The following is a 72089-nucleotide window of genomic DNA, read 5'->3' as shown; positions in this document are numbered from 1 at the left end:
TAAAATGATTTGATTTTTGCTTTATAAATCCTTGAATTCTCATACGCGTCATTTCTGAGTTCATCAAGTTCATTAAGTTGTAATTTACGCAATTTGTTGGCATCATCCATGCTTGAATTTAAAGTTTTGATCGCTCAATAAGCTTTATGTTCCAATTCCACAGGCAAATGACAATGTTTTCCATAAACCAACCTATAGGGAGACATATTCAATGATGTTTAAAAGCTGTTCGATATGCCCAAAGTGCATCATTAAGTCGCAGAGACCAATCTTTTCTATTTGAGTTAACAGTTTTTTCCAAAATTTGCTTTATCTCCCTATTAGCTAATTCAACTTGTCCATTTGTTTGAGGATGATAAGGAGTAGTTACTTTGTGAGTAATACCATATTTTTTCATTAATGAAGTAAATGGTTTATTAACAAAGTGAGTTCCCCCATCACTTATCATGGCTCGAGGAATTCCAAATCTACTAAAAATATTTTCTTTTAAAAATTTGATGACGATTTTATGATCATTTGTTCGACATGGAATTGCCTCTATCCATTTGGAAACATAATCAACTGCAACTAAAATATACAAGTATCCAAACGACGGTGGAAAAGGTCCCATAAAATCTATTCCCCAACAATCAAAGATTTCAATTTCAATAATAGGATTCAAAGGCATCATGTTTCTTTTTGAAATCGCACCCAATTTTTGACAATTTTCACAGATCTTGCAGATTTCGTGGGTGTCTTTAAACAAAGTGGGCCAATAAAATCCACACTGCAAGATTTTTGCAGCTGTTTTCTTTGAAGAAAAATGTCCTCCGCATGCTTCTGAATGACAAAATTTAATGACACTACTTACCTCATTGTCGGGTATGCAACGTCGAAAAATTTGATCCGGACAATACTTGAACAGATACGGATCATCCCAATAAAAGTTTTTTACCTCATTCAAAAATTTTCTTTTATCTTGAGAACTCCATTGCGGTGGCATTTTTCCTGTCACAAGAAAATTTACTATGTTAGCAAACCAAGGTGTAGTAGTAACTGAAAATAGATGTTCATCAGGAAAATTATCGTTAATTGGTGTCATTTCACAAGATGATCCTGTTACTAGTCTCGATAAATGATCGGCTACGACATTCTCGGTTCCTTTTTTATCTTTGATCACAATGTCAAATTCTTGGAGCAACAAAATCCATCGTATCAGTCGTGGCTTTGCATCCTGTTTGGTCAACAAATATCTAATAGCAGAATGATCAGTAAACACGATAGTTGTTGATCCAATCAAATAAGAACGAAATTTATCTAATGCAAATATTACAGCAAGTAGTTCTTTTTCAGTTGTGGAGTAATTCATTTGAGCATTGTTTAAAGTTCTACTTGCATAATATATCACATAAGGCTTACCGTTTCTTCTTTGACCCAATACTGCACCGACTGCATAATCACTCGCATCGCACATGATTTCAAATGGTAAAGACCAATCAGGAGGTTGCATGATAGGAGCTGATGTTAAATGTCGAATGATTTTATCAAAAGCATTTTGACATTCTTGAGTCCACTCAAATGCACTGTCTTTTGTTAAGAGGTTACAAATGGGTTTAGAGATTAAACTAAAGTCCTTTATAAACCTCCTATAAAATCCAGCATGTCCCAAAAATGAGCGAATTTCTTTAATGGTTTTTGGAGGGGGTAAATTGGCAATGACATCAACTTTTGCTTTATCTACTTCAATTCCATGAGATGACACGACATGTCCCAAAACAATTCCAGAAGTAATCATATAATGAAATTTTTTCCAATTTAAAATAAGACATTTTTCCTCGCATCTTTTTAAAACTTTTTCCAAATTTTCAAAATAATTATCAAATGTATTCCCAAAGACAGTTAAATCATCCATGAAAATTTCCAAACAATTTTCAACCATGTCGCAAAAAATGCTTAGCATACATCTTTGAAATGTTGCTGGGGCATTGCATAATCCAAATGGCATCCTTCTAAATGCAAATGTTCCAAAAAGACATGTGAATGTAGTTTTACCTTGATCTTCGAGTACAATGGGAATTTGATAATAACCTGAATATCCATAAAAAAAACAGTAGTATGGATGACCTGCTACTCTTTCTAAAATTTGATCCAAAAATGGTAATGGAAAATGATCTTTTCTAGTGGCGTCATTTAATTTTCTATAATCTATACACATCCGCCAACTAGATGGGACTCGACTTGTTAACAATTCACCTTTATCATTTTTTATCACTGTGATGCCAGATTTTTTCGGAACGACTTGTGTTGGGCTTACCCACTTACTATCTGAAATAGGGTAGATAATCCCAACATCAAGTATTTTGAGAACTTCAGTTGTCACAACATCTTTCATGTGTGGATTTAATCTCCTTTGTGGTTGTTGAGATGTTTTTGCATTTTCTTCTAAGTAAATTTTGTGAGTGCAAATTAGTGGATTAATGCCCTTGAGATCTTTTAGTGTCCAACCAATTGCATTCTTATGTCTTTTAAGCATATCAACTAATTTACCTTCTTCATCACTTGCTAGTTTGGAAGAAATTACCACCGGATATGTTTCATCTTCTCCAAGAAATGCATACTTCAATTCTTCTGGCAAGGGTTTTAACTCCAATATGGGTGGTTCGTCTTTGTTCTCATATTTTGCATCAAATTCTTTCTCTGATCCTGGTAACGAGTGATACCTGATAAAATCATCAAGATCAATTTCAATATTTTCTTTAACAGTTTCAATTGAACAAATATCTAATTGATCACGAGTACTCCCTTCTTGAATGTTTTCTTCCACAAGAGTTTCAATAAGATTTTCATCTTCACTTTCATCTCCTTTGTCATGTGGTTGCTTACAAAGATTAAACACATTAAGCTCCAAGGTCATGTTACCAAATGACAACTTCATTATTCCATTCCTGCAATTTATAAGAGCATTAGAAGTTGCTAAAAATGGACGACCTAAAATTACAGGAATTGCATTACAAGCTTCGATAGGTTGTGTATCTAAAACTATGAAATCGACAGGATATACAAAGTTATCAACTTGGACCAACACGTCTTCTACCATACCTCTTGGCACTTTAACAGATCTATCAGCAAGTAAAAGTGTTACCGAAGTAGGTTTTAACTCGCCTAGATTGAGTTCTTGATAAACTGAATATGGAAGTAAATTCACACTAGCTCCAAGGTCAAGCAAGGCTTTTTTAATCTTTCGTTCTCCAATAATACAAGAAATAGTAGGACAACCAGGGTCTTTGTATTTCAAAGCATTATTATTTTGAATGATTGCACTTACTTGTTCGGCTAAAAATGCTTTCTTTTTCACATTCAATTTTCTTTTCACAGTGCACAAGTCTTTCAAAAATTTGGCATATGATGGTACCTGTTTTATTGCATCTAATAAAGGAATATTAACTTTTACTTGTTTAAAAATATCATATATATCAGAATTCAAATTTGATTTTTTTGTATTTTTCAATGCATGAGGGAATGGTGGTGACACTGTCTGTTGAACCTCCTCTTCGCAAGTTATGGGTTCCACTTCCTTACCCTTTGGAGTTGATTTATCATCATCTTCACAAGGTTCAAGAATGGATTTTTCCACAACCTTACCACTTCGAAGGGTAATAACAGATTTTACCTGATCCATCGGTTGAGTTCCAGAAGTTCCAGTTTGTGAATGATGATCCTTGGGATTAGGCAGAGGTTGTGAAGGAAATTTACCTTTTTCATGAACATTAAGTGCAGATGCAAATTTAGCAAGAGTATCTTTCAAATCTGTCATGGTTTGAGCAGTTTGAGTATTGATAGACTCTTGCTTTGCAATGAAAGAATTCAATATATCTTCCAAATTCCTTTTAGGTGGAGGAACATAAGGTGCATAATTTTGAAAATTTTGTTGATTTTGGAAATGTGGTTGTGAAAATTGTGCAGCATTATCATTCCTCCAACTAAAATTTGGATGATTTCGCCAACCTGGATTGTAACTTTGAGAAAATGGTTCAAAATTTGGCCTTTTGAGATTGTTTAAAACATTGGCTTGTTCATGGAGACATTCTTTAAAAGAAGGCAAAGTGGGACAATCTTTTGTAGAATGATCACTTGTATCACAGATGTGACATGCAATTTCTTGAACAGATTTTAATTGACCATTCTTTTTCAATTCAAGTGCCTCAACTTTTCTTGCCAAAGAGGTAAATCTAGCTTGAAGATAATGTTCATCTTTGAGAGTGTACATACCTCCACCAGATGTAGGAGATTGAATCTTGTTTGATGGTTCGATTGTACCTATAGTGTCCCAATTTTGAGCATTTTCAGCTAATGAATCGAGATACTCAATTTCCTCATTTGGATATTTATCTTCAAATGTTCCATTACACATAAATTCAACCATTTGCCTATCTTTAGGTGTTAAGCCTTCATAAAATTGAGAAACAACTCTCCAAATTTCAAAACCATGATGTGGACAAAGATTAAGCAATTCTTTATATCTATCCCAACACTGATAAAAAGTTTCTCCTTATTTTTGAGTGAAAGTGATGATTTGCCTTTTGAAAGAATTTGTTCTATGAGATGGAATAAACTTTTTCAAAAATTTTTGTTGCAATTCATCCCATGTTCGAATGGATCCCGATCTAAGATTTTGTAGCCAAGTTTAACTTTATCTTTTAAAGAAAAAGGAAAAAGCTTAAGTCGAATGCTGTTCATGCTACAATTTATATCATTATATGTATTGCACACTTCTTCAAACTCTCGTAAATGCATGTATGGATTTTCACAATCTAAACCATGAAAGTTGGGTAAAAGTTGGATAATACCAGGCTTAAAATTGAAATGAGATACATCAAGGGGGAAAACTAGACATGAAGGTGCACTAGTACGTGTAGGATTCATGTGATCTCTAAGTGTTCTTCGTCTATCATGATCATGTTGAGATTTTGTCCACAAGTAGTATAATTCGGTGAGTCCGATATCGTATCCACAGGGAAGCTAAGGTAATTACAAGTCCACTACAATGTCTTTTTGTTTTGTTTTTGTTTTTGTTTCTTTATAATTTTAATTATTTTAATCTTTAATGGGTAAATTTTAATTGTTCAAATTTTAATTTAAGTAGTTGAGATTAAAGGATCCACTCTTGGTATTTTAATAAAGTTAACATTAACGAACAATATTGAAATCCAATTAATAAAATGGTTTCAATATATTAAATAATCATATTTATATTATGTTATAAATTATTATCTTATAAGTATATAATATATACCAAAACTTATAAATGTGGTCAAGTATTTATTGTGCTATATATATTTGTAAACATTAAATCAAGGTTCCCACTTTAAATGGTTAGTAAAACCAAACAAACATTTAAATGGTACAAATAAATTAATACTATGATATATTCATATATAATAAATCAAGGAATCCAAGTTAAATGATTGGTAAAACCAAACTAACATTTAAATGGTTCCAAGAATTTAATATTATAATATATTTATATATAATAAATCAAGGCATCCACTTTAAATGGTTGGTAATACCAAACTAACATTTAAATGGTTCCAAGAATTTAGTGTAACATATAGCAACAATAAATCAAAACTCCCACTTATAAGTAGGGTATAAAAATGCTTAAAGAAATAAATATAACATAAACAATAAATAATGATTAAATAATATAAAACATAGATTNTAGATTCTTACCTTTAAATAACCTTATTATCATGCCAAGAGTTTCACCTTATCATATCAACTTTAGGAAGTTTGTTATTCATTATTCGAAATGTAAAACTTTGAATATGAAATTAACATATTAATTGTATTTAAATGAAGAAATAAAGGAAAAATATAGAGAGAAATATTATGAACTCAAAGGTTTGTTCATAGAATGAGGGATATCTCAATACATTACAATGCATCCCTATTTATAGCAAAATTTGGGGAGACAACCACAAATAAAATATTAATTTTTTACACATATGTTTTCATTGGTGTTCCAAGATATTATATTATATTATATTACACATCACTTTTGAAAATTTTCTTCTCCGAATTTGCTTCTTTTTATAAACAAAACATGTGGATAATTTAGTTGTCTAGTTGTGGTATTTTTTTCAAACCATTTGACCAAGTAATTTGAGAGATATGGTCAAAATACTAGAGTATGGTAAAACTGCCATTCCTTTAGTAACTTTATTTGTTGCTTAATTTGATCCCAATTGTGAGAGGATTTTTATCTCATGCTTGTCAAAAATATTGTAGATATTATAATCAACTTTCTACAGGTCCAAGAATCATCTTATTCCCATTTTCAATGCCAAGCTTATTCTTGTTTAATCGAACCTGTAAAAAATAGTAAAAACTTGTAATTACACAACAACTTATATTTTATACAATTTATTATAAAACATATAATATTTAAACATTTAATAAAACAAAAACTATATAATTATATTATAAAACATTTAATTAATGTACAATTTTTATGTTTATCAATAAGAGGCCTTATCACGGCCCGCCCAGAAATAGAGGAGGACTGCAGCAGCAGCAGCAGGGATGTGCCGTCCCGAGGACCTTTGAGCACCCACTCTGTCCCAAGTGCTCACGCCGCCATCCTGGAGCATGTATGTATGGCTCAGGGAAGTGTTATAAGTGTGGTAGCTCAGACCACATGCTGCAGCAGTGCCCCCGGAAGAATCTGCCTACCCAAGACAGATTTTTTGCTCTCCATGCTACGGAGACGAACCCAGAAACCATGCTGATGACAGGTATCTTACAACTTTAAGTTTATAATTACATTTCAATATTTTGGGAATCGGGCTTAAGACTTTGAACCTAGAATTGCGATAGGATTGCATGCTCTACTGAGTACTATTTTTGGGGAATTTAAGTTAGAAGAACTTTGGCCGTTGCATCTCTATAAGCTTAGCTCTTGTGATTATTGGGTTCAGCATAGTGTTCTAACCTTTCAGGGAGAATTTTTATAGCTGGCTCAGCTACGAAAGCCTTGATAGATTCAGGAGCTACTCACTCGTTTATTTCGGAGACCTTTGCTAATTTCCTCAAGGTCAAGACTATTGGACTAGATGTCGCATTTTCCGTAGCATTGCCTTCTGGAGAGGAGATAACAGCCACCAATGTGATCCGAGACATAGACCTTGAGCTGCATGGAAATCTTGTTTATGCGGATCTCATCTTATTACCGATGCCAGAGTTTGACATCATTTTGGGGATGGACTGGTTAATACGGAACAGGGTGTTGATAGACTTCCAGCGGAGATCTGTTCTAGTACGACCGCCTGGGATGACACAGTTCTTATTTGAGCAGGACTGGTACTTTCCTTTACCGCGCATTATTCCTTATGTCCAGGCTAGGAAGCTCATGCATAGAGGGTGTCAGGCATTTTTAGCAACTTTTATATATGTCCCCGAGGCAACCAGTCAGTCAGCTTCAGATGTTCCGATTGTTAGAGATTTCTTAGACGTTTTTCCTGAGGACGTCTCTAGTATGCCACCCGAGAGAGAGGTGGAGTTTGCTATCGAGCTTATGCCAGGTACGGTTCTGATCTCAAAAGCACCATACCGACTAGCACCGACAGAGATGGCAGAGCTTAAGAAGCAGATTCAGGAACTACTTGACAAGGAGTTCATTCGCCCTAGTTTTTCTCCATGGGGCGCGCCAGTCTTATTTGTGATGAAGAAGGATGGCTCTATGAGACTTTGTATTGATTACTGGGAGTTGAACATGGTTACAGTGAAGAATAAGTACCCGCTTCCGAGGATTGAAGATCTATTTGATCAGTTGCAGGGAGCTTCGGTATTCTCCAAGATTGATCTGCGTTCTGGCTATCACCAGTTGAGGGTGAAGGACGCTGATGTGTCCAAGACTGCTTTCAGGACTCGTTATGGCCACTACGAGTTCCTTGTAATGCCGTTCGGTCTGACGAATGCTCCAGCGATCTTCATGGATCTCATGAATCGCGTATTTCAGCCGTATCTTGATCAGTTTTTGATATTATTCATAGACGACATTCTCGTCTACTACAAGAATCAAGAGGATCACAGCAGACATCTGACCACAGTGTTGCAGACCTTGCAGAAGCATAAGTTATTCGCAAAGTTCAGTAAGTGCGAATTCTAGTTAGAGAAGGTGGCATTCTTAGGCCATGTTGTTTCTAGTAGTGGTATTGAGGTAAACCCAGCGAAAGTTGCAGCAGTCAGGGATTGGGTTTTGGCACAAAATGCATCAGAGATCCGCAGTTTTCTCGGGCTAGCAGGATATTATCGGAAGTTCATTAAGGGATTCTCCTCTATTGTCGTTCCACTCACATCATTGACCAAGAAGAATGCTAAATTTGTGTGGAGCGAGGAGTGTCAGAAGAGTTTCGATACTTTAAAGCAAGCTCTTATATCAGCACCAGTTTTTGCCATGCCGTCAGGGCCCGGAGATTTTGTATTGTATATCGATGCTTCAAAGCTCGGTTTGGGCGCAGTATTGATGCAGCATGGGAAGGTGATAGCATATGCTTCTCGTCAGCTGAAAATCCATGAGAAGAATTACCCTACCCATGATCTAGAGTTGGCCGTCGTAGTTTTTGCCTTGAAGATTTGGAGGCATTATCTGTATGAAAAGAAGTGCCAGATCTTTACCGACCACAAGAGCCTCAAGTATTTCTTTACGCAGAAGGAGCTGAACATGCGTCAGAGGCATTGGTTAGAGCTTGTAAAGGATTATGACTGTGACATTAGCTACCACCCGGGTAAAGCTAATGTAGTTGCGGATGCATTGAGCAGAAAAATCGCAGTGATGGCTCATTTGACAGTTTCGAAACCTCTTCAGACTGAGATGCAGAGGTTTGGTCTAGAGACTTATCCTCGAGGTAGATTTCCCCGTCTATCTACCTTGGCTATTCACTCCTCTCTTCTAGACCGTATTCGCAGTGGTCAGTCAGCAGATGAGCAGTTAGCAAAATGGAAGCAGAGAGATGAGGCCAAGGGCAGTGTCTTGTATACAGTGAGCAACGATATTGTGAGATACCGAGACAGGATATGGGTTCCTAGCAGTGATTCTATCCGAGCAGATATTCTATCAGAGGCCCATATGTCGTCGTACTCTATTGATCCAGGGAGTACGAAGATTTACAAAGATCTGCAGTTGTTGTATTGGTGGCCGGAAATGAAGAAGGATATCAAACGTTTTGTATCCGAGTGTCTGACTTGTCAGTTAGTGAAGGCGGAGCGTCAGAGACCAGCAGGTTTGCTCAAGCCTCTTCCCATTCCCGAGTTGAAGTGGGAGAATGTTACCATGGACTTTGTGACCGGGTTGCCGAAGTCAGTTAGAGGATCAAATGCCATCTGGGTGATTGTAGATCGTCTTACCAAATCAGCGCACTTCTTGCCTATTAAGATGACTTTCACCATGATTCAGTATTCAGAGTTGTATATCCGGGAGATAGTCCGATTTCATGGTATTTCCGTTTCTATCGTATCTGACAGAGACCCCCAGATTCACTTTCTCGTTTTGGAAGAGTTTGCATTCGACCATGGGTACGAAGTTGCTGTTTAGCATAGCTTTCCATCCGCAGACAGATGGGCAGTCAGAGCGAGTTATTCAGATCTTGGAGGATCTTCTCCGTGCTTGTGTTATTGACTTCTCAGGGAGTTGGGAGTCAAACCTGCCATTGGTAGAGTTCACCTATAATAACAGCTTTCAGTCGTCTATAGGTATGGCTACGTATGAAGCATTGTATGGCCGTAAGTGTAGATCTCCTGTTCATTGGGATGAAGTAAGAGAGAGAGCAGAGTTGGGTCCAGAAATTATTCAGCAGACTGTCGATGTAGTAGCCAAGATCCGTGATAGGATGAGGACTGCTCAGAGTCGACAGAAGAGTTATGCGGATCAGTGGAGGAGAGATCTAGAGTTCGCAGTCGGCGACCATGTCTTCGTGAAAATGGCACCCATGAAAGGTGTCATGAGATTTGGGAAGAAAAAGAAGCTCATTCCGAGATTCATTGGACCATTTGAGATCCTCGACAGAGTGCGGACGCTAGCTTATCGTGTTGTTCTTCCGCCGAATCTGGCCGGAGTACACAATGTGTTCCACGTCTCTATGCTGAGGAAGTATATGGCAAATCCTTCGCATGTCTTGAACTTTGAGCCGTTGCAGCTCACTCCAAACCTGTCTTATGAGGAGAGACCAGTGCATATTTTAGACAGACATGAGAAGAAGCTTCGGAACAAGCTGGTTAAGCGAGTGAAAGTCAAATGGCTTAACCATTCAGATGAGGAAGCTACGTGGGAGTCTGAGCCAGAGATGAGAAGTCGTTATCCCGAGTTATTCAGTAAGTTTTAATTTCGAGGACAAAATTTCTTTTAAGGGGGGAGGGTTGTAGAACCCGTAAATTTGACTACGTATAAGCCATGCATAATTTCTAGCATTTAAAGTAAAATGATTTTTATTATTATTGCATGAGTATTTATTCTTTCCTTTAAATTTAATTATTTATGCAGTAGTTTAATTTTTATCTTTTCAGTTAATTCCATGAGGCCGGACTGAAGTCGGAGTTTTGAGATAAATTTAATAGTGAGAAAACATTCCCAAATTTATTTTAGCTAGCTAATAAGTTAATTTAAGTTAAAAGAAGGTATAAGGAATTATTTAAGTAACTTGAGGTAAGTAGGAAATAAGTTCATTTAGGTTCCATAATTAAGGTGTTAATTTACTAAATTATTTAAAGGATAGGTAAGGCTCTAAAGATTTAAAATACTCTAACTAAACAATATTTCCCCTTCATTTTTATTATAAATTTCGGCCACCCCTTTGGTGATCAAACAATTCTTTGATAACTCACCACCTTTGACTCTTTCTTTATGATTTCTTGGCATGATAATCCTTTCATTTATTAACCACCATTAATTAATATTAGATCATTATCCTAGCCTTGGTGGACATGTAGAATCGGTCACTCCATTCCCCTCTCCAACAATCATTTTTGATATCCAACCATTTCAAATTCAAAAGAGAGGAAGACTTGGTCTTGCCACCCCTTTTATATTGCAACTCCCTCACTCTCCTAACCATCATTTTCTCTCCCTTGCACCGAAAATTTGAGAGCATTTCAGAGCATTTTCGTGAGCCTCATAGTTTGAGTAAGAGAGAAAATAATTAAGTAGAAGGAAGATCTAGAAGATCACTCCGCCTCCTCCGCGCCGCGTCGTCGTTTCGTTCGTTTTTCTTTCAAAACGAACCAAGGCATGTATATATTTTTATTTGCTCTTCAATCAAGCCATATTATTATTTTGAAACAACATACTCATGATTTGATTCAAGCAAAAGCCAAAATTTACGGCAAGTTATTGTACAAAAAAATTTCTGCACAGTTTTTTTTTTCTTTCCTACACTACATGCTTCACGGGTTGCATTGTTTCGATGGTTTCCGGGTATGGTTCGATTCCAGGCTTCCAAGGCTGCTCCTAGGCATGTACTAGGACATGTTAGGAAAACGTTTGTCCATTGGTTCGAGTCCCATACAAGTCGAAATCCAGAAATGACAGCAACACCCCATTAAGTGTCATCTTGTGCTCGATTTGTTTTTAGTTGCTGTTCATAGAGGAAGTTTCTGATCTTGGCTGCTTTAGGGGCCTATAGCCATGGTTAGAACACTTTCCTATCATGTCTAAGACGTGACCAAGTTGTCCTTTTGAGGCTTGGTCCATGGTGGAATCGGTTTTTAAATCAAACAACGAGAACAGCCCCTTCGACCCTTTTAATTTCAGCATGTGTCCTGTCGGTTTTGGGCGTTGGTGCGGATCTTGGTTGGCTCTTTAGCCCTTAGACATGGTTCAAACCATACTATATGATGTTGGTAAGAGCCTCTGGTTGGTGGTTCAAGCCCCAATGGCCGGTAGTCTCGAAAACGACACAAGGAAGCGAAGGCACGGCTGCTGGAATTTCTGGACAGCAACTTGCTGCTTCGGTTCAGTGGCTCGTTCGAGTTCTTGGTTGGCTTTTAGCCTATGGCCTTAGACTGGACAGTGCCTCATCGAGTGAGGAAAGTCATGTTTTTGGCCGTTTGTGATTCGGATCATTTTAGAGATCGTACGAGAAATTTCGGTGCGATGTGCCAAATTGACTCTCGAAAGAGCGTTTCATGTTTTGGCCTCCATTCACCAAAATTTCGGCCCTTACCCTGTTAGGAGCATGATTTCGTCATTTTAAGTGTATTTTAATCATGACTAAATGATGGTTCGGTGTTGGTTCGGGTTGGCACGGAGTCATGCTTAAATACGAAATCGTTGGGCGTAATTGTCTCGTTTTTGGATTCAATTATAAAGTTTGGTCAGGAAAAATCATTTGCATATTTTTCATGTTATATTTAGGTTGCAGCGAGCCTGGGAACGATACAATCCATGTGGTAAAATTATTATAGGATATTTAATTACGCCATTTAATTATATTACGCGCATGAAAATATAAAATGTTCATTTTTGAGATTTATGAGATATTGCTTGTGGCCATTTCACTATCATGTGATTATTGCATCACCCGGTCGTCAGTTACCGGTTAGTTCAGTTCCACCCAGTATACTGTGGCATTAGTCTGATCAGACAAACATTACTTCACCCGGTTGTCAATTACCGGTCAGTTCAGTGCAGGGGCCACTTGCGTAGACCATAATCTCACCAGAAAATTATTACATGCTATTTCATTATAGGGCTCCAAGGAGCAAACATTTTCACTATGATTTTCAGTTCAGTTATGCACGTACTATAATTAATCATGATACGATATTTTACGTTATGCCTCACGACATGATATTTTCATTTGCATGCAATTTTACTATATTATTTACTCGTTATTTACGATATATGCATGCTGAGTCTTTAGACTCACTAGACTTGATTGTTGTAGGTACTGATGATGTCGGGACCGAGAGCGGGGACTAGTGAGCCATCGAGGGTCGGCAGTAGTGGAATCCGAGGACCTCATTTTCAGCATTCACTATTTTTATGCTCAAACATTTTTATCAGCTGGTGGATTACTTTAACTTGTTATTTTGCGAACAATAATTTCTTCCGCTGCTATTTTGAACAGTTAACTTGATTTATCAGTTTTCTTGATGAATGAGGAATTTTAATTATTTTAAAAAGAAAATTTTAAATTTTCCGCAAATTTCCAAACACGAATTTTCGGACCATTATATAAATAGTCGTAAAATCTTAAACGTAAAATCATAAACTTAAATGCGAAAAATAGAAGCGCTGGTCCTCGGGTTATGTGCACCTCCAGTCCAGTCAGATTAGGCATCCAAGCCTCCCTCAATATTATAATCATACTCACCTGCATCAATCACACCTAGTGAGTCTAAAGACTCAACACATCATATCCTTGTTAACGAGTAATACGTAATACACGTCACATACAACGGTGAAAAATACTTGTACTTAAAATATCATTTTCATCATAAAACATAAACATTTTCATAAACGTGTAAAATCATAAACATTTTTGTATCATTATAAACATATACATATCATCCTCAACATATACATATTCATATTCAAGTTCATATACGTGTTTTGTTGATTTCAGATCGTTGATTGTGACCTTCGTGTTCATATACGTGTTGGGCGATGGATCCATCTACATGTAACCATAGTACTGGGTGGCGGGGCCACCAGCAACACTCTCACCGGTCAACTGGGCCTTGGCCTTACGTATTAACATATCATCGTGTTCATATACATATTTGTATCCAAGGAAATACGATCGTCGGGCTCCAACTGAGACCATAACCCTCACGATATCTCGAGCATATCATCTTATTAGTCACAATCCCTTCACATCCTTCAACATATTATCATCACTTAATAAAAATCATGCATATACGTATCGTTTTTATGTTTGAAACCAAGCATGCAACATATCTTTTAAATGTCAAATAATTAAACCATAAAAATCCATTAACATCTAAAAATCATAATTTAACATATAAAAATTCTTAAACATCCATAATCATTGAAAATAATCATATTAGCTTATAAAATAGCATTTAGGACACTGTCATGACGTTTACTAAATTTCAGTTGTAAAAAGACCGTTTTACCCTAGACGTATAATTTTACGTTTTTGACGTTTTCTTAATTTGTTTGACTCTAAAATGTCCCAAATAATTATTTAAGCCTAAATTAAAATTCTCATAATTTTATTTAGCTTAAAAACTAGGCTTTTTAATTAATTCGTAATTAATCGTTTTGAATGCGTTTTAATCCCGAAAAATCCCAAACTTTAATATAAAATTCCTAAATTCAAAATTTAGTCTTTTTATATTATTTTAGCCCTTGTGAACCACGACTCAACCCTCGTGATCCGTGTTTCGATTATTTTAGCTTTAAAAACCCTAACTTGACCTATTTGTTTCGACCCCGAGCCATGTCTCGATATCTTCGAGCCACCCTCGAGCCATGTTGAACCAAAACCTAAGAAACACCCTTAGGCACCCTACTGGACCCTAGAAACTCATGGACAAGACCCCTAGCCACAGAACCAAAGCTTACCACTCCCAATCGCTGCAGCCGAGAAGACCTCCTATGTGCAATGACTCTATGTTTTGCATCTTATGACCCTAACCGACCGAGCCACCCTTGAACCAGCCTGTTGTGGACTCACCTAAGACCCCAAAGAGTCGACCTAGCCAAGCCCAAGCCCCCTTGGCCGAGCTCACAACCCTGCGCAGACCACCAAACCTGCGCGTCCCTCGTAGCATCTCTCGGGTAGTAGTCCTTGTTAGCAAGGACTCCTCCCAGACCACTTAGCTCGAGTCCTAGCATGGCTAGGACTCTACCCCTGACTCCCCCATGGCCCTGGCTAACCTCTGGACCCAGCCAAAGCCCAGCCCAGCCATCAAGGACAAAAACCGAACCTATGATCACATATGACAGCAACTTATTTCCAGCTTGTTTTCTTTGTTCTACAAGCGTTTGTGGTGTGTGTCTAGGGTCCTTTAACATGTGTAAAACCACTTTTAATCAAAACCTAAATCATGGTAGCCCTTAAACCATACAAACACATGATTTTTGAAGGAAACATCCAAGCAAAAGTTTGACATATGCCACAATCCGAAAATAATTCAAGGTGTTACTTGTTTTCCAAACTTTTCATGCTTAACAACATAATATGGTGTGATGATGTTTTGAAGAAAGAAATATGAGTGCTTTTGCGTTTTTAACGCACGAATTTTCGTTGACGATGGCGAAGAACGGCGACAAGACCCTAGGATTGATTTTTCCTTGCAACTCTCAATTTTTCCTCTCAAATCTCTCGTGTGTGCTGTGTAAAGTTTGAGAGAATTTGGTGTGTTAAAAAATCAGAAAGTGGCGTGTGTTTTTGTGTGTATGGTTTGGGGTGGTTTAACATATTTTATACTAATTAATTCACTAATCAAGGCTTAGGCCTATTAAGCATAAAATCAGGCCCATTAGTGCTTAATTAGGATTTTAATTAAAATATTAAAATAATTTTGTTAAAATAAGTTTGTGAATTTAATAGCCGGGTTGCCAAAAAGTTCGTATTTTTGTTGAAAAACCACCACCGATAAAAATTACGTCTCGGCGTATAAATTCACCTCAAAACCCCATATTTTAAAAAATAAGAAAAAGCATCGCTCATATTTTAAATAATTAAAAATGATTATTTACTAAAAACATTTTACGTTTTTCAGCCCTCGGTCTCCGTTCCTCGATCGCAACTTGAATATCTCTTAAAAATACAATTTTATGCATAATGACAATTAAATCTTATTTAACATATAATCATGCATGTCACATAATCAATTAAGCAATTAAATCAATTAATTACTTATTTTTCATATTTCTTAGATTTGCATGCAGTTGAGTTATGTCGTCTTAATTTTTGGACCTTACAACTTCCATCGAAATTTGGGACTCTTGCTCTTCGGAGAGACTCATAGTGCTGCTTAGTCTCATTCTGAGCTGAAGATGGTGGTGGTGGCGGTGGCTGATTAGCATTAGGGATGACAAACCCTTGTAGCGTGGTTGCCACAATTGTAGCTATAGCCATCAGATCCGCCTGACTGAGGCCAACTGCTGGTGGTGGTTGTTGTGCATCGTCATCATTGCGGTTGTTTCTCACAGGTCTTCAGTCCATGTCCTAAAAATATGAATGCTCTAAGGTTTTTGGCAGAATATGGACTAACAAAGGAAGCAAAATGATTGAGTAATTGCTCAAAAATTAAATATGAAACCAATTGATAGAAATAAATTTTATTGATTTCCCACAAAAGTGCAATTACAATGAAACTTCGAAAATGCCAACAGAAATGCAATTGAAACAAGTTTTATTACAAAGAACTACTACTGATTGTCTAATCTATCACTTCTCCTTATCCTAAATCCATAGGATCCTCTTCGACTTCTTCTTCTTCTTCGGGTTCCTCCTCGGATTCGTCTTCATGGTTGGCTATTATTATTTCAAGATGTTCAACATGACCGTGCAGGACTGCATTCCGGTCACTAAGAACTTCAACAGTGTTCTGTAACTCTTGAATCTGAGCATCAGTCTGCTCACTATACTGATTATGCTGGTGCGCAAGTAGGTGATTTTGATCCTTAAGCACTTGGATCTTCTCAACCAAGGTATCACGTAACTCGATCAATTCTACAGCAGTCTCTTGAGAGATTTCAAACTCTTCTTGAGCTTTCCAATTCCTCTCTTCTGCCTCATGCAAATAGTAAGCATAACGTTGAACATCATGTCTTAAGTATTCTTCTCTACGCTGTAATTCATCTTTGTCCAGCTCTAAGCAGTAGTTATGCTCCTTGAGTTTCTTTATCTTCTTTTCTAAGTTCTTAATGTAGCTACTCTGGTCAGCCATGTCCTACATCCAAAACATGAAAGTGAATGTTCTGAAATAATCAGGTCGAGTTATAAACAAATACTGGAATGAACAAAATCAGTATTGCCTATACATTTAATAGAAGAAATAGCTCAAAATTTTTCGATCTTAGAATCATGTGAAAAATTTACTAAAAATCTTTCACATCATGAACATGAAGTGTACCAAATTTGGTGCAAAAATACTGAGCCGTATGGAAATGAAAATTCCTAAAAATTTCGAAAAATTGGAAAATTTCACGAAAATGATGATATCACCATTTAAAAGAAGGATTTTGGGGTTCGTCGGTGGTGCTAGAACGATTGTATGGTTCTAGGTTAGGTTTTTCTCGTTGAGAGTTTTCCAACGGTATCTTTTAATAGTCAAAATTCCTCCTCGATCAAAAGTTATGGCCGTTTGAAGTTTGTGCGAAAAACACCTCAACTTTCATACAATTTGCAAGGTCTACTGCATGCGCTTGCTGGAATTCACTTCCTACTGTAATTCTGATGCTACTGCAATCAAGTCTGCTGGTTTCCAGCACTGTTAGAATCAGTCTTCTGCATTCTGGTTCTAATGACAAGGTTTTCTACATACAGATCTACTGATTTTCATTCTGCTGGTTCTGGTTTCAGACTACTGGTTCTGATGCCACTGTTTTTCAGTCTACTGGCTTTGTCTACCGAATTTTTTTTTCTCACTTCAGGCATGCTGCTGAAATACTCAGAACTCTACTGCATTTTGATTTGTTTCCCTTACTGATTTTACCCAACTGTACATAGTTAGTATATCGTTTCACTAGTCTATTACAGTAGTTTATTTTCAGAAATCTATTACAGTAGTTTATTTTCAGAAGTCTATTACAGTAGTTTATCATAACTTATTTTCATAAGTCCATCATAAGTTATTATTTCTAGTTCCTCCTCCCTAGATTATGAAACCTGGTTTGCTCTGATACCACTTCAATGTCACGCCCCAAGGACGAGGTTAGTCGACACCGACGTTGTTCTCAAATTTACATTCGAAAACAACAAGCCTCAGAGGTACAAAATTCAGAAACCAGTCTTTTTATTCATAAAACTGAATAATTCATTGTCTGATACAAACTCAAATAACAAATGTTTTACAGTAGAAATCTAAAACCAGACATAACATTGTTTTTACAGATGCAGCGGGAAAACATAATCTAGAACTGAAAAATAACAGTCTTCTTCACCAGCCCCAAAACTGGTTCTGCTCTTCATCTTCTAACAGTTCTTCCTCGTTCTTTTCTGAGATGGGTTTGGTGGGTGAGTGATATGGTCGTCACTCAATAATCGGGGGCAGGAATAACTCTCAGTTTTCAAAAACATGTTTAACAGAAACAGTAATAAAAAATAATATACAAAAACTCTTACTTTCAGAACAATAATCAGTATTCAGGAATAACAGGCTTCAGAATAGAAATCAGAATAAAAATCTTAGCAAGCAAGCACTGAGCACGTTCGTGAATTTCATGGCTAAACTGATATCAGTCCCCTATATGTTCTCTCCTCTAAGGGGTGAGGCCAGAAATCAGAAATCAGGAATCAGAAATGTTTCAGAATATATATTCCTTCCATTAGTTTACTAGGTTTCAGTGCTTCAAAAATCAAAGATCAAAAATAAATATACTTTGCTTCAACACAGAAATTATCAAACTGATTTCAAGATATTTATACATAAGCCCACTTACTGTAATTTGCTAGAAATTTCTGTTGAAGTCTGGAATCTGTTTTCTCTCGCTACCGGATTTTACAGCTCCAAAAATAAACTCTCTTCTTAGCTCAAATTTCAAGTGATAATTCAAGACTTGTGTAACAACAAATTAGAGACTTGAGGGTGTTATTTATAGGCAAAAATCTGACTGTTAGCCTCTCAATTAATGGTCATAATATGCCATTAACGGCCTTTATTTCATGTTAAATATTTCAGTTACAAGTCCTAAGCAAAATCAGTAGCTGCTGCTGGAATCTCGCGCTACTTAACTCCTTCTGCTGCTGGATTCTATCTGCTGGAAAAATATCGCTTCTGAAATATTAGTTCCTGCTGGAATTGTTAACTTCTGCTGAACTTTTTGCATTGTTGCCTGCTGCAAAATGCTAGCTACTGCTGGAATTTCGGGTTCTCACAGGTCTTCTGCTGAACCACCTATCAACTGGACAATCAGTTGAACTGCTCTTGAAACTTCAGTTGTACTGGTTCAGTTCGATCAATCAGTTAACACTTTTAGTTTGCGTCTCGATAGCTTCAGTTTAAGCTTGATAACTGATCAGTTCGAAGCCTGATCAGTTTCAGTTTCTGCGCACTTAGGTAAACTCATTAGAAGCAAACAAACAAGTTTTGTTAACATCAAAATCAAGATTGCAAACATGAAATGTTCCAAAAGATTGGGTTGTCCATTTTAAATTTGGTGGATCCCGACAGCTTAATCACGAATTATCAATTCTTTAATAATACTTAATTAACAACTCTTTAATTATCTCTTAATTTATACTTAATTCAAAATAAGGATTTGGGTCCTTACATGAAAACTGCAATAATCATGAAGAAAAAATTTTCAACTAACATTGAGATGTCAAATCGTGATGACCAACATCTTGCCGATGGTCAATCTACAACCTAAGGTCAAAACATTATTGGTTACGTCCCTGATTGTGACCGTGAACAAGATCTTAGACTTGGTTTCTCCAATAAACAAGGGAATGGATCCTCTAGTGTGGACATCCCCACAATAGAGGATGATGTGGCAAAAATTTTTTTTTTTTACCAAAATTGCCTTTATTGTATGCATCTTCACAGGAGAGACTGTGATGTCGTTTTACAGCCACGATCACAATGTTCTATTCTTTTCTTTTTATATATTTTAATTAATACTTTCTTTTTAAATTTTTTTGTTTTCTTTTTTGACCTTTTTGTGTATACATTCTAATTTTTAAAAAGTATTTTCTATTCTCTTTTTATCTTGTCAATTTTTATTGTATAGTTTTTTCTTGTTATAATTTATACTTAGCTTATATACTATATACTAATGTACCAACTGATTAAATATGTCTGTATGGAAAAAAAATAATTACATATTTTATTCTCAAAATAAATAAATTCAGTAGTCAAAAAATTAGAAAAGAATTGGACATGTAAATGATCAAGAAAATATAAATTTTTATATTGAAGTCCTCCCCTCCTTTATTGTAATTTTTTAAAAATAATTAATGAGAAAAAAATGGAGGAATCAAATGTGTGAAAAGAACTAAAATTGAAAAATAAATATGTTCTACTTTCAAAACAAACGACATAAACAAAATGTGAAAACAAAAAAAGAGGGAAACAAAAAGTCCAAATATGGCAAAAGAAAAAATTATAATATATTTTAAACAAGATTAAAAATGAAAATTTGAGAGTGAGTAAAATAAAGATTAAAACAAAAAGCTAAAAAAAAATTAAAACTAAAAAGAATTAAAATAAACATAAAAAAAACTTTTTAAAATTTTTTTTTTGGTCACAACATCCTCTACTGGGGGATGTCCATAGTAGAGGATTCATTCCCTATAAACGGTCGATCTCGAGTAAGAGCCTCTCAAGGCATATCTTGTTCGGGAAGGAAGTCTGCTGTGGGGACCTGAACTTAATTCAATTCTTAATTATTTTCTGAGAATAATTAATCAATTATAATAAACAGGGTCTCAATTTTTTTTTTATATTACGAGAGTACGCAGCATATGAAATAAGTCTTATCTTATTTACAAGATCACTATCCAGATCTAAGTACAAGTCCTGTATAACAGTAAATCATAATAACCACCGTCTCTTCACTACATCTTAGGTGATGTAATAAATATACTCCTAAGTCTGGATCTCCACGCTAACTGTCTTCTCTCATCCTCTTCTTGACCCTGATCCAGCCCTACCTGTTGTCATGCACACATACAAAACAAGACAACAGCCGGATAACTCCGGTGAGAAATACATCCCAGTATAAACAATGTAAACATGCAATCATATAAAAACATATATAAAAGCATATAACAGCTATCATTAACATGTAGCCAATCAACAAACATGAATGATATAACACTGTAACTCAACTAGTCATCTCAGACTCGACTCAATCGACGCGTCATCTCAGACTCGACTCATTCCTAATCTAGGGATCCCGTGGTCTGGATATTGACAATTATATCGAATCTCAGTCGATAGGAATGAATCTACCCTAAACGGCATCGATATAATGCATATATTCAGTATCTGGGCGAATCAACCAACAGAATAAGCGAATCAGCCAACAGAATAAGCGAATCAGCGAAGGACTAAGCGAATCAGCCGAAGAATAGGCGAATCAGCCGAAGACTAGGCGAATCAGCCTATGACTCAATACATACATTGTCTATAAATCAATAGATCACACACCTCAATTCTCATAAATTGCAAATATCAATGCAATAAACTAAAGTATGTGATTTAGGGAAACTCGAGTCAAACCTCACTCGAGTTGTGCAATCCCAACTCAACATTAATTTATACCTTTCACTCTGTTACTCTGACTATGTCGAAGTCTCTGATTCAAAGCCGGTCAATATTAATATGGCAATAACAATGTCGAGGGTACGGTATTAATACACCACTCAATCAATACTGTATATACTCAGAATTCAATCAAATTCTGTTTCAACAGCACAACGTCAAAATCTCAATATACCCAGCCATATCATATCCGTCAGATATCAATTCCAATATCTCATAATCGATAACAATTCAATTCTCATATCAAATCTCAATCACCTCAATTCCGAAAATCATAACAATTTCATATGGTCTCTGTTCTTCAATCCGGTTTCGATTATACGATGTCTAACATGCAAGAACAACGTATATGAATCATATCAGATTCTGACAATACCATAATTTCAAATCATATCAAAACGTAGTAAAACTTACGTCCAGTTGTAGCCTACGTTGATATAAACACAGTACCGAAGTCGGATTCAAAATCGAACGGGCGGATTTCTCGTAAGTCACAAATTCTAGCGTCAAGACTTAAATTCTTTCCCGAGAGCTTTCCGTTTCTTCTTTCTGAAGAATTGAAGGATAGGTATATATATATATTTACACGTTGCATAAGAGGCTAGGTGGCTTAATGTGCATACTGCACGTCTCGCGCATATGCGCGACCACCCTCCGCGCATATGCGCGAGACCTACTGGTCTCGGCCTTGTTCTTCTCGACAGCTCGCGCATCTGCGCGCCTCATCTCCACGCATATGCACGAGGTACTCTGGACTCCACATGCATAGCTCGCGCATATGCGCGAGGTTCTCTTCCCAACTCGCGCATATGCGCGCCTCCTGCATATGCGCGAGGGGTACTGTCCTCGCACAATATTCATGTATTTTCTCGTCTTTCCCGGTCTAATCCGTTTCGTCTATAATCACGTCAAATTATAAATCGATAATCGCAATTAGTCAAATAAAAGTCTGGGGCATTACATCTGCTCAGGTCAAATTATAGTCGAAATGGAACGTGTTTTACAAATAAGTCGGTTAAGTAATGTTTGGGAGTGCTTCTAGGAAGCACTTCCTATATTCTAGTTGCATAAACGTGTTTTCGAGTATTTTTTGATGTCAACTTCAGCTTCATCTTTGATAACTTTTATCCAATAGCTAAAAGTAAGCTTTTGATACTTCTTCTTATTTCTGTATTTTTGTTTATTGTTTAAAATTACAAGTTAACATTTATATCCTTAAATGTTTATCTTATTACATTTATTTTTTAAATAATAATTTGCTTTTTATAAAATTTGCATCTTCATTATTTTTTTATATATATTTTGTATATTTATACAAATTATGTCATTTTTAATATTTTTAATCTTATTAATCTTATATATTTTTCTAGCATTCATGTTATCAAAAATAAATTAATTATATAAACACATTTTTTTTATTGTGTGTGCATCAAGCTTTAGATAATTAAAAACGATAAATTTTATATAGTTGAGGATATGGTTGTAATTTAACTAAAAATTTAGCTTGGAAGCAATTATTCTACACATAGTTAAACTTTAGCTTTTATTAGTTTCAGACTTCAATTTCCAAACACCATCAATTTTAGCTTCCCACCAACTTTAGAATAATATCTAGAATAATGACATTAAAATAAGGAAAAGTTCTCCAAAACACTCCCTTAATCTTGTTTCCTTGGTGACACAGCTAGTTAGACCAACGAAGCAAATACTGAACAGGTCTACTAGAACGCCTGAACGAGGTCGGCCAACCGTCTCTGTTCCTGAATAACCAATTCGTTCAAGCCGCAAATGTACGAGCTATAACAATAAATTCGTGATTATGCGCATAGAATAGGATATACAATTTTCAAATCCAGTTTAAAAGGAGAAATATCTCCAGAAATCCGTCATATCAATGAATTTTTATAACTAGATATCATATCAGTGCAAACATGGAAGCGAATCCCGAATTTTAAGGAAAGTTGCTTTATCAGAGACCATGCCATACAAGGTATCTCACCTCTCCGTGCTTATAAACACTCAAGTTTTGTTTTCAGTAAATTCATCCACATATTGTCTTTTTCTCAGTTATATTTTGTTTTTCGGATCCCTCAAACGCTTGCTGACTTAAATATTATGGGGGCCATGTCGAAAATTAACTCGACATCCCTCTTGATACCCCCATAAGGATCCGGGTCATTGGTGACCCGGGTATCTTGAGAGATACCCCCATAAGGATCCGGGTCATTGGTGACCCGGGTACCATCAAGAGCCCAAGCACTACATTTCTCGAGCATTCTCCGAACAGCCCGGTCAGCCCGATCTCTCACACCATCACCCGGGTAATCAACCACCCGAGCCAGCCACCTCGAGAATTGAACTACACTCGAGTATGATCGATACAGGCCGTCTAATCTGTCAGAACAACTTGTGCTTGGAGTGTCCTAGAAGTCATCATAAGCTATGGTATGGGCAGTTGACTTGCCATACTTAGTAGGTGGCACTGGAATCAAGGTACCTACCTCATTTTCTACTATAAATAGCAGGTATTAATGTCATTTACAGATTCTGAAATCTTTGAACTCTCAAGCCTTATACATATTTTCTCCCAAATATTGCTCGTGTTCATCTTCAACCTGCTGACTTAAGCATCGGAGTGGCTACACCGGACACTTCTCCAGCGCCCATTCACGAGTTCCTTTCTTGTTTGCAGGTGCTGTTGAAGCCATTATCTCCAATCAAATTCCCCAAACATTATAAATTGTTGATTTGATCCGTTGGAGCTCTCGACCCGGCTCAGCCCATTTCAACGAGATCACATCATTGGCGCCGTCTGTGGGAAGTTGAGACTAAGGCGTTGATATGGCTCATACTCGAAGAACTAACCAAGAAAATTCCCGGGCTCATGGGGATAAGGCGCGTACTTCGGGGCAAGGTGATGGTGTTCCTCCCACAGGACCCAATCTTATTACAATGACCCCGGAGGAGTTGGCTAGAATAATCTCCGAAGCGGTGGAGAAGGCTGTGTCCAGGAGAGAAACTTCTCATCAAGTTACACCACCCGGAGAGGGGCAAATCAATGAGCAGGAGCAAGAGTTGAGGGAGGAGGAAGTGAGAGGAGAGGATGAGGAGTCTAGTGCTGGATCCAAATCGCCTACCGTGGCTGAGGAGCTATTGGAACTAAGACAGAAAATGAAAGTTCTAGAAGGACAGTTGGAGAGCCGTAGTATTTCTCGGGCGATTACTAAGGGTTGCCCGTTTGCTGATATCATTGTCCGAGAACCTCTTCCCGGGAACTTCAAATCCGCCAAAGTAAAAGATTACGATGGCAATGCGGATCCTGAGGAGCACATAACCAGGTTTGAAAACATGGCCATGTTACACTGCTACACAGATCGAATCAAGTGTAAGGTGTTCCTCACCATTTTGGTGGACTCAGCTCAACGGTGGTTTCAGGGACTGGCCCCTCAGAGTATTAATTCATTTAAAGACTTCCAGAAGGTGTTCCTACACCACTTCAGTAGTAGCAAGAAATACAAGAAGACTGCTTTTAGTCTTTTCGAAGTTAAGCAAAGCCCGAATGAAAGTTTGAGGACTTATATCAGAAGATTTAATAGAGTGGCTTTTGATGTACCTACCTGCGCCACTGAAACAAAAACTACGGCATTCACACAAGTCTTGAGGGAGGGTGAATTTTTCAAGTCGTTGACAAAAAAAGTGTCCGGGGATTTCGAGGACTTATTATCCCGGGCAGAAAAATACATCAACATGGAGGAAGCCCAGAAGCAGAAGAGGGAAGCCGTAAGGAAAGAAAGAGGAGACCGGGTAGCCAGGCCCGAAGAGAAAGGACAGAGAAGGAATAATCCAGAGCACTTCTCTCACCACGTGCTTCTTAAGATTATCCGGGACAGAGAGGTCCAGGAGTGCAGTAGGGATCTGGCCCCGGACCATCAATTATCCCAGCCTGAAAAAAGGGGATTTTGTACTCTCCATAAGGTGTGTTATCACAACACCGAGGATTGCAAAACTATAATGCCCATGGGCTGTTCCCGATCCAACTGGCGGGAATAGGAAATGGTAGAAGTCGGACCAGGCCAGCAAATCCGAGTGGCTCGGGACCTCAGTGCATCCACCCGGGTTAGTCTGATTGACTGTTTAAAAGCTAATATTCATGTGTTTGCCTGTTCTCAACAGGAGTTGACGGGGATCTCTCCCCTGATATCGGAGCACCAACTGAATATCCTCCCTGGATCTCACCCGATAAAGCAAAAAAAGAGACACTTTGGTCCTGAAAAAGATAGAATTATTGATCAGCAAGTAAAAGAACTTCTGAAAGCCGGTCACGTTCGAGAAATTCAATTCCCTACATGGCTCTCGAATGTGGTATTAGTACCTAAATCTACCGGGAAGTGGCGCATGTGTGTAGACTTCCGCGATCTCAATAAGGCTTGTCCCAAGGATCATTACCCTTTGCCCCGTATTGATCAATTGGTGGATTCCACCTCGGGCTTCGAATTGCTGAGTTTCATGGACGCATACAAGGGGTATCATCAAATCCCCCTGGCCAAGAGTGATCAGGATAAAGCCAGCTTCATCACATCGGGAGGTACATTTTGTTATATTGTAATGCCTTTCGGGTTAAAAAATGCAGGAGCTACTTACCAGCGTCTGATGAACAAAGTCTTCGAAAACCAACTGGGACGAAACGTGGAAGTCTATGTGGATGATATCCTGGGCAAGACCCGGGAGGTTGCCAGCTTTATTGATGATCTAGAAGAAACCTTTGCCACTCTCGTACATTACGGAATCAAGCTTAACCCAGCCAAGTGCATTTTTGGCGTAAATAGTGGCAAATTCTTGGGATTCATAGTGACAGATCGGGGGATTGAGGTTAATCAGGAGAAATTCAAATCCGTGCTGTGCATGCCATCTCCTCGATCTGTCAAAGAGGCACAGAAGTTGACCGGGAGGATTGCTTCCCTCTCTCGATTTATTTCCCGATCAGCACACAGAAGTTATCCTTTCTTTCAAGTCTTGAGGAAGGCCCAGCAATTTGGATGGGATGATAAATGTGAACAGGCCTTCCAGGATTTGAAGATTCATCTTGCTGAACTCCCGATGTTGGTAAAGCCTGAGCCCGGGGAAAAATTGTTTGTTCACCTCTCCACTACAGAGTATGCTGTCAGTTCAGAGCTAATAAAAGAAGAAGGTTCTGACCAAAAGCCTGTGTATTATGTCAGTCACGCTCTGAGAGGCCCCGAGCTCCGATACAGCGAAGTAGAAAAGATTGCCCTGGCCTTGGTCGTGACCGCCCGGAAGCTGCGACCATACTTCTTGTCTCATCAGATCGTAGTACTCACTAATAGCCCTTTGGGGAGAATTATGACTCACTCAGAGGTGGCCGGGCGTATGATTAAGTGGGCGGTGGAGTTAGGGGAGTATGATATTGAGTACAAACCCCGGGTGGCCATCAAAGCACAAGCTTTGTCAGATTTTTTATCCGAGATGGCCCAGCCCGATGAAGAAGAAGTATGGAGAGTGTTCGTGGATGGGGCATCTAGCCTTGCGGAGTGTGGAGTAGGTGTTGTGATAGTATCCCCCACAGGAGAGAGGATTAAATTAGCAGTGAGAATTGATTCCCGAGTAACTAATAACGAGGCCGAATATGAAGCCGTCCTCGCTGGTATCCGAGCAGCACAGGAGATCGGGGTTTCCCGGGTTATCCTCTATTCCGATTCGCAACTAATCACTCAACAGATAAAGGGTGTTTATGAGGCCAAGGATGACAGGATGCTAAAATACTTCCAGCTCATAAAAACTCAGGCGAAGACCTTTGTGGATTGGGGTATTGAACAAATACCCCGGGAGGAGAATGGAGAGGCGGATGCTCTGGCAAAAATGGCTGCTTCTTTATCTGAGGTCAGCACCCGGGAAGTGTTACATGTTTCTCGTTTAATCCTCTCCACCGATGAAGAGGCATTGCCAGCACCAGAGGACTCCTGGATGACATCCTTGATCAAATTCATTACAGCAGGAGAATTACCAGAAGACAAAATCCAGGCTCAGAAAATCAAGAGACAAGCTCCCAGGTTTGTTCTCTTGAATAATGTCTTGTACAGAAGATCATTCCAGGGACCTTTATTAAAATGCTTATCTAGGGGAGAGGTGGATTACGTCCTTCGGGAAATTCATGAAGGGTGTTCTGCTGAGCATCTCGGAGGAACAGCTTTAACCCGGAAGACGATGCTCGCCGGGTTCTGGTGGCCAACTCTTAGCCAAGATTCTACTCGAGTGGTCTAGGCTTGTGAAGGATGTCAACATCATTCAAACTTTCAGCATAGCCCGGCCACTCCTATGAATCCTATCTGGGCACCTTGCCCCTTTGATCAATGGGACATGGATATTGTGGGCCCTTTCCCAACTGCCCGGGCTCAAAAAAAGTTCTTGCTGGTGGCTGTGGATTACTTTTCCAAATGGGTAGAAGCCGAGCCATTGGCTAAAATCACTGAACAGGAAGTATTGAAAGTTTTGTGGAAGAACATTGTGTGCCGATTTGGAGTGCCCAGAAGACTAATCTCAGATAATGGCAGACAATTTCAGGGCAAAGGAATTACATTTTGGTGTGATGAAATGAAGATCACTCAGTCTTTTACTTCTGTTGCCTACCCTCAAGCTAATGGTCAAACAGAAGTTATTAACAGCATTATTGTACAAGCATTGAAAACCAGGCTACAAGGCAAGGGAAAAGACTGGGTGGAAGAATTACCCAGTATTCTATGGGCGTACAGAACTACTCCCCGAGCACCTACTCAAGAAACTCCCTTCAGCTTGGTATATGGTTCTGAAGCTGTCTTTCCTGTTGAAATTGGGCAAACTTCTCCCCGGGTAGAATCTTACCCAAACAGTAATGATCAAAGTCGGACCATGGAATTGGATTTGGTAGAAGAGAGAAGAGATCGAGCAATAATTCGAATGGAAACATATCGAGGTCGGGTCATGAAATCATACAATAAAAGGGTCCGAGTTCAAGATTTTCAAATAGGGGATTTAGTCATGAAAAAAGTTAATCCTGCAGGGGATTTGGGAAACATAGAAGCTCGGTGGGAAGGACCTTATAAAATCATCCGGAAAGTAAGCTTGGGATCCTTTTATCTGGAAGATACCCAGGGACGCTCCCTCAAGAGACCTTGGAATGTATTTCACTTAAAGAAATATTATTCTTAACAGATGTATTTATTTGAAGAATGATACAATGAAAAGATCTGATTTCTCAGGGAAAAGTGTTATGTATGTTGCCTATATATTAGCTCGGGAGATACAAATCCCCGACTAATTAAAAAGCTCAGGGCACTACACCCTGGCTTAGGGAACCACACCTCGACCATTCACAAGTCCCGGGACATGTTTCCCGGCCCCACGCTCCGCACCTTGGTAGGGGAACCACACCTCGCCCATTCACAAGTCCCGGGACATGTTTCTCGGCCCAAGGCTCTGCACCTTGGTAGGGGAACCACACCTCGCCCATTCACAAGTCCCGGGACATGTTCCCCGGCCCAAGGCGCCGCACCTTGGTGCTAAAAGCCCAGCGCACTACACCCACGCTCAGGGAACCACACCTCGACCATTCACAAGTCCCGGGACATGTTTCTCGGCCCAAGGCTCTGCACCTTGGTTCTAAAAACCCAGGGCACTACACCCTGGCTCGGAGAACCACACCTCGACCATTCACAAGTCCCGGGACTTGTTCCCCGGACTCAAGGGTTAATCCGCCCTGATTATTCCTAACCTGACAGGATCCACGCTAGGGACATTCATTCGTTACGAAAATATGTGTTTTTCTTATCTCAATTGTTTACTAAGAAGTCCCGGTTAGTTATCAACGCTTGAAATATTTTCGGGATGTTTACATAGAAACAATGGTATTACATGGATATTGAAAGATTAATCGAGACACTATTGAAGGAAAGAATTTGTTCATTAAATATCCGAGGACAGGAATTACAGAAATAAAGAAAAAAGACAATACAACCCTAGTCTATATCAATATGGTCGGATCCTGGCTCGTCTTCCTGGTTTTCCTCCTTCTCCCCCTCACCATCCTTTGGAAGGGATGCAATGGCCAGGCCAAAATCAGGAAAATTTTCCTTATCCTGGGGTAAGAGTCCAGCTCCCTCAAATTGTTCCCGGCACTTGTCAAAACCGGTCTTGAAAAGAGGGTAAGCCTTATCTACCACGGCCTTCTTGAACTCAGGAGATTGAAGGAAGGAAGCTTGCCACTTATCCTTATTATGCTCCGCCAGGGACAGAGCATTCTCGGCCTTCTCTGCCCGGGATTGTTGAACTTCTATCTGCTCGGATAGAGAATGGTTTCTCGACTCCGAGACAGACAGGGCACCTCGCAGATTCTCATCCCGAATGGTAGCTTCATTGAGGTCCTCCCGAGACTTGTCTAGTGCCGTGTGAGCCGACTCCAAGGAAGCTTTTAGGATGGCGATTTCCTCTTCGTGAAGGCTTTTAGCCCGTGCAAGCTCTCCCTGCAGTTGATCTTGGATTCCTTGAGCAGCCCGGGTTTGTTGACCTTTCTTGGTAGCCACCGCCGCCACTTACTCGAAGGCCGAGATCATCATTTGGGCAGCCTGTACGAAGCAAGTTAGTAAAAGAAAGGAGAAATGATGGAAAAAAGAATAAAGAAAAGACTTACAGATAGGAATCGGTTGGATCCCTCAAAGAACCGAGCACCAGGCCCAGGATTCTTCAAAAAGGCCTCTTCTTGAGTGAGCATATATTTTAAGCGCCGAATTCCTGTTGAAGAAGCTCCCTCCAGGAAGATGTTGGGCCAGGTGGGTTGATCGGTCAGAAGAGGCTATTGGGGAGGCTCCTCTGTGGGTTCACGCTGGGGAGGAGTGGTTGACGAGCTCTGCCCTCCTTCCCGGTTAGATTCACCCAGAATCCGCTCCGGGCTTGTGACAGCCTTTCGCTTCCTCCGGACGAGGGGAATGTGGTCTTCGGGGTCTTCCCGGGATAAATCCCGGGTCATCTCTTCTTGCTGGGCTTCCACCCGGTTCAGCTCAACTTGCCGGGCTGCTTCCGCCTCAGCTTGTTTCTTCTCACGGGCAGTCTTCCGGGCTGCCAATTTCTTCTCCTTGGCAACCCTTTCCTCTTCCCACTTCTGGAGAAAAGCCTCTTGCATTTTGGAGGAATCTGCGCAATAAGAGAGAGGATTAGTAGAGATTATAAAGTACAGATTAATAACAAACTAAGAAGACAGGAATTAGAAAGTTACCGGGTTGAGGGTCCGAGCCAGCCACCTCGTCAATTGCCTGATCTATTGGGTTTTCAGCCCGGACGCTCAACCCATAGGTAATCAAGTGCTCCTGGGAAATAAGGGAGGAGCAAGAGAATTTTTGACCCTCCACCAAGTCTTGGCTTCGGATGTAAAATTCCTCGAATTTGTAAGCGCGGGGAAGGGCAGGCTGGGGAGGAAAGAAGGGAAGAAACCCTGTTAAACAGGAAAGAGAGGATGGGAGCAGTATAAAAAAGTATCTTCCTTTCCATCCTTTCTGGGAAGAAGGAATGTCATCAAGGAACCGGGCGTTAAACCGGACAGAAAGGGAAAAGGCATTATCACCTAGCCTACAGGTAAAATAGTAATGAAGAATAAGGGGGTTAATAACAAGGTTATACATACGAAAAATGACAAAGGCCGAGGCTATAATCCGAAAAGAGTTGGGATGAAATTGATTCACAGGCACCCCAAAAAATTTGACGACCTCGATGTAAAAAGAAGGGATGGGGAAGCGAAGACCATTCTTGATTTGGTCCCGGAAGAAAGTAGTATACCCGGGAGGAGGGCTATCTGCCCGATCAGAGGGTCCGGGTATAATAATAGGAAAAGAAGAGGGAATAACTCCTAGGGTACGGAGTTCCTCGTCCGCCCCCGAGCGCAAAGTGCTGCTCATTGAGGAGAACCAAGGAACTCCCGGGGCCTCAGAAGAAGGGCGGTCAGAAACCCGAGCTTTTCCCTTACCCTTGTCCTTTCTTGGAGCTCGGTAAGTGCCCGAGGAGGAGGGTTTTGAAGAGGAGGGTTTGGTTAGAAGGGTTTTTTGTTTCTTAGAAGGTTGAGTGATAGAACGGCGAGGGGGAGACAGAGGGGAGTCAGAGCGCAGTGCGGTGGATTCGTCGCTAGGAGAGCCCCGCACATTAGCTCCAGAGGTAGAGGAAGTAGAATTAGACATATTACGAAGGAGAGACTTACAAGTTTTTTTTTTGGGTGGAAGACGGTGGAGGATCGTCGGAGCTAAGTGTTTTTTGCGTGGAGGAGCTTCAAGGAAAAAATTCGCAAGGGCTTCGCCGAGATTTTAAATTTGTAAGTGTTTTATCGAAAACAGGAGGCCTAATATATATAGGCGGGGGGAACGGATCTCGGCCGTTGATCTAAGATAGATTGAACGAGCCAGATCAACCTCGAAAATTGAGCGAGATGATTATGCGGGATATGCGAAAAGACAAGTGCATAAATCGAGGCGTCATAATCATCTATATGATCGGAATGCGTACAGATTCTGACAGCTTTCCAGAAGGGCATGCGTCATTATAATAATTAGTTACCCAAGAATAAGCCCGGGTGGCGTGAAAGCCCGGCATCTTAACTATAAGCCCGGGTGGCGTGAGAGACGGCGTCTTATCTATAAGCCCGGGTGGCGTGAGAGCCCGGCATCTTAACTATAAGCCCGGGTGGCATGAGAGCCCGGCATCTTATCTATAAGCCCGGGTGGTGTGAGAACTTGTCTTATTTGTCGTCCGGGGTAATGCGAAAGCACGGCATGCTATTTATAAACCTAGGCGATATCAGGCCCCGACATTTTATTATGAACCCGGGAAATTCAAGGCCCGACAATTTATGATAAGCCTAGGAAGCATTAGGTCCCGGCATTTTAGTTTTATTCGATAGTCGTATATTATTCAGTTTATATGAGTTTGGGCACAGAAAATTAAAGAAACAAAGTACATTAATATAAATTTTATTAAGGAAGTTGTCGATGTCGTCTTACATCTGCTATTCTCAAAGCTACATCATTTTGCCACTCAGTTATCCAATCGGTCAATTCTTGAATGTGAAGGTTGGTGAAGGACTCGGTGGATGAAATCTTGTGCAGCTGATGCCATTCTTTCCACAGCATTGCATGCAGCAGAACTTGATCAGTAGCCAGATCTGCAACTCGAGCTACCTCGAGCTCTCGCCTGTATTTCCTCGCCAATGCTCTTTGTGCACGAGTGAGAGCCAGACCGTTTTGGTGCATGTTACTGATATCTTGAATTTTATACCAGGTAGACATGACCTTTACACATATATATTCTTCAATAGTCCTCTTCAAACCCTCCAGATAAGGGTGTATGCTGCCCGGTGCTTGAACGTGCGTATCACCGGAAGTGACTGTACTACTGCAAACACTCGACTCACTTGAACTCGACATATTGAACTAATGATTGTCACCTTTCGTTTCCACCATCTTATTTTTAGGCAAGTGACATTTAATATTGAAGAAGTTGGAAGGTTTCAAGCCAATCAAAACGACTTATCATTTATTAGGGAGTTACTCAGAGCCGTTGATCTGCAAATGCACAAACGCCTAGGATAAATTTTGGAAGTTGAGCCGGGCATACGCAAGGACATGCACGAATATCAATGTGTTGAACTTGTCGGATTCTCAGAATATAGAACGATTTTTCGATAATATAAACGCTAAAGCATGCATCATAACCACATCGCGCGAATTACTCGGGAACCCCAACCAAATGGAATATCTGAGCCCGGGAAATTTAAGGACCCGGCGCCTTACTCTAATCCTATAGTATATTGTCTCGGTATTTTGGTTTATCGTTTATCCGTTATTAATTCTCGAATGACGACAGTTAGTTTTCAATTATTGATATATGCATCTACTTGTGAAATTTAAAGATACCAGGAAAATAAATGGCCGAGACAAACTGGGAGAAATATTTCTTGTATTATTCATTAGCACGGATTACAACAAAATATTCCTCTTCTACAGCAGCCTCCCATTTCCTCAACCAACTGGTTAGAACTCCGGTGAAAGTCTTGAGGAAGCTGTCAGAACCAGCAATCTGATGGAGAATTCTCCTCTCTTTCCGAAGCATTAGCTGGAAGATATGTCCATCAGTAAAGATGTCTGACCACTCGGATATGTGCAAATATTCCCGAAATTTTGCCATTTTTGCTACTAATCTAGGAGTAGTAGCTTCTCCCGTTTCGTAAAGAAGCTTCAGCCCCTGAAGCTCTTCCCAGTAGCAAAAAATTTTATGAAAGACTTCATCCTCCATTGTAGCCTTTCGAGCCTCCAAGGCAGATTCCCCAAAATCTTCAGACATGTCAAGAGTCCTTGAACTGCTTGGACCTGCCATTACATTTCTCATATAATTATTTGCTATTAAGGATTACTATATATAAGGGGAAGGAACCAATCTCCACCGTTGATCCAGATCAAATCGGACGATCATAATGAGTCTAGGAAATTGTAATAGGTATGTGAAGGGACGTGTACGCATATCGATGTGTCAGACTTATCTAATTCTCGGAATACGAAACGATATTTCGGCAGGAAGTTAGTGCTAAACGCATGCGTCATAAATGATACCCTCCATTTCATCTGCGGGATGTTTGAAGCCCCCGATACTCTTACACTCCGAATGATGTTCCAACAAAAGTACAGATAGGACTTATCGGGACAACGAGTCAAGCTCTAGCCCGACTATTTTAGGGATGGGTGGTGATACCCCCATAAGGATCCGGGTCATTGGTGACCGGGTATCTTGAGGTGATACCCCCATAAGGATCCGGGTCATTGGTGACCCGGGTACCATCAAGAGCCCAAGCACTACATTTCTCGAGCATTCTCCGAACAGCCCGGTCAGCCCGATCTCTCACGCCATCACCCGGGTAATCAACCACCCGAGCCAGCCACCTCGAGAATTGAACTACACTCGAGTATGATTGATAGAGGCCGTCTAATCTGTCAGAACAACTTGTGCTTGAAGTGTCCTAGAAGTCATCAGAAGCTATGGTATGGGCAGTTGACTTGCCATACTTAGTAGGTGACACTGGAATCAAGGTACCTACCTCATTTTCTACTATAAATAGCAGATATTAATGTCGTTTACAGATTCTGAAATCTTTGAACTCTCAAGCCTTATACATATTTTCTCTCAAATATTGCTCGTGTTCATCTTCAACCTGCTGACTTAAGCATCGGAGTGGCTACGCCGGACACTTCTCCGGCGCCCATTCACGAGTTTCTTTCTTGTTTGCAGGTGCTGTTGAAGCCATTATCTCCAATCAAATTCCCCAAACATTATAAATTGTTGATTTGATCCGTTGGAGCTCTCGACCCGGCTCAGCCCATTTCAACGAGATCACATCACCTCTAACTTCTGTTCATTTGTAATTAACTCTTACATCCCACTAACATCTGTTCATTTGTGCAGACCGCTCAATCTAAAGTACCTCCCGTTCGACCCGAGTTGACTAGCAACATTAATGATCTAAAGACTTTTTGCTTGTTGAACCGGACCTTACTAAACTTGATATCATCACAACCAATAAGCTTTTAAATGATCATGTAAACTTTTTGGGACTGAATTTGACGCATTTTACATCTCTACTCCCAACAAACACAGACGCAGTTTATATCACTAGCTACTCCCAACAGACACATTTCACACGAGTATATTATGTGAAACAAGGAAAAATAGTTTCACTAAGGTTGATGCATGATTGCTTACACGTGAATAGTAGAGACGTTTCTATAGTTTGATGATTTAAACGTCTGCTAGCAACTAGACCGTGACGTTAAATTTTGATTTTTTTGGATTTAATTAGTTCATGTATCATGCTTTCAATGCTACTAATCCCAAATATATTTAGTGTTTGAATATACTCAATAAATGAATCTCTTGAATATCCCCGTCACACAATCGAGAAAAGCTTCTCACATTTGCTTTTTCAATAATTCTTTTTAAGCCATGTAGTAAAAATTAAACTGTGATTACAGTGTGAGCCTGAGGGCGTGGGCGTAATAAAAGCAACACAACTGAAGCTAACAAAGATGTTTGACAATATTGAAGCTGAAACAGACACATGGAGGTAATTTATCTATGAAAACAAATGAGTGTGCGAGCAGCATGGAACATACTTATTCATTTATTCATGCATCGTTCTTTCGTATTAGAAGCATATAAACAACTTTAATAACCAAATGAGACACCACACTGATTGAGACTCACTTAGAAGACAAATAAAGTAAACCAACTCACAAAAGCAGATCTTCAAGACCATCTGGTTCCACAGCACGCAATTGATTCACACATTAGAATTTTCATTGGATCGTCAAATTCACCTTTGAGACCTAACATTTGAAACACTCACACCCTCGACTCGATCTTTACTGATTTCTGCAAAATGGCCCACCATTTCATAGAACTGTTTCAGGCCAGACAGCGGCAGAATGATAGAAGAGCGATCTGAACCTGTCACCTGAAATTTTTAGTAGTATTTTTTTTAGAAATTCATAAACACAAATTCAGCACCATGAAATTAGAACAAGCTTTGCCACCCACCTCGGATATCTTCAAGAAATGACCTCTGTTGTTGCTACCAAGATCAAAGAAGAACTTCTTTTGATCAACTCTTATCACTTTTGAGGACCCCATGTTGCCAACATCATCAGGTGGTGGAATTTCAGAGCTGTGATCTTCTAAGTCAGCCGCCGGAGAAGGTTGAGAACTGTGACCGGATATAAAACCAGCCCCCACATCATCTGAAAGCCCAACAAGCCGCTCTGGAGCTTCAGAGTTCTGCATATGCTTACAGGCAACCACAAAAGCATGACGATTTGCTTCTGAGTTTCCTCAACAGAAAACAGGGGGACTGATAACTAAAACCAGCACATCAAATTTACCTGATTTGGAAGAATGAAAAGTCGTGATGCTTCATTAATTTCTGCCAAAATATTCCGAAATGCAGCCCACCCTTCATCTCGGGAACTTCCAGCAGGGACAATTATTGTGCTGCGGTTCCGGCTGACTGAAGCTTCAGATATCTGCATACCCAAATCTGTCAGAGAAACACAAAAAAACAATACATGATGTGTATGGAACAAAGATTAAATCTAAAATAGTTTGGTGTCGACAAATATTCCATTTATACTGATCGAGGAATAATTTTCTACTCAATATTTTATTGGAACGTACTTATCGACACCCTCAACAATATTTGAGCTCTCCAGAAATGTTTTTTTTAACCGCAATCACAAAAAGGTTGAGTAACAAAAGTATAAAAGAATGATTCAAAAACTGTCCATGATTAGTAATAACTGAAACCTCAAAAAACACTATTGGAGTTTCAAATATGAATGCCAGAAAAAATAAATTTATCTCCATCAGAAAAATAAGCCAAGGTAAAGAGCAGCCTAAATTTAATTCACAAACTATTTTCAACCATCAATAATCTCAATTACACTTTCTAAAAATATTATATTGAGTGTCTATTCGGTGGGGGTTTTTCCTAAAAATTAGTATTTGCTACCCTCGCTAGCTATATTGTCAACAAAAAACTAAGGCATGGTAAAAATTAGTTTCTTCTTCCACCCACAAGCTATAATGTAAACAAAAAAACCAAGGCAAACATGAATAGCAAAGAATTAGTTGAAAGTCTCAATTAGTTTTGAGCACTTGGCACAAAAAAATGTATATTATAGTATTTAAAAAGGTTGAGATAGCTGACATGTTAGAGTAGATGCCCTGCAAGCCAACTGTTGACTAGGGATTTTATTGACTCAGTTGTAAAGAACAATCTTTATTTTAATATAATTCATTATTTCATGGTTTGTTATTTCTTTATCTGTATACCCATGTTATCAAACATAGATAAAGACCTTGATTATACTTTAATACAAATGAATCGTAATTCGATGTTGAAACTCGTTTGTAAACACTGTATAATCTAAATTCGTTCCTAGTCGATTCAGCCGCCTAAAACATGGATAAAGGTCGCTTGAGCTTGAGACTAGCATCTGTGATGTTGTGTACTGCGTTTCTTGGTAAGGGCATAGAGATGTCCAAACATGCAGATGGGTAGTCATATGATGATTATACCGAACAACCCTCCCTCGGACTTTCCAAGTGGTTATCATTCATCGAGAGGATAAGTCCGTGGTTATGATTGTACACCATTAGTCCTTACGACCCGGGACAACACTGAGGCTCTATATGCTAGGGCTGTGCTTTGACTCGTTTACCGGCTCCAGGAGAGTCATCAGGTGGCGAGGTTGGGTACAATTGCGACACATATAGGAGCCAGTGCATTGTAGTCGGGGATTCACCGCTCACCTACGGGTGTGGATATTCTGTGTGATCTGATGAAATAATAGTGCATAGAATCTCTGGCCAGAGTATAAGATGTACGTTGGAGAAAGAGTTCTTCAATAGTACACGCGATGTCACTATTATAGTTATCACATAGTTATCGAATTAATATGCAACCCTCGATGAACCAATGGTTGCAGATTCGATCGGGATATATGAGATGACGGGACCGTACTGTATGTTAATCATAACCGACTGGTTCTTGCAGGCACTATCAGTGATCCCTAGGGAATCATGGGGCGATGCTACTAGACGCTCTTACCACGATTCGATGGGTTTAATCAGAAAATGGTTTCTGACATTCTCATGATCAAATGTTGGTACATGAAATGGGGCGAATTAGGCATCACAAAGAGTTGTGAACCCACAGCTAACTGTATCCCTGAACCATTGAGGGTCACACAAGTACTGATTTACTTGTTCCCGTTGAGATAATAAATTCAATAAGTTGAATTTATAAGAAATAAGTTTGATATGATCAATCGATAAGCTTATAAATAAAGTTTATAAAAGCTTATAGAAATTTTGAGAGCATGACTGCTAAAGACAGTCAAAATAAGTAAACATGTTTTATTTAGATTTTGGTGATCTCACAAATATATGTATTAAAAGAAAATCAAGATTGGACAAGGTTGGCATGCATATTTAGAATCTTTCATTAATTTAATTAATTAGATTAATTAAGTTAAGAAATGATTAGAAATAATAATGAGGAATTTTGATTCCTAATTTACGTAACTTTCATCCACAAAGATTTTATTGAAATTCATTGACTTAATTAATATGATTAATTAAGAAAATGACAATTAGTTAATAAATTAATAATATATATGTTGGAGATCACCGAAGCAAAAGGAAGGTGAATAAAGAAAAAGGATTTGATTTGGGATGCAATATTTTAGAATATTTAATTGACTTAATTAAGTTGATTAATTAAGTAAATTGAATATTAGAAATAATAAAGAGAATTTGATTCTCTATTAACTGTAGGGCATCCGAAAGTTTATAACATAGAAAAGAAAAAAAAAAACTTTCGGCTCTTCCAATTGTAAGAAAAGTTTTGCTCTCAAAAGGTTTTTGAACCATCTTGTTTTCTTGATCTCAAATACAAAATCTTCTACACTTTCTAGTGCAAGTTAGAAGAGGAACAATTATTTCAATCGTGGACCTGATTCGGAGATCGAAGAAAGTTCGTACGGATTTACAACAAGAGCTACATCCGCTAATACCGGAGTAGTTGGTGCAAAGTGAATTAATTCACTAAAGGTATAACTTTTCTAAACATCCTATGTATGTTTTGTTAAAACCATACGAGTGTCCAAAAATTATTGTTTTTCAAAATAAAATAAAAATTTAAACTTCCGCTGCGTTTTGGTCACGTAGAAAACCGAGATCCAACATGACAGCGAGGGGAAAAAAATAAAATAAAAAATTTTAAATAGAACAAGGACAATCATAATAACTTCTAGGAAAACTGGAACAATAAATTTCCCAACAAAATTATAAATTTTTCGATTAAGATAGATACTCGCGTTCTTTAAACTTGAACAAATGCCATGAGATATAAAACGGAATAATATACTTCCCAACAAAATTATAAATTTTCCAATCTAGAAACGTACTTTTTCAACAGCCTTCGCATGTTGAATCATAAAATAGCATGTTTTTACACTTGAATAAATGCTATGAGATATAAAAAGAAATAATATACTTCCAAACAAAATTATTTCTTTTCCGAATAAAAAACATAGTTTTTTCAATAGCCTACGCACGCTGAATCATAAAATAGCGTGTTCTTTAAACTTGAACAAATGCTATGAGATATAAAACCTGAAAGTAATGATTCTGATGAGATACGACCACCCGGTATCCATTCATACCTTACCCGATTGTTAAACTCATTAAGTCGCCCCAAAAATTTCTTCGCTATAACAACATTCATATCCAAGCAAACAGTGCTTTATGCTGCAAGCTAAAAAAAAGTGGCCATTCGTCCACAAAATAGTGGATCCACAAACTGCCTAGTCATGATTAACAAGTAACCATTACACTAAATCAACACCACATAATACTTATTTTGTATGTTTGTATACACAATAACATCGTAATTCATATCACTTAAAAGAACTTTCAACCTGAATCCACATTCTTGGATCAGAGTACTAATAAGAGATAAAAGAAACACATAAATGGAGGAAGATTGGATTGTCAAAGAGAGAAAAAGATAAGCAGCGAAAGTGAAGAAGTTGCCCTTTAAGCATTTCTTTTATCATCAAAACACCATTAACTTAGCACTACTAACTAATTCGATTTTCTTCTCAGTCTATAACATAGAAACCATAAGAATGATCAATTTTCTCTGTGGTGCTTTAAACGGGATTCAATAAATTATGAAATTTATACAACTTCGGTAGCTTGTTTCAGACTGTCCTATATTACTTCGAGCTTCTCTGCAGTCAATTCAGTAAACTGATTTTTTTTGGTTCTCATATATTGCAGTCTGAGGACCTTTTTCCGTTAAGGCACAAGGGCGGTAGCAAATACAGATTTCTGTCCACATCTTCGCAAGTATTAGGAATATGATCAAGTTTTGTTTTTGACGTTGAAACAGAGTTATTTGAAACATCTGATTTCACAAACGGTCACGTGCAAATAAGTTTGAGAAATACGCAACAAATAGTGATAGCTCCAATACAGAAAGAAAAAAAAAAGCAGATGTAAAACAATAGTTGCTATGTGATGCATCCATATGATAAAGTACAAAATGGGCATAAGAAAAACCAAAGGACGAAAAAGAAAGTACTAACTTTGAGAAAGCGTCCCCTTCTGTTCTCGCCAACATCAAAATAAAAAACCTGCAATGACCATATAACTGATTACTGTTAAAACATAGAATTAAGGAAGGTGTGCGTGGCGCAGGTAGTTGCCTTAGTGTCGAGCTGTAGTTCTTTGCTAAAGACTTGAGGATCATCGGAATCGACATAGTAATTGAAGAGGTCGAGGAACCATGAGACGCCATTATAAGGTAGTATGATGGTGGACCTAGAGGCAGATGTCTTCTCCGAGATTTTAAGATATCTTCCTCTGGGATTCTCCTTGAGGTCAAAGTAGAACAGCTTGTGCTCCACCTGCAGCGTTTTGCACACCAACTCCACATCATTACCTCCCCCTCCACCACTGCCACCCGAATTCCCCTCCATCTCTATCAATAGACAAACTCGCAGCGGTGAAATTAGCTACTTAAACAACCCAATTCTCCATTCTTCCTCGTTAAGAACCTCAGAACTCAGGCTAAAATACGACGTTTCTCACAACCACAAAAATTAGAAGAATTGCAGAATCAAGCGTGGAATCGGAGGCGGAGAGGCTATTTAATTCTTCTGTATCACAGCTTTTAGGGCTATGTTGGTTGTTTGATGAGTGAGAGAGAGAGAGAGAGAGAGAGAGGATCAATGGAGTTGGGCAGATAATACAAACGACTACAGCGACCCAAAGCCAACACACCTACATGGTTAGTTCACGTACGACTTTTATTTGTTTCAGTTTGTTTATTTATTTTTGTAGACTTAAGAAGCACAGAAACATTCGATCAAAACTTTTGTATACTTTTTTCAAGTACGGTTATATTTAAAATAAAATTTTTAAAATTTTTAAAGTTTTAATAATTTAATAAAATTCATTAACATACAAATATTAAATTTTAATATATAATTATAAACTGTGAAATACTGTTTTTAGTTCAACTCGAAAATAAAATTTAGATACATTTTTAAAATTTCTAACTCNAAAATTACGTAGAAATTCAAAATTGATTATATGATTTTTTATTTATGATATATATCAATTTTTAAAATATTTAGTAATAACAAAAGATTATCAAAAAAGCTACAACTCCACTTAATTTTTAAATAATTGAATAAGCTTGCAACAAACATCATACAAAAATAAAATAAAAATTAAGAATTTAACATATAATTTATAAAGAAATTTTATGTTATAATTGATCAAACAATTTGTTTTTTTTTTGTTGTTTTAAAATTTCACTTTATTATCTTTACTTTCTGACTTATAAGTTTGAAATTATGTAAGGTTTAAGCTATAATTATGATTTTTTTTTTAATAAAATTACTACACTATATATAGAAAAATCAAAAAACTTTATTGGTCTCGTGATTTTTTAAATAAATAAAATAAGAAAATTATTTACTTTTTGACTAAAAATGATTTTTTAAAATTTTTTTTGTAGGACCGAGCGCTTGTCGTTTTACCAAAAACTATAGCGAATCTCAGCAAAAGGAATCTAAGAAGAGACCGAGTCAACCAACTTATCAACCACCAGCTGATAAAAGAGCTAAGAAATAGAAGATCAGTTAGAAGACAGTCTCTACACTTATTCAGTCGAAGATTATGACAGATTTTGATTTATTTTAATCAGTTACAAGATTCTTTATTCTTTCATTCTTTGTACGAATCTATACATTGGAAGAGTTGTCAATAAAGAAATTATTTTATCTACAAATTATTCAGTTGATCAGTTCACTTATTCTAAGTTTTGTCAAACAGCTAAAAGGGAGAAATGGTTGGAAACTAAATTTCGGTGTTTTGACAAATTGAACGTTTACTAGATCTAACTAACTGATCGAGAAGACTGACGGTAACTGATCAAAAGATGCGAACTGACAGTTGCCTTGACTGAAGATTAATACGAAGATAATCAAGGGCAACTGAACCAGCTGGACTGAACTACGCAGACAACTGACTGATCAGTTGCCGCCAGTCTTCTAGATCAGTTAGTTCGATCTAATAAACGTTCAGTTTGTCAAAACACCAAAATTTAGTTCCCAACACTTTTTAGTATTTTCAGTTAATTTGTAAAGTTTCATATTATTATCAAAAATTAAATCTTCAAAATTTTATATAATATTTTTTCACATGAAGACACACTGTAGAGCCCAAAATCAGTACACGTAAAACTCATACATTTATTTAAATTGTTAAATTATTTATTTAAGTTTAAGATGAATTTAGCGGTGCATGATTAATGAATTTACATTATTTTAAATTATTTATGTTTATGTTGTAACGCCCCGAAAATTTAATAGTACATGTAAAAATCAAACATGATGTATTTAAATTATTTTAAATTATGCATGCACCATATTTTAATTGTTATAAATATATTTATGCAATTACATATTATTTTATTCATGTATATATTTAATTGTATTATTTGAGTTCCAGTTTTTCAGGCAAATACACGAGATCGGACCGGGGATAGGATATTTAAGATATTTATTTTTGAGCCAAATTCGCTGCCCAAAGATTATTTTAAGTTATGGAGTATTTTATTTTATGAAAATTAGTATTTTATTTTCCCTTAATTGTTGTGAAAATTTTGTAAATTTAGGAATATTTTAAGTATCAGTTTTCAAGCCTCGAGTAGTCTAAAATTTTATTTGGACTACACCATATATTGATTAATTAGTTTAAACCTAATAAATATATTTAAATTATCCCTAAAATATCCTAAATCCACCCCACTTGCCTCAAATTTCAAGACTTGGGCCAAGTCTTCTCCGGAAGAAACTTCACATGCCAATCAATTCTCCTCCATTTCCCCTAATTAATACCCTTCTCTCATCAAGTGTTCTTGAGCTCCATTTCCATCGGTTCTACCATTTGAGAATAGCAAGAAGCTCCAAATTTCTTCCTCGTGTCCGGATCGTCGAGATTTGCGAGATTTTTCACGTTTCAAGACCAAAGGCATGTATATTACGTTTCTTTTCTCATCAATCAAGTAATAGTATGGATTTTCAAGCATTCATGTTTGTGAGAAACATTTTCATGCAAGTATGTTCAAGATTTATGTTCATGTCAAGATTATTCAATTGTTTCTCACATTTTCATGTTGTAGGCGATGTTGGATGGTTCCGGGCTAGCATAGGTGCTTATGATCATGTTCATATATGTTTTAGACCCATATTGGTATGTTGGTTGAGGATTTATAGCACTTGGGTGGTAAGAGTTGCATTGTGCAGTGGGTTTCTGGGTGTGTGTTTTACTTTCATTGTTTCGAAAACTGGTAACTATCCGTCCATTTTCTGAAAATGCTTTCAACACAAAAATTGTATTTTATTATGTTATCTTCGATTTGATATAAAATTCGTAATTTTTGAATAAGAAATGAGGGAGATATTATTTTTCTTGCAAAACCGCACAATCTGTCCGAAGAATGTTTTTGATAGCAAGCTCTTGAAATCTGATCTTTTGTATTTTTAAATACTGGTATCTATTCGTCCATTTTATAAAAATGATTTTAACACAAAAACTGTAGTTTATTGTGTTATATTCGATTTGATATAAAATTCGTAATTTTTGAATAAGAAATGAGGGAGATATGATTTTTCTTGAAAAACCGCACAATCTGTCCGAAGAATATTTTTGACAGCAAACTCTTGAAATCTGATCTTTTGTATTTTTAAATACTGGTATCTATCCGTCCATTTTCTGAAAATGCTTTCAACACAAAAATTGTATTTTATTGTGTTATCTTCGATTCGATATAAAATCTGTAATATTTGAATAAGAAATGTGGGAGATATGATTTCTCTTGCAAAAGCGCACAATCTGTCCGAAGAATATTTTTGACAGCAAGCTCTTGAAATCTAATATTTTGTATTTTTAAATTCTGGTATCTATCCGTCCATTTTATGAAAATTCTTTCAACACAAAAACTGTATTTTATTGTGTTATCTTCGATTCAATATAAAATTTGTAATTTTTTGATAAGAAACGAAAGAGTTATGATTTTTCTCGTAAAATCGCTCAAGCTGTCTTAATTGTGCGAGAATATCTTTGTTCAAGTTTTTGGTGTGTGTTCGAGTTTGAAATCAAATTCTGAGTGGTTTTTAGCCGTGTCATGGTCTTAATAAGTGTCTTAGGGTCGAGTCTAAGTTTTTGTTCGAGGTTGATTCGAGTCGATTTGTGTTTAGAAATTTTATTGTTTCCGTAAGCTGTAAAGAGCCATTTCTTGGGATTGGCTAGAGGCGTAAACTTTCTTATTTTATTTTGGGTTGTTCGAAAGTGTTTGGGTCATGGTTTGGGATTTTGGACAGTAAGTAACATGTTTTTTAAGGTTGATTCGAGTATCGAGTCACTTGGTATATCCTAAGTCGTCGAATGAATTTTGGGAGTTACACGTATACGATTTGGGACTAGTTTTGAGTTGTCTGTCAAGTTCAATTGCAGCGAACCCGAGAACAATCCAACGAAGTCTAAAAAGTTTATAAGTATGATATCAGATATGACGTGTCTTAAAAGTATATTTTTGAGATATTTAATTGTTTTGTGGCACTCATTTTACGGGTTTGGAATCCGGGTATCGTGACCGGTGAACACTCCAAAATACGGGTTAGGAACCCAGAGTACACGTATCTGGCAAACTATCCAATAGATTCAGTTATATGTGTTATGATTGGACATCCAGACCCAGAATTTGGATGATCTTTGCAGGCCTAGTACTATGGAGTAGTTTGATCAAACGATTCATGTGTGCCACAATTCGAAAATCAGATCTCAATATTATGAACAGTATATTCCAGCCTCACACAGTGTAATGCTAGTTATGTTCTCGTCATATTATGACATATTTATGTTGAGACTACAGTTTGTTCTCATGAAATTATTTTCATGTATAGAAGCCAAGTCATACATATTTATTTATTCAGTTTCAATTTACCATGTATCAGATATGTTAAAATCACAGGATTTTTATTACGTATTATTTGTTATCCATGTATATGCATGTTGAGCCTTTAGACTCACTATACTTGATTGATGCAGATGTTGTTGATGAGGAGGCTAGGGGCGGTGATCAGTGAGTGGTCTCGGACTGTGGCAGTTGAAAACCCGAGGGCCGCCAGTGTTCTAATTATTTATGTATTTTATAAACTTGAATTTGCAGTACTCTGATATTATTAAACTGGGTTGTGTATTTCTTCCGCAAATTTTTTTTTTTTTTTAAAAAAAATCTGGGTCGTTACAATTGGTATCAGAGCGGTCGTTCTTAGGTTTTTGTCTACTGCCAGTCACGAGCAACTCATGAAATCACGCCTCAAGTCTGTAAGTTTACGACATTTATTTCATGCACGCTCGTGTTTTAACCAATACTAGCATGCTATTTAAATTTTCTTTCATGCATGATATTTACGTGTGAAATAATTGTGGAACAGTATTCCTCCTAGACGCAATGGGGATCGTGAAATTCCTGAGGGAAGAGATCCACAACCACCTCCACCTCCACCTCTAGATGCAAATACTAAGATGTTAGCTGGGATGAATAAGTTCTTCGCACAGTTTGCGGGGAATGATGCTGCAGCCAGCCAAGCTAGGCCCGAGGCTGTCTATGAGAGGTTCAGGAGGATGAAACCAAAAGAATTTTCTGGGACGACCGATCCCTTGATTGCTGAGGGATGGATTAAATCCATCGAAGTGATATTTGCTTTTATGATGATGGAGGATGATGATAAAGTCCGATGTGCAACTTTCTTATTTTCTGGTGATGCCCGTCTCTAGTGGGAGAGCGCATCTGTAGCCTTGGATTTGGCTACACAGAATTGGGAAGGATTCAAGGAAGTATTTTTCTCCAAATACTTCACGCAGGATGTACGTTCCAGGTTAACAAGGGAGTTCATGGTTCTGAGACAGGGAGACCTTACAGTTGCTGAATTTGTTCGAAGATTTGAGCGGGGGTGTAATTTTGTGCCCCTAATCGCTAATGATGCAAATTCCAAGATGCGGCATTTCCTGGATGGTCTGCGACCTATCTTGCGCAGAGATGTTAGGGTTGCTGGCCCCACTACCTATGAAGTTGCTGTGTCCGAAGCTCTATCTGCAGAGCAGGATTTGAGGGACATTGAGAATGATCGACATGGGAAACGACCCGTCCAGGCGACGCAGTCGCAACAGCAGCACAGGAAGACATTTCAGGTGCCTCGAGGTCAGCAACAAAACAAAAGGCAATTTTCGGGGACATCTAAGGGTCCAGGACCACAGCAGCAAAGGACAAATAACCAGCAGCCCTATGATATTCCTCAATGTCCGAATTGCAAGCGCAGGCATACTGGAGAGTGCCGATGGGGATCAGGAAAATGTTACAAATGTGGTTCTACCGACCACATGTTCAAGGAATACCCACGGAGGGGTCAGCCGACTCGTGGCAGGGTGTTTACTATGGTTGCCGAGTAGGCAAACCCAGACACTAACTACCCTTTTCACAGGTAACAGTTTATTTGAGCACTTTATCAGTATTGGGATTTTCTTGCTTGATTGAGTTTTTGGTGATATTAGAATGCTGATTAATTGGGTAATTATCTGGTTGAAAATTTCAATTTATGGGAATTTTAGGATGTTAAATTTATCTGGTGCAATGCTAATATAATATTACAGGAAAGATATTTATATCTGGGGTAGCCTCGAAGATTCTGATAGATTCTGGAGCTACTCACTCTTTTATATCAGATGTGTTTGCAAGTCAGCTGAATGCTAAGTCCACTAGAATTGAAGTGAATTATTCTGTGTTAATTCCATTCGGAGAAGAAATATCGGCTAATAGTATGGTCAAAGACATAGATCTTGAAATGCAAGGCCATCTAGTTTATGCTAATTTGATTTTGCTGCCAATGCCAAAATTCGATGTCATTTTAGGAATGGATTGGTTGACAAGGAACAGAGTTTCAATTGATTTTCGGCGGAGGACAGTCTTGGTGAGACCTATAGACAGGGAACCATTTGTGTTTGAGCCTGATAGGTTCAGGAATCTACCTCGAATTATTTCATGTATTAAAGCGAGGAAACTCATTTTCAAGGGGTGTCAAGCTTTCTTGGCCAGTATTATTTCAACTCCTGAAGTATCCAGCCAGTCTTTATCAGATGTTCTAGTGGTCAGGGATTTTACTGACGTGTTTCCAGATTACGTTGCTGGTATTCCACCGAAGAGAGAGTTGGAATTTTCTATTGATCTGTTTCCAGGTACTGTGCCAATTTCCAAGGCACCGTATCGATTAGCTCCCAAGAAAATGTCCGAACTCAAGCAACAAATACAAGAGTTGTTGAGCAAAGATTTCATTCGCCCTAGTTTCTCACCATGGGGAGCACCGGTTCTCTTTGTAAAGAAGAAAGATGGGAGTTTAAGGCTATGTATTGATTACCGAGAGTTGAACAAAGTGACAGTGAAGAACAAGTATCCATTACCAAGGATTGAAGATCTTTTTGATCAGCTTCAAGGAGCGTCAGTGTTTTCCAAGATAGATCTTCGTTCTGGATATCATCAATTGAGGGTAAATGATTCTGATATCTTCAAGACAGCTTTCAGGACTCGGTATGGGCATTACGAGTTCTTAGTGATGCCATTTGGAGTGACTAATGCTCCAGCGATCTTCATGGATCTCATGAATCGCGTGTTTCATCCGTATTTAGATAAGTTTGTCATAGTATTCATTGATGACATTCTTATCTATTCAAAAAGCTGTGAGGAACATAGTCAGCATTTGCGTACAGTGTTGCAAACTTTGCAAAGCCATAAATTGTACGCAAAGTTTAGCAAGTACGAATTCTGGTTGGACAGAGTGGCATTTTTGGGTCATATCATTTCAAGTAGTGGCATTGAAGTTGACCCGTCTAAAGTAGAAGCAGTGAAACTATGGGTGTGCCCAAGAACGCGTCAGAGATTCGAAGTTTTCTTGGCTTGGCGGGTTATTACAGGAAGTTAATTCAAGGTTTTTCTTCGATTGCAGTACCTCTTACTTCCTTGACTAAGAAAAATGCCAAGTTTTTGTGGAGCACCGAATGCCAGAAGAGCTTCGATACTTTGAAGCAAGCTCTTATTACAGCACCAGTGTTAGTCATGCCATCAGGGCAAGGAAATTTTGTGTTGTATACCGATGCTTCCAAGCTTGGGTTGGGTGCAGTTCTGATGCAGCATGACAGGGTAATTGCATATGCTTCTCGACAGTTGAAAGTGCATTAGAAGAACTACCCTACTCATGATCTTGAGTTAGCCGCAGTTTTCTTTGTTTTAAAAATTTGGAGGCATTATTTGTATGGTGAGAAATGTCAGATATTTACAGATCACAAGAGCCTCAAGTATTTCTTCACTCAAAAGGAATTGAATATGCGTCAGAGATGGTGGCTAGAGTTGGTAAAAGATTACGATTGTAACATTAGCTACCATCCGGGGAAAGCTAATATAGTTGCAGATGCTTTGAGATGAAAAATAGTAGTTGTATCACAGTTGACAGTACAGAGACCTCTTTACTTGGAGATGCAGAGGTTGAACCTGGAGGTTTGTTCTAGTGACAGAATTCCTAGATTATCCACACTGATCATTCAGTCTTCCTTGACCGATTGAATTCGTAATGGACAGTCTTCTGATGATCAGTTGCAAAAATGGAGACTGAGTGATGAATCCAAGGGCAGAATTATCTATACAGTGGTTGATGGGATTATTAGATATAGAGGTAGAATGTGGGTGCCTAGTGTTGATTCTATCAGGAGTGATATTTTGTCTGAGGCACACATGTCTCCGTACTCCATTCATCCAGGGAGTACAAAGATGTATAAGGATCTGTAATTGCTCTATTGGTGGCCAGGTATGAAAAGAGACATTCGACGATTTGTATCTGAATGTCTAACTTGTCGGTTAAAGCAGAGCATCAAAGACCAGCAGGACCTCTCAAGCCACTTCCCATTCCTTAGTGGAAGTGGGAGAACTTTACCATGGATTTTATAGTGGGATTGCCTAGATCAGTGAGGGGATCTAATGCCATTTAGGTGATAGTCGATCGACTTACGAAGTCTGCTCATTTTCTACCGATTAAGATGACTTTTACATTGACACAATATGCAGAGTTATACATCCAAGAGATAGTCAGACTTCATGGGATCCCAGTTTCGATTGTGTCTGACAGAGACCCAAGGTTCACATCATATTTTTGGAAGAGTTTGCATACAGCCATGGGAGCCAAGCTACTCTTCAGTACAGTTTTCCACCCTCAGACAGATGGACAATTAGAGAGGGTGATTCAGATTTTGGAGGACTTACTGCGTGCTTGTGTGATCGATTTCCATGGGAGTTGGGAATCGAAGTTGCCTCTAGTAGAGTTTACCTACAACAACAGTTTTCAATCGTCGATAAGTATGGCTCCGTATGAAGCTTTGTATGGGAGAAAATGCAGATCGCCAATTCATTGGGATGAAGTTGGCGAGAGGTCAGAGATTGGGCCAGATATTGTTCAGCAGACTGCAGACATGGTAGTACAAATTCGAGACAGGATGAAGACTGCGTAGAGTAGACAGAAGAGTTATGCTGACAGAAGGCGGAGAGATCTTGAATTTTCTGTAGGAGATCATGTGTTTGTAAAGATAGCACCTATGAAAGGTGTTATGAGATTTGGGAAGAAAGGCAAGTTGAGCCCGAGATTCATAGGGCCATTTGAGATACTCAACCGGGTGGGGACACTAGCTTATCATGTAGCTCTACCGCCGAATCTGGCTGGAGTGCACAATGTGTTTCACGTTTCTATGTTAAGAAAATACATGGCGAATCCTTCACATGTTTTGAACTTTGAACCGTTGTAGCTTACTCCTAACCTATCTTATGAGGAAAGACCTATTCAAATCTTAGGCAGATAGGAAAGGAAATTACGGAACAAAGTTATCAATCTGATCAAAGTCAAGTGGCTGCATCATTCAGATGAAGAAGCTACTTGGGAGTCAGAAGCCGAGATGATAGCTCGTTACCCCGAGTTATTTGGTGAGTTATAATTTCGGGAATGAAATTCAATTTAAGGGGGGTAGATTGTAACGCCCCGAAAATTTAATAGTACACGTAAAAATCAAACATGATGTATTTATATTATTTTAAATTATGCATGCACCATATTTTAATTGTTATAAATATATTTATGCAATTACATATTATTTTATTCATGTATATATTTAATTGTATTATTTGAGTTCTAGTTTTTCTGGCAAATACACGAGATCGGACCGAGGATAGGATATTTGAGATATTTATTTTTGAGCCAAATTCATTGCCCAAAGATTATTTTAAGTTATGGATTATTTTATTTTATGGCAATTAGTATTTTATTTTCCCTTAATTGTTGTGCAAATTTTGTAAATTTAGGAATATTTTAAGTATCAGTTTTCAAACCTCGAGTAGTCTAAAATTTTATTTGGACTACACCATATATTGATTAATTAGTATAAACCTAATCAATATATTTAAATTATCCCTAAAATATCCTAAATCCTCCCACTTGCCTCAAATTTCAAGACTTTGGCCAAGTCTTCTCCGGAAGAAACTTCACATGCCAATCAATTCTCCTCCATTTCCCCTCATTAATACCCTTCTCTCCTCAAGTGTTCTTGAGCTCCATTTCCATCGGTTCTACCATTTGAGAATAGCAAGAAGCTCCAAATTTCTTTCTCGTGTCCGGATCGTCGAGATTTGCGAGATTCTTTACGTTTCAAGACCAAAGGCATGTATATTACGTTTCTTTTCTCATCAATCAAGTAATAGTATGGATTTTCAAGCATTCATGTTTGTGAGAAACATTTTCATGCAAGTATGTTCAAGATTTATGTTCATGTCAAGATTATACAATTGTTTCTCACATTTTCATGTTGTAAGCGATGTTGGATGGTTCCGGGCTAGCATAGCTGCTTATGATCATGTTCATATATGCTTTAGACCCATATTGGTATGTTGGTTGAGGATTTATAGCACTTGGGTGGTAAGAGTTGATAGCATGAGTTCAGTGTGCAGTGGGTTTCTGGGTGTGTGTTTTACTTTCATTGTTTCGAAAACTGGTATCTATCCGTCCATATTCAGAAAATGCTTTCAACACAAAAATTGTAGTTTATTGTGTTATCTTCGATTCGATATAAAATTCGTAATTTTTGAATAAGAATGAGGGAGATATGATTTTTCTTGCAAAACCACACAATCTGTCTGAAGAATGTTTTTGACAGCAAGCTCTTGAAATCTGATCTCTTGTATTTTTAAATACTGGTATCTATCCGTCCATTTTCTGAAAATGCTTTCAACATAAAAACTATATTTTATTGTGTTATATTCGATTCTATATAAAATTTGTAATATTTGAATAAGAAATGTGGGAGATATGATTTTTCTTGCAAAAGCGCACAATCTGTCCGAAGAATATTTTTGACAGCAAGTCTTGAAATCTAATATTTTGTATTTTTAAATTCTGGTATCTATCCGTCCATTTTATGAAAATTCTTTCAACACAAAAACTGTATTTTATTGTGTTATCTTCGATTCAATATAAAATTTGTAATTTTTTGATAAGAAACGAAAGAGTTATGATTTTTCTCGTAAAATCGCTCAAGCCGTCTTAATTGTGCGAGAATATCTTTGTTCAAGTTTTTGGCGTGTGTTCGAGTTTGAGATCAAATTCTGAGTGGTTTTGAGCAGTGTCATGGTCTTAATAAGTGTCTTAGGGTCGAGTCTAAGTTTTTGTTCGAGGTTGATTCGAGTCGGTTTGTGTTTAGAAATTTTATTGTTTCCGTAAGCTGTAAAGAGCCATTTTTTGGGATTGGCTAGAGTCGTAAGCTTTCTTATTTTATTTTGGGTTGTTCGAAAGTGTTTGGGTCGTGGTTTGGGTTTTTGGACAGTAAGTAACATGTTGTTTAAGGTTGATTCGAGTATCGAGTCACTTGGTATATCCTAAGTCGTCGAATGAATTTTGGGAGTTACACGTATACGATTTGGGACTAGTTTTGAGTTGTCTATCAAGTTCAATTGCAGCGAACCCGAGAACAATCCAACGAAGTCTAAAAAGTTTGTAAGTATGATATCAGGTATGACGTGTCTTAAAAGTATATTTTTGAGATATTTAAATGTTTTGTGGCCACTCATTTTACGGGTTTGGAATCCGGGTATCGTGACCGGTGAACACTCCAAAATTCGGGTTAGGATCCCAGAGTACACGTATCTGGCGAACTATCCAATAGATTCAGTTATATGTGTTATGATTGGACATCCAGACCCAGAACTTGGATGATCTTTGTTGGCCTAGTACTATGGTGTAGTTTGATCAAACGATTCATGCGTGCCACAATTCGAAAATCAGATCTCAATATTATGAACAGTATATTCCAGCCTCACACAGTGTCATGCCAGTTATGTTCTCGTCATATTATGAAATATTTATGTTGAGACTACAGTTTGTTCTCATGAAATTATTTTCATGTATATAAGCCAAGTCATACATATTTATTTATTCAGTTTCAATTTACCATGTTTCAGATATGTTAAAATCACAGGATTTTTATTACGTATTATTTGTTATCCACGTATATGCATGTTGAGTCTTTAAACTCACTATACTTGATTGATGCAGATGTTGTTGATGAGGAGGCTAGGGGCGGTGATCAGTGAGTGGTCTCGGACTGTGGCAGTTGAAAACCCGAGGGCCGCCAGTGTTGTATTTATTTATGTATTTTATAAACTTGAATTTGCAGTACTCTGATATTATTAAACTGGGTTGTGTATTGTAAAAATACTTATTTATATTGCATGAGTGTATTTTATTTTTAGTAACGACTCGAGTTTGTATTAATAAGAAATTTTTATTTCTTCCGTAAATTTAAAAAAAAAGTCTGGGTCGTTACATATGTGATGTATGTTAAAAATATTTTCTTGAGTTTCATGTTTCAGACGATTATTCAATGCGTGATTGAGAAAAAGAGATCGACGGCGATTTCGACAATTTTAAAATGTGATATTTCATTTTAAGTTAGGATTGAGGTATTTTATATGATTTATTAAGTTTTTAGCATTTTAAAAGCCTAATTTATTTATTAAGTGATTCTTAAGATTTTAAGACTTTTAAAAGGTTTAACACTTGTACATTTTATTTTAAATTAGGAGATTTTGTATAATTAGTGTGTATTAACATTTAATTAGTTTGTTAATTATTATTAAGCAAAATTTTATTATGTAATTACCTAAAACACATGCGCACACACTATCACACATCACACACCATCAATTTTTTCCACAATACACACACACACGTTTTCCTTTGCTTTCATTTCATTTGTTTGAGAGAAATTTAGGGTTCTTAGAGCTAGGAGCAGCCGCCCCATCCCTCTTCAAAATTCCAGCAATTTTCATCCACTTTTCTTCAAGAAAATCACGTCACGTTCGTCTCGGATCTACCCTTGCATCCTTCTCGTTTCGGTATCGTTGTTTCGGTAGTTTTAAAGATCAAGGCGTGTATATTCTTTCGTTTTTGCATCGATTTCGTCATAGTATATGTTTTGATGTTTATTACGTGTAAAAATCTATGTATGTTGTGCAAAAGTTTGAAATTATTTTTGAATCAAAATTTTTAGATCTCAAAATGTGTCTGCTGTCATTTCAATTGCTGTGAAAATTTGGTTGATTTTCTGGAAAAACTTTCAACATATAAAATGTATTACTTTTTGATATCTTCGATCTGACAGTAAATTTGTAATTTTTGGACATGAAACGAGTGAGTTATGATTGTTTTCGTGGTTCTGCTCAAACTGTGATTTTATGAAAACATGTTCTTTATGTGTTCTTGAGAATTGTTTGTTGTAGGTTTCGTTGGGAATCGTCGGATGTTCCTTGCTGCGTAAGTGGTGTCATGTGGTGTGATAAGTCGTCTTTCGTTGTTTCGATTCGAGTAGGTATGGGTTTGGTGACGTTAGAATGCATATGGAAGGGAATGGGTAGAAGATAGCTTTTTGGGGTTGAAATCGCACAGGACTAGCGCTGCACCAGGGGCACCGCAGCGCTGCAGGTACGCACCAGGCAGTGCCGCAGTGCTGCAGACACTACAAAAAAAATGCCAAATGACAACGGTTTTTAACCGTTGTCGAAGCCATTTTAAAACTGTTGTTAAAGCCCCTGTGGTAAAAGGGTTCGCTCAAAGACAACGGTTTTAAACCGTTGTTATAGCTACATTTGCGACGGTTTTTGAAAACCCGTCGCAAAAAACTGTCGCTAATTAACGACGGAATTCATGTAAACAACTGTCGCTATTTAGCGACGGTTTATTCAACGCCGTCGCAAAAATTAGCGACTGTTTATTCATAAAGTCCGTCGCTAATTAATTCATCATTTCCGTCGCTAACATTTTCAGTAAAATAAAAAAAATTACTTTTAATAGTTTAACAAATCTAAAAAAAATTTACAATAAATTACAATTCGACAATGCTAACATTATTCATGAACTTAATTAACATTTAAAAATTTATCAAAACAAAAAAAAAACAAAAAAAATTATCCTAAATCGAAATTAAAATATTGTAAGAGAGAAAAATTTAAGTGTTGTGAAGTGATGTGAATGAAAATAGAACGAAAACACTGATATTTATAGACAATTTGCGACGATTTTTTTGGTAACTTATCGCTATATTTCAATAAACCGTAGCAAATTTAAAATAGCGACGGTTGTATTTAAAAATGTCGCAAAATGTAGCGACGATTGTGGTAATCCGTCTCTATATTTAGCGACGGCTTTAGTAAACATGTCGCTATATTTAACTACGCGACGATTTTACTTACAACCGTCGCTAAATATAGCGACGGAATATAAACTGTTGCTAAATTTAGTGACAGTTTTGAGTAAAACCGTCGCGAATTTAAAACTAGCGACGGTTTTTTAAGCCGTCTCTAAATTTAGCTACGGATTTAGCAAAATCGTCGCTAAATAAAGTAATGGTTTTAATGAAACGTTGTTGTTTGTCCAAAAAACACGCTAATCGACAACATTTTTCTAAAACAGTTGTCGTATGTCCTAAAAAACACGCTAATAGACAACGGTTCAAAACCGTTGTCGTAACCCATATACGACAACGATTTTAACAAAAACCGTTGTCTTTAGCAGTCAAAAAACACGCCCATAACCGTTGTCGTTCACCCATGAAGGACAAAGAAAAATTCAGAAAGACAACAGTTTTAACGAAAACCGTTGTTAAAAGGAAAAAAGACAACGGTTTTTTATAAAACTGTTGTCTTTTGAGTGTGGTTGTATATTGAACTTCTTGTAGCGAGAGTAGTGCCTAGGCACCAGTCTGGCGCTGCAGCGCTGCACTGCAGTGCCTAGGCGCTGGTCTTGGTATTTTTTGGGCTTCGAATTTAGGTGCTCTTGCTTCCTTTGGGTACTATTACGTCGTTATGTCCTAGCATACTAAAAGTTAGTTTAGATGTTACGAAGTTTGATTGTGGAACGTTGAACTATGGTTTAAGCGTGGTCCATGTCTTCAATTGCTTGGGACATTTCTAACTTTATGTCAAGATTGTTTGGGGGTCGATTCATGGGTTAGTATGTTGATTGAACGAGGTCAAGTCCCAAATGTTTTATAGCGTCATAAGTCAATTGTTTCTTCGGGTGATGAGCACGACTATTTCGTCTAAGTAAGTGATTTAAGTGCATGAAATTGAGTTAGTATGTGCAGCAGTGGCCCTAAGCGAGATCCAATGAATCCCTCAACGCCATGTAAGTATTTATGACGTGCAAAAAAAATATTTATTGTTTTTGAGGTATGCTAAATGTCTTGTGACCAAATATGAACGGGTTTGGAAGTCGAAGAACGTGGCCGAGGACCTCTCCACCCCGGTTGTAGAACCCGTTAAATCACACTACGTATAAGCCATGCATAATTACTATTATTTAAATTAAAATGATTTCTTTTATATTTAAGGCATTTTAAAAATTTGTTAAGTCGTGATCATTTATTTTAAATCGCAGAAGTTAGTTTTTATCTTTTCGGTTAAATACGAGGCAGTACTGGAGTTGGAGTATTGAGATAAAATTTAATGATAAGAAAATATTCCTAAAGTTAATTTAAGTCAAAGAATAAGTTATTTTAATGAAAAAGAATGTTTAAGGATTTATTTAATTAATTAGAGATAAGTAGTAAACAAGTTCTTTTATGTTCAATAATTAATTAAATGTCTAAATAAAAAGGTGTGACCAATTGGGATAAATTAATCTAGGCTCATTTTATTTAAGAAATTGTAACTTAACATGTTAGTAATTTATTTTAAGAATTAGCCATGCATGCAAGAAAATTACTATCCCAAATTAATTTATTATTTCAATAAAATACATATTAAGTGTTTAAAACTTTAAAGAGTTAAAATTCAATATTTAAGCAATATTTTTCTCCATTTTATTTCTAGATTTCGGCCACCCCTTGTATGATTTAAATATTGATTGTCAACTCACCATTTTTGATTTCCTTTCCTTATCCTTTCTTGGGAGATAATTCCCTCACTTTTAAATCACCAATAATTATTAATTAAGCAATATTCTTGCCTTTATTTTGATAGAAGAAATCGTCCATTACTCCTCTTCAAATCAAATCATATCACACCTCATTTCCTTACCTCTCAAGTTTAAGGATAGAAAGATTTTATCTTGCCATTCAATCCCTATTTATTTTGCAACTTCCTCATTCATTTCCTAGCCTTCTATCCTCTCCTCATTCTCAAAAATTTCAGAGTAAAAACTTCAGAAAAATCGTGACTTGCAAGAGAAAATAAGAGAGAAAACAAGAAAGAAAAGGAACTCCGTCTCCGCCGCGCCGTGTCGTCGTATAGTTTGTTTCTTTTCAAACAAAAGATTTCCAAGCATATCTATATTATTCTTTTCTCTTCAATCAAGTCATATATATATTTTTAAATCATGTTATGTTCATAAATCATGAAGCAAAATGAAAATTGGACAGCAACTTTTCGAAAAACGCATGCAGAATTTTCGGCCCTCTCACTTGTTCTTCACGGTTTTGTAGTGTTTTTGTGATTTCAGGGGTTGGCCCGGTTGCAGGTGCTCAAGGCTGCATCTAGGCATGTTATAGGGTGTGTTAGGAAGGTGTTGGTCCATCGGTTTGAGTCCCTTCGCCACAGCAAAACGAAATGGACAACAACTCTCCATAGTTGCAAGTTGTGAGTTTCGATTTCTTGTTTGGATTGTCTAAGTTGAAGGTTCGGATCGTGGTTGGTCTAAGGCCTGTAACCACGGTTATAACCCTTCCTTAGCATGTCTAAGACATTAACAAGATGACCTTTCATGGCTGGGTTCATGATCCCATCAAAATTTTAAACAAACAAGACAAGTTCCTCGGTTCTTCAATTTTCTGATTTTTGTTGTGTAAGTTGGTTTTCGATTTTGAGGATGTTGGGTGGATCTTGGTTGGCTTCTAGCCCTTAGCGATGGTTCACACAATACCTCATGATGTCTAGATCAAGCCATGGTCGATCACATGGCCATTGGAATGACCAAGACAACAAGTGAAGCATTACACCCCACGCGTGAAAAATGGCGTTCTCGGGTGGAGCTTCAGATTGTCGTAGGTGTTTGTTTGGATTGTGGTTGGCCTAGGGCCCTTAGCCATGGTTCTAGCCATACCTTAGCATGTTTGGAAGAGGCTCTGGTTGGTGGTTCATGATAGGGGATTGATTAAGGTGCCCGAATGCGCAACGGAAGTTTAAAAATTGTTTTTCATAATAAATATCAAGCATCCTCAAGACCATGATGTGTAGCAAATACAAAAACACCAAAATGACATTCATGGTGTGTTAAGGAAGTACCTATCAATCACAAGGATTGATGTAATGGCTCCAACTAAGATGTTGAACATCTTATCTCTTGAATGGCAAGACAATCTACAAGCTTCCTTGTTCTTGAAATCTTTCCTTCAAATTAGGTCCACCACCAACAAGCTAAATCCACTCTAATTTTGCACTAAAAAAATTAGAGTATTTTTCATTTGAGAAGAGAGTGTTTCCTCAACTATTGAAGAACAAAACTAGGGAGAATTTGTGCTCAAAATTTCGTCCAACATGAGGGGAGGAGAGAAGGAGGAGTGTTTTTCTTGGTTGTGGAAAAAGTTAAAGCAAAAAAGTTGCATGCCAAGCCTTGAACAATGAAAAAGTTGTCTACCAACTCTTCACCTCCCCATGCACATTCTATTTGGGGTCGTAACAATTACAAGGTCCTTGGACTTTAATTTAATTGTCTCAAATTAAGTTGTCTCCCAACTCTTCACCTCCCCATGCACATTCTATTTGGGCTCGTAACAATTACAAGGTCCATGGACTTTAATTTAATTGTCTCAAACAAATTTGAGATCAATTAATCCTTACTTGATTTTACTCAAGCCCACTAGTTTAATAATTATTTCAAATTGGGCTCTACAAGGCCCAATGTTGTTTAATTAATCCAACACTTGAATTAATTTAATTTAGTCCATAATAATGTATATTAAAATCACAATTTTCAAATACATTACTCGTTTGGTCAATTTTTAATTTAGGAACACTTCCTCAAATTAAAAGTTACATTCTCCTTATAGAAGTCATACTTCTATTTTATTTACACTTATAAACTCCTTTATAAGCCGTTCAACACATTGAACTATTTTACTTCTCAACGGGATTTAGAAAGTTAGCACTTGAACGACCCTCAATGGTTCATTGATACAACTAGCCGTGGGTTCACATCTCCATGTGATTCGGACTAAACATGTCCTTATACGAGCATACTCCAATTGCTCCAATATTAATTATTAACTCCTTGATAATAAGAACGTCAGAACTCAAGTCTGATAGTACCCAACCAATCATGTTAAACGCCTAGCAGCATCGCTTACATGATTCCCTAGGTATCAAATGATAGTGCCTGCAAGAACCATTTAATTATGGTTAGCATACAGTACGGTCCCTTCAACTCATATATCCCGACCGATTCGACAACCATTGGTATATCAAGAGTTGTCAATGAATCGATACTATGTGTCATGTTGTAGTTGCATCGATGGTGTAATCTATGAAACCACTTTCATAATTACCACCATACTCTGATCAGAGATTTCATACTACATACACATAGGATATCCATACCCGAAAGTAAGCGGTGAATCCCCGACTACAATGTATCGACTCCTATATGTTTTGACAAAACACCCAACCTTGCCACCTGATGACCCCTTGAGAGTCGGTAAACAAGTCAAAGTGCAATGCTAGCATATAGAGTCTCAATGTTCTCCCGGGTCATAAGAACTAATGGTGTACAACCATAAACTAGGACGTTTCCACTCGATAAGTGAGAACCACTTGGAAAGTCCTTTATTGAGGGTTGTTCACTGCACTCTACCAGGAGCACCTATCTGCATGCTAGGACATCACAATGTCTCCTACCAATGAAACATGATACTCACATCGCAGATACTAGTCTCGAACTCGAGCGGCCTATATCCTTCTTAGCGGCGGCTGAATCGACTAGGAACGGTTTAGAATATACAGTATTCCAAATATGAGTTTCATGATACTCATCATATGAGCATCTCATATTCTTTCTACTATTTGTATATTCAAGGGCTTTATCTATGAAACTAGCATGGGTATACAGATAAAGATGTGCCAAAATAGTAATTTCAAATATTATTAAAATAAAGATTGCTTATACATAGAGTTTCATTGTGAACACTCGGCCAACTAGAGCCAACTACCCATATGCTTCAAACCCATCGATTCACGATGCTTCTCGAATAATGGTCCAGGTAAAGGCTTATTTAGCGGATCAGCAACATTATCTGCGGAGCTGACTTTGTCAATCGAGCCATCTCTTCTTTCCACAATCTCTCGGAGGATGTGGTACTTTCTCAATACGTGTTTGGATTTCTGATGAGACCTTGGCTCCTTCTCTTGAGATACAGCTCCCGTGTTGTCACAAAACACCGGGACAGGAGCAACTCCATTAGGAATGACGCCCAACTTTTGGAAGAAATTCCTTATCCAAACAGCCTCCTTTGCTGCATCTGATGCAGCAATGTATTTGGCCTTTGTGCTGGAATCCGCAGTATTGTCTTGCTTGGAACTCTTCCAAAAGACAGCAGCACCATTGAGCATGAATACAAACCCAGAGGTTGACTTCGAGTCATCGATATCGCTTTGGAAGCTAGAGTCGGTATAGCCTTCCAATTTCAGTTCTCCACCCCATAGACCAAGAACAACTTATTGGTCCTTCTCAAATACTTGAGGATGTCTTTCACAGCTTTCCAGTGTGGAAGACCAGGGTTCGATTGATATCTACTCACTACATTTAGTGTGAAAGCCACGTTAGGACGTGTAGATATCACCCATACAAGATGCTACCAATCGCAGATGCATAAGGAATGCTTGTCATCGCCGCTATCTCTGCATCAGTCTTGGGAGACATAGCCTTGGATATGGACACGCCATGACACATTGGTAGAAGTCCTCTCTTGGACTCACCCATCGAGAACCGCTTCACGATGGTATCAATGTATGTGGACTGGGTGAGACCAAGCAATCTTCTTGATCTATCTCTATAGATCTGTATTCCCAATACAAAAGATGCTTCATCCAAGTCTTGCATCGAGAACTTACTTGCTAACCATATTTTAGTTGATTGCAACATTCCTACATCATTCCCAATGAGTAGAATGTCATCAACATAAAGCACCAGGAATGTCACAGCACTCCCACTGACCTTGTTATACACACAGGGTTCCTCAAGATTCTTAGTGAAACCAAACTCTTTGATTGTACTGTCGAATCTGAGGTTGCAACTCCTAGAAGCCTGCTTTAGACCATAAATAGATCTCTGAAATTTGCATACCATATGCTTACTTCCGATAGATGTAAACCCTTCAGGTTGAGACATGTAAATCTCTTCCTTAATATCCCCATTAAGAAAGGCTGTTTTGACATCCATCTGCCATATTTTATAGTCATACCATGCAGCTATGGCTAGTAATATCCTTATCGACTTCAACATTGCAACTGGAGAAAAGGTTTCCTCAAAGTCAACTCCTTGTCTTGAGTATATCATTTTGCCACCAATCGCGCCTTGAAAGTCAATACCTTCCCATCCGCCCCACAGTTTTTTCTTGTAAATCCATTTACACCCTATGGGAACAGTTCCCTCAGGTGGATCCACAAGGTTCCCCACTTGGTTCGAATGCATGGAATTCATCTCAGATTCCATTGCTTCAAGCCACTTGGATGAATCGGCATTAGATAACGCTTCCTTGAAGGTCCTTGGATCACATCCATGGATAGGCTCATCATGGCCCTCTTCAAGAAGCAGACCATACCTCATAGGTGGTCTCGAGACTTTCTCGGATCTTCTAAGAGCTTGTATCTCCTCTCTCGGCTCTTCGGGTGTGGGTTCTACAATTGTGGGTGTCTCTCGAACCTCTTCGAGTTCTATCATCTCCCCTTTTCTATCCAATCGAAATTCTTTTTCTAAAAAGGTTGCATTCCTAGAAACAAACACCTTTGTTTCTTGGGGTTGATAGAAATAATATCCAACTTAATTCCTTGGATATCTCACAAAGTTACATAAAATGGATCAACAATCTAATTTTATCTCCCACTACCTGCTTCACATAAGCAGGGCCCCCATATTCTAAGACAAGAATATTTGGGAGACTTACCCATCCATATCTCATATGGTGTCTGCCTTTAAATGGACATTTAGTGGAATATCTTTCAGTTTTAAGTTATAGAGATCGTTTTCGAGTTCACCAGTACCAATCAAACATTCATTCTTGTAAATATTGCAAACACATTTGCCAAATAAACAAGAATATCCATCTTTATCAACAAAGAAATGGAAACAATGTTTTCTTACCAAATCAGGTACAAACAAAACATCTCTTAAAAATTAACTTAAAATTATCGTTCAACAATAAGTAAAAATCTTCCAAGCCTTGGCAGCAACTCTTGCCCCATTGCCCATCCTCAAGAAGGTCTCACCTTCCCTGAGCCTCCTACTTCTTCCCATCACCTACAATTCATTACAGAGATGTGAGCCACAACCGGTATCTAATACCCAAGAAGTAGAGTTAATTGAAGTGTTTACTTCGATAAAGAACATACCATTTCCAGAACTCTTCTGGGCAAGATATTCCCTGCAGTTACGCCTCCAATATCCAGGCTTCTTGCAGTGATGACTTCATCAGCAGTCTTGTCAGCCTTAACTGGTGTGGCTGCCACAACGGGATTCGGAGATTGCCTTATCAAGGGCACGTTCTTCTTGGGACGTTGGAAAGAACGCCTCTTTCCCTTCTCATGTGGATCAATCTTCGTACCAGATGAAGAACCCACATAAAGAACCAGCTTCTTTTTCTTGATGATGGACTCAAAGGTCACAAGCATGTTCACCAACTCCTCAAGGGTGGGCTCCATCTTGATGATATTGAAATTCACCACAAAAAGATCAAACGAGCTAGGCAGTGACAAGAGTAACACGTCAGTGTTCAACTCCAAAGGCAACATCAAATCCATGCCAACGAGCTTGTCCACGAGCCCAAACACCTTTAGGCCATGCTCACGAACCGAGGCCCCATCTCGCATGCGTAAAGTGATTAGCTCCTTGACTGTAGCATGCCTAAGAGGCCGTGTTTGCTCTCCAAAGAGCTCCTTGAGATGCAAATGAATGTCAGCAGCACTCATTGCATCCTCAAAACGCCTCTGCAGCTCATCATTCATAGAAGCCTGCATATAACACTTGGCTTTCAAGTCATGGTCACACCATTCCTTGTAAGTCTGTAATTCCTCAGGAGTGCAGCTAGCCGGAGCCTCAACAGGGGGTGACTCAGTAAGTGTATATGTAACGACCCATTACAGGCCCAGTGGACCGCCCATACGGCCCACTGCCCTATCGACCCAAGGCTATCCCGATTTTGGGCTCCCTCAAAGGGGCCTTTTCCCTCACGGGCTTTCCATAGGCGTCGTACAGGTTACTCATAGAACTCTCCAGCCCATGCACTAGAGTCTGTGTCTTCCCAGGATCGAAGAGCCCAGAGATAAGAGCCCAAGACCGGGATAGCCTTGGATCGTTACAATAAAAGGCGCCTTTTATTGTAACGACCCATTACAGGCCCAGTGGACCGCCCATACGGCCCACTGCCCCGATCGACCCAAGGCTATCCCGATCTTGGGCTCCCTCAAAGGGGCCTTTTCCCTCACGGGCTTTCCATAGGCGTCGTACAGGTTACTCATAGAACTCTCCAGCCCATGCACTAGAGTCTGTGCCTTCCCAGGATCGAAGCTAAGATCACAAGGATATATAGATACTCAGCACAAGTCTGGTACCAATTGAGCTACTGTAGCTCAATTGGTACCGGGATTGTGCTAAGTACCTATATATCCATGTGGTCTTAGGTTCGATCCTAGGAAGGCAGAGACTCCAGTGCATGGGCTGGAGAGTTCTATGAGTAACCCATACGACGCCTATGGAAAGCCCGTGAGGGAAGAGTTGCATAGATGGGCCAAGGCCCATAGAGCAGAGCCCCAGATCGGGATAGCCTTGGGTCGATTGGGGCAGTGGGCCGTATGGGCGGTCCACTGGGCCTGTAATGGGTCGTTACAATAAAAGGCACCTTTTATTGTAACGACCCATTACAGGCCCATTGGACCGCCAGTACGGCCCACTGCCCCAATCGACCCAAGGCTATCCCGATCTTGGGCTCTGCTCTATGGGCCTTGGCCCGTCTATGGAACAGTAGCTCAGTCGGTACCAGGACTCTTGATATCAATGTACTTATCCTATAGGTCATGGCATCGAGTCCTGGGGAGGCGAAAGAAACCCCTTGGTAGGGAGGGGGATATCCTATGAGTAACCCGTACGCCTCCTATGGAAAGCCCGTGAGGGAAGAGTTCCATAGATGGGCCAAGGCCCATAGAGCAGAGCCCAAGATCGGGATAGCCTTGGGTCGATTGAGGCAGTGGGCTATATGGGCGGTCCACTGGGCCTGTAATGGGTCGTTACACAAGACGACATATTCCATGAACCAGTATGCCGAAGAGAACATAGTAGAGATTGTTAGACTTCATGGTGTTCCTGTGTCGATTGTGTCTGATCGTGATCCTAGATTTACTTCAGAGTTTTGGAAGAGTTTGCACAGAGCTATGGGTACACGGTTAGCATTTAGTACAGCATATCACCCCCAGAGCGATGGTCAATCAGAGAGAGTTATTCAGATTTTAGAGGATATGCTCAGAGCTTGTACTATCGATTATCCTGGTAGCTGGAATTCTAAATTGCCTCTTGTTGAGTTCACGTATAATAATACTACCGAGCGACAATTGGCATGGCACCGTATGAAGCACTTTATGGTAGGAAGTGTAGATCTCCCTTGTATTGGGATGAGATTGGTGAGAGAAAGATGCTGGGTCCAGAGTTAGTCCAACAGACTGCTGATGTGGTTGCTGTTATCCGAGAGAGAATGAAGACAGCGCAGTCGAGACAGAAGAGTTATGCCTATGTGCGTCGTAGGCCATTGCAGTTTGAGGTTGGCGATCATGTGTTCTTGAAGATAGCACCTCTTAAGGGTGTGATGCGGTTTGGCAAGAAGGGAAAGTTGAGTCCGAGATTTATTGGCCCATTTGAGATCTTGGATAGAGTTGGTGATCGAGCTTACAGGTTAGCCCTACCGCCAGATCTTGACAGAGTTCATAATGTTTTTCACGTCTCTATGCTCAGGAAATATATTGCGAATCCTTCCCATGTTCTTCGCCACGAGCCATTGGATTTGACGCCGAATTTGACGTACCAAGAGATTCCGGTCCAGATTCTGGATCGCAAAGTTAAAGTGTTGAGGAACAAAGAGATCGGCATTGTTAAAGTCCTTTGGAGGAATCATCTGATTGAAGAAGCCACGTGGGAACCAGAGGATGAGATGAAAGAGAAGTATCCTGAGTTGTTTGTGCAGTGACGTCAATTTCGAGGACGAAATTTCCTCTAAGGAGGGGAGATTGTAATATCCAAGCCTGGTGAACGGTACAGTTTAAGATTTCGTATGTTTATGGATTATTTGGTTAAGATTAAGTTTGATTTAGATGTTAAGAGTTGTGATTATGGGTCATAGTATTGTTGGTTATTATTGTTTTGTGGTATTGTTGATATTAGTTGATGGGTAGTTGTGTTGTATCAGCGTTGCGATTCGATTTTTGTTGCATAGAGTTGTTTTGGCCGAGAGCAGACCGCACCCGCGGTGATTTGTGCAGCGCACCCGCGGTCTTTATTGCAGAATTTGTGGAATTGCCGAAGAGACACCGCACCCGCGGTGGGATAGGTACCGCACCCGCGGTCGTCGATTTCAGAAATTTGGTTGAGGTGCCGAAGGCACACCGCACCCGCGGTGAGGTATGTAGCGCACCCGCGGTGCATGAACAGTAGAAGCGTGTTTTCGAGATTTAAGTGATATAATGCAAGAGTTGGTTCATTTTTCTCATTTCTTCTCCCATTTTCTCGGTTCTTTCTTTCAAGGGGAGGTTAGGGTTTCATTTCCTTTCTTTGATTCAAGCTACTTGTTGGATTATTGAAGTGTGATCAAGGTTCTTGTGGGTTCAAGGAGCTAAGATAAGCTTGTGGTATAGTTTATTCTTGGTTTTGTTGTTGAGAGAAATCATTGGGTTTGTTGTGGTGTTGGTTTTATGGATTTAATGGTATGAGTTTGTGATTATTGAGTTATTGATGGTGCAAATTATGGTTTATTGTTGTAGGTTGAGTGCCAAGGGTATAGATTCAAGGTTCCAAGTGTAGTAAGTGGAATTCATTTCCTTGTGCTCACATGATAATATATGTATTGTGTTTCAATGGTTTTAAAGTGTTATTCCCTTCCATTTGATTCATACTATGTATTAATACACCTTGTTGTATATTAGAGACATTCTTATGTCTCAATTATGTTAAAGGGAATACAAAAGAAAATAGAGTCTTCAAAGTGTTTGTTTTAATGCCAAAGAGAGAATTCAAATGTTTTATTGGATTGATAGATACATATTCAGAGATTGCATGCAATTAGTTGATCAACGACCATAGGCTTATATCCCTCAGAGTTATCGATGTATATCGATGGGATATAGGTACAGAGACAGAGTTACTATATAGATATCAATCCAACAGAGAAAAGAGAAATACCATCGTTATTGTTATTCATTCTATGATATTCATGTTTCAGAGTTGATGGTATTTAATGTTTTCAAAGCCATGTTTTCAGAGTGTGATATGTACATTGCTATGTAAGAGTTCCACTTGTTGAGTTTTATACTCATTTCATTTATTTCATGTGATGCAGATAAGAGTGACGAGCCGGGACGTTGATTGAGGCCGGAGTCATATGCATATAGAGATGGAGGAAGGAAAGATTATTTTGATAGCATTTTGGACATGATCATAAAAATGATATTTTGTTTTTTTGTTGTATCATTTGATTGATCATGTGTATACTTTTGACTATATGGAAATGTCTTTTAAACCTTCTTTCCTTCAAGAAAAAAATTTAAATTCCGCTGTTATTTTATGAATTCTGGTTAGAGGGTTACATTTAGTGGTATCAGAGCACCGTTCTTCGGACCAATGCATATGACTTCGTCTACTTTCAACAGTCCGGGTATGTCTTCTTCTACATCTAATTATTGTTATTGGTTGATATTTATTATGTGAGCACATTGTAGGAGTATGCCTCCTAAGAGAAAGGCTTCTGAGGGTGAGGATAGTTCTTCCTCTAGAGTTGTCGATGAGTTCGGCAAGCTACTGAAAGAGCAAGCTAAGGTCCATAGTGAGCAGATCCAACAGTTGTTACGTTTGCAAGGAACAAGCCAAGGTAGAGGTCAAGGGAGAGGCCAAGTGGCTCAGGCAGTTGGGACCGATGGGATCTTTACAGCTTTCAAAAGAATGGATCCGCCGGAATTTGCAGGAAGCACTGATCCATTGGTGGCTGTAGAGTGGGTCAAAGCTCTTGAGGCGATTTTCGATCATCTCAACTATGAAGATAAGGACAGAATCAGTTGTGCAGTGTTCATATTAGTCAAAGCTGCACGCATTTGGTGGAATGCTACCAAGGTAAGTGTTGATATTCTAGCATAGAAGTGGCAAGAGTTCACTCATCTTTTCTATGACAAGTATTTCCCAGATGCACTTCGAGCTCGGAAGGTGACTGAGTTTTTAGAGCTTCGTCAAGGAGGTATGAATGTTGATGAGTATATTCTGAAGTTTGAAGAGGGCTGTCTGTTTGCTCCGTATATTGCCTAAATGACAAAGACAAGGGTGCTCATTTCATTAGAGGCCTTCGAGCAGAAATCAGAAGGGACATCAATATGTCGAAGGCGGTGACATTCAAAGAGATTGTGTCTAAGGCTTTGTTGGCCGAGCTAGATGAGAAAGACATTGCCAGAGAGAGACAGGCGAGGCAGCAGTTTGTTGCTCAAAGAGGTCAAGGTTCGAGCCAAAGATGAAAGGACCATTTTAAAGGGAAAGGCAAGTTGGAGCCGAGTCCTAAACCACCGACAGTTCCATCTGATCCTGAGAAGCCATTGTGTCCCAAGTGCAGTAGACATCATCGGGGAGAGTGCAGATTTGGTACTCATACTTGTTACCGTTGTGGCACTGCAGGCCATATAGCCAAGGATTGTCCAAGAGGCTCGAGTAAAGAGAAGGTGCAGGGTCGCATCTTTACCATGACAAAGGAAGGTATAAACCATGATTCTTCTGTGATCTCTAGCACTATTTTAATTTCAGGCAGAGTAGCTACGACATTGATTGATACAGGTGCTACTCATTCTTTTATGTCTGAACTATTTTTGAGATCTTTGGGTATAGTTCCTTCTGTTATTCCCCTCCAGTTTAATGTTGTTTTGCCTTCGGGAGATGTGTTGTGCCCAACATCTATTGTGTATGCGTGCTCTGTTCAAATTGATGGGCGAGTTGTTTATGCCGACTTGATTGTTATTCCGATGGTTGCGTTTGATATTATACTTGGCATGGATTGGCTATCAACTTACCGTGCAGTGATTGATTGCATTGCTAAGACGGTGAAATTTGCAGATGATGGCAATAGGGAAGGTTTGTTCGCCAGTGCAGGTACTTCGCTGATCCTTCCTTTTATTTCGTGTCTTGAGGCTAAGAAGTTGTTGTTTAGAGGTTGTGATGGGTTTTTGGCTTCGATTGTGGATATGGATAGAATTGTGAAGTTGAATATTGATGATATTGATGTTGTGAGAGAGTTCTCTGATGTATTTGAGGATGATGTGCCGGGTTTACCGCCGGACAGAGATGTAGAGTTTGTGATTGATCTAGTTCCAGGTACGGTTCCTATTTCTAAGGCTCCGTACAGAATGGCCCCTTCAGAGATGAAAGAGTTGAAGACGCAATTGCAGGATCTATTGGATAAAGGTTTTATTCGGCCGAGTTCTTCGCCTTGGGGAGCTCCGGTTCTTTTCGTCAAGAAGAAAGATGGGTCGTTGCGGCTGTGTATTGATTATAGAGAGATCAACAAAGTGACGATTAAGAATAAGTATCCGTTGCCACGGATAGATGACCTTTTTGACCAACTGCAAGGGGCTACAGTGTTCTCGAAGATTGATTTGCGATCTGGTTATTATCAGTTGAAGGTTAGGGAGTCTGATATCCCTAAGACGGCGTTCCGGACCAGGTACGGTCACTATGAATTTCTTGTGATGTCTTTTGGTCTGACCAATGCTCCTTCAGTCTTCATGGATCTTATGAACCGTGTGTTCAAGCCGTATTTGGATAGCTTTGTCATTGTTTTTATCGATGACATTTTGATTTACTCCAAGACCAGAGAGCTTCATTCAGAGCACCTCAGAGTTGTTCTTCAGTTGCTGAGAGAGAAGAGGTTGTATGCTAAGTTGAAGAAGTGTGAGTTCTGGTTGGAGCAGATTTCTTTCTTAGGCCATGTTGTCTCGAAGGATGGTATAGCTGTTGATCCAGTGAAAATAGAGGCGATTCAGAAGTGGCCTATTCCTACCACTGTACCAGAGGTACGCAGTTTTCTTGGTTTGGCGGGTTATTATCGTCGTTTTATTTCAGACTTTTCCAAGATTGCCCTGCCGTTAACTAATCTGACGAGGAAGACTGTGAAGTTTGAGTGGTCCAATGAATGCCAAAGAGGATTCCAGGAGTTGAAAGATAAGTTGACGACAGCTCCAGTACTTGCTTTGCCCAGTGGTTCAGAGGACTTTGTTGTTTTTACCGATGCGTCGAAGAAGGGCCTCGGTGCAGTGTTGATGCAACGAGGTAAAGTTATAGCCTATGCTTCTCGCCAGTTGAAGGATTACGAGAAGAATTATCCTACGCATGATTTGGAGCTGGCAGCTGTGGTTTTCGCCCTGAAAATCTGGAGACATTATTTGTATGGCGAAAAGTGTGAAATTTTCACAGACCACAAGAGTTTAAAGTATTTGTTTTCACAGAAAGAACTTAATATGCGACAGAGACGGTGGTTAGAGCTTGTCAAAGACTATGATGTGACTATTAGTTACCACCCAGGGAAGGCGAATGTTGTAGCGGATGCATTGAGCCGTAAGTCGAGTTCTTCTTTAAGTTCTATGATTCAGCAGCCGTTGTTGTTAGATTTGCAGCGAGAGGAGATAGCTTTGGTGGTTCCTGGAACCATTGCTCGTTTTTCAGCGTTGGTTATTCGGGCTACATTGACGGACAGGATCCGTAGAGAGCAGGCTATTGATGTTCAGTTGTTAGAGTTGAGAGCTAGAGCAGAGGAGAGAGGTAATTCAGAGTTCGCGACGAATAGAGATGGTTTGGTGACGTTTAGAGGCCGTATTTGCATTCCTGCTGGTGATGATATTCGGCGAGACGTCTTGACAGAGGCACATACAGCGCCATACTCGATACATCCAGGCAGCACTAAGATGTATCAGGATCTTCGTAGACTCTATTGGTGGCCAGGTATGAAGAAAGATATTGCCATGTTTATTTCTCAGTGCCTAACTTGTCAGCAGGTGAAGATCGAGCACCAGAGACCTGCTGGGACATTGTTATCATTGCCGATTCCTCAATGGAAATGGGAGCACATTACGATGGATTTCGTGACTGGTCTTCCCAGAACGCAGAAAGGTTTTAACTCTATTTGGGTTATTGTTGATCGATTGACCAAGTCAGCGCATTTTCTTCCAGTCAAGACGACATATTCCATGAACCAGTATGCCGAAGAGTACATAGCAGAGATTGTTAGACTTCATGGTGTTCCTGTGTCGATCGTGTCTGATCGTGATCCTAGATTTACTTCAGAGTTTTGGAAGAGTTTGCACAGAGCTATGGGTACACGGTTAGCATTTAGTACAGCATATCACCCCCAGAGCGATGGTCAATCAGAGAGAGTTATTCAGATTTTAGAGGATATGCTCAGAGCTTGTACTATCGATTATCCTGGTAGCTGGAATTCTAAATTGCCTCTTGTTGAGTTCACGTATAATAATAGCTACCAAGCGACAATTGGCATGGCACCGTATGAAGCACTTTATGGTAGGAAGTGTAGATCTCCCTTGTATTGGGATGAGATTGGTGAGAGGAAGATGCTGGGTCCAGAGTTAGTCCAACAGACTGCTGATGTTGTTGCTGTTATCCGAGAGAGAATGAAGACAGCGCAGTCGAGACAGAAGAGTTATGCCGATGTGCGTCGTAGGCCATTGCAGTTTGAGGTTGGCGATCATGTGTTCTTGAAGATAGCACCTCTTAAGGGTGTGATGCGGTTTGGCAAGAAGGGAAAGTTGAGTCCGAGATTTATTGGCCCATTTGAGATCTTGGATAGAATTGGTGATCGAGCTTATAGGTTAGCCCTACCGCCAGATCTTGACAGAGTTCATAATGTTTTTCACGTCTCTATGCTCAGGAAATATATTGCGAATCCTTCCCATGTTCTTCGCCACGAGCCATTGGATTTGACGCCGAATTTGACGTACCAAGAGATTCCGGTCCAGATTCTGGATCGCAAAGTTAAAGTGTTGAGGAACAAAGAGATCGGCATTGTTAAAGTCCTTTGGAGGAATCATCTGATTGAAGAAGCCACGTGTGAACCAGAGTATGAGATGAAAGAGAAGTATCCTGAGTTGTTGTGCAGTGACGTCAATTTCGAGGACGAAATTTCCTCTAAGGAGGGGAGATTGTAATATCCAAGCCTGGTGAACGGTACAATTTAAGATTTCGTATGTTTATGGATTATTTGGTTAAGATTAAGTTTGATTTAGATGTTAAGAGTTGTGATTATGGGTCATAGTATTGTTGGTTATTATTGTTTTGTGGTATTGTTGATATTAGTTGATGGGTAGTTGTGTTGTATCAGCGTTACGATTCGATTTTTGTTGCATAGAGTTATTT

At 38.7% G+C, this 72089-nt stretch overlaps 1 protein-coding gene and 2 long non-coding RNA genes across 5 annotated transcripts; 2 read left to right on the top strand and 1 right to left on the bottom strand.

The window, feature by feature from the left end:
• Window positions 1-35553: 35553 nt before the first annotated feature.
• On the bottom strand, window positions 35554-41371 carry LOC140981615 (transcription factor Pur-alpha 1). 3 transcript variants are annotated; one of them, XM_073448049.1, is made up of 5 exons: window positions 40785-41371; window positions 40665-40712; window positions 36393-36533; window positions 36052-36288; window positions 35554-35961 (listed from the first exon to the last, which is right to left on the bottom strand). In XM_073448049.1, the coding sequence occupies exons 1-5, from the start codon at window positions 41055-41057 to the stop codon at window positions 35920-35922; spliced, it is 741 nt and encodes a 246-aa protein (XP_073304150.1). In that variant the 5' UTR covers window positions 41058-41371; the 3' UTR covers window positions 35554-35919. The 3 variants fall into 3 exon arrangements, with proteins under 3 accessions (XP_073304150.1, XP_073304141.1, XP_073304145.1); XM_073448040.1 differs by having other exon boundaries at window positions 35554-35968; window positions 40785-41369; XM_073448044.1 differs by lacking the exon at window positions 40665-40712 and having other exon boundaries at window positions 35554-35968; window positions 40785-41369.
• Window positions 36558-39301, top strand: LOC140981627 (uncharacterized). The gene is made up of 2 exons (XR_012176109.1): window positions 36558-37218; window positions 39264-39301. It is a non-coding gene; the product is annotated as an uncharacterized lncRNA (long non-coding RNA).
• Window positions 41372-52480: 11109 nt separating the features above from the next.
• Window positions 52481-53485, top strand: LOC140991723 (uncharacterized). Its single transcript, XR_012177947.1, has 2 exons — window positions 52481-52743; window positions 53286-53485. It is a non-coding gene; the product is annotated as an uncharacterized lncRNA (long non-coding RNA).
• The last annotated feature ends 18604 nt before the right edge of the window (window positions 53486-72089 follow it).

The sequence above is a fragment of the Primulina huaijiensis genome, chromosome 1 (assembly GCF_012295235.1).
Source record: "Primulina huaijiensis isolate GDHJ02 chromosome 1, ASM1229523v2, whole genome shotgun sequence".
Lineage (NCBI taxonomy): Eukaryota > Viridiplantae > Streptophyta > Magnoliopsida > Lamiales > Gesneriaceae > Primulina > Primulina huaijiensis.
The sequence above is the reverse complement of the archived record's forward strand: the minus strand, read 5'-3'. Positions and strand labels throughout refer to the sequence as shown.

Coding starts and splice junctions, on each gene's coding strand:
- LOC140981615 (XM_073448040.1), bottom strand. CDS start 41,057: ATGGAGGGGAATTCGGGTGGCAGTGGTGGAGGGGGAGGTAATGATGTG. Junction 36,534..40,664: donor GAAGGGGACGCTTTCTCAAA/GTTAGTACTTTC, acceptor TTGGGTATGCAG/ATATCTGAAGCTTCAGTCAG. Junction 36,289..36,392: donor TTTTCATTCTTCCAAATCAG/GTAAATTTGATG, acceptor AAGCATATGCAG/AACTCTGAAGCTCCAGAGCG.